Genomic DNA, 69,578 nt, shown 5'->3' with positions numbered 1-69,578 from the left:
TATATCTCCTGTTTTATCTTTGAATAAAGATATATTAACAATGATTGTATATATACCCCTATAATTTTTAACCGGTTTTTATTTAAACCGGTTTTTTATTAGATATTATATCTTCACTAAACTACCCTTTTGTTATATTTGTAAATTCAAATTACTATCAAATTACATGGAGCATTTATAGTAACATGGATGATCACTACAAAATAAATGTACTCCAATTTACTTTGGTAAATATCATAAATTGAGGTAATCCAAAATTTGATAGCCAATTTTGATAGTGTTGCATTATATAGTTAATTTCCATAACTAGGCAAATTTGAAGTCGTGACTAATTTGATGACTAACACTATTGTGATATTTACGTGACTAATACTATTGTGATATCAAAACAAGGTAAATATCATAATTTCGTGACTAATACTATTGTGATAGTGTTGCATTATATAGTTAAATATCATAACTAGTATTATTGTGATATCATCAAATTTGAATTTCCATTTATCTAGGCAAATTTCATAAACAAAATTTCGTGACTAAAAAAATTTCTGTTAAACTAAACTTATCATTTAAAACTGGAATATTTCATACATTGAAGACTAATAAAATTTCTATCTAACAAAAATTATTATTTATAAGTGGAAGGGATACCTTTACATTTCAATCCCCATTGATTTAGGCAAATTTTGTAAATTGATTTATGAATTTTCAACTAATTAAATGTCTAATAACTAGAATGGAATTGATACGTTGCATGATATGTAAAATTTCTCTTTGAAAACTTTCCATTATTTAACATAGCACCGTTACATTCAAAATATAACATTGGTTATAACTTTTACACTTATTTTTTGAAGTGCTTGAATCCTCTAAAAAAGATTGAGCAATATCCATGGCTAATTCCAACATCAATGATATTTTGTACGACATGTTTGGATCCGACGATGAAGAAGGTTCGCAAGACGAGACTATACGAGAAGGTATTTGTTTGTTCTTAAAAACTCATTCTCATATTATTGATTATTGAGTGCACCTATTAATCTCCCACAACTTCATTCATTTTTTTCGTATATCATTTGTGTGGCATTTAGATAACATGCACGATTCACATGAAAATACATTTGACGAGTTACTTAGAGACGGTCCTAGATCGGGAATGATGTTCGATTCTGATACGAGACTCTATGAGGCGTATAATTCATTTGCAAAAAAAACAAGGTTTTGCCGTGATGTGTAGAAGTAATAGTAGTACGTATATTGCGATGTCATGTGATCGGGCTGGAAAATTGGATTGTAAGAAACATACCAAAAAACAGGTTGTCGGGCACATATCAATGCCATTAAGCGTGATTCTGGTGAATGGAAGGTGACTACTGTTGAATTCGGCCACAATCATGATTTAGATCCAAATATGACAGCTTTAATGGCAAGTCATAGAAGTTTGTCAATGAGGATGAAGAGGCAATTGGAAGCAAATGACATCGCGGGAATACGGGTTTGCAAAAATATAAGATTGGTAGAAGTTCAATCTGGAGGTCCTGACAGCTCCAAGAGATTGTAGAAACTTTATTAATGAGAGGAGAAGGTTGAGGCTTGGAGATGGAGATGCAAACGCCATCCATAAGCTCTTTAGCTCATTGCAAAAAAAAGGATCCGAGATTTTTCCATTTGATGGATCTTGATGAAGATTTGAGGCTCCGCAATGTGATGTGGATCCATCCGCGTAGCATAGCTGCGTATCAAGATTTTCATGATGTTGTGAGCTTTGATACAACCTACTTGATCAACCAATATCAGATGCCTCTAGCAACAGTTGTCGGTGTAAATCACCATAACCAATCTATTCTACTAGGATGTGCGTTGTTGTCACACGAGCATGCGGATTCCTTTAAGTGGTTTTTTAGTAATTGGGTAGAGGCAATGCGGGGGGTTCATCCTACTGCGATATTGTCAGATCAATGCGAGTGTATCAAGATTGTTGTTAGAGAAGTTTTGCCCAATACCATCCACCGTTTGTGCTTATGGCACATATGCCAGAAAATTCTCCAAAAATTTGAAGGTGTTGCTGAGTATAAAAGATGCTTAGTAGAATTTTACTCCATGATCTATAACAGCCTTAGCATTGTGCAGTTTGAAGAAAGGTGGGCTGAATTCCTATCTCAGCACGGATCTCTATGCGGAACGGGAGAATTGGGCCCCTATTTACTTGAACCATTATTTTTGGGCCGGCATGGTATCAACTCAACGAAGCGAGTCAATGCATGCATTTTTTGATTATTACGTGAATTCTCAAAGCACTTTGAAGACGTTTGTGGAACAATATGAAGTTGCTATAAATGATAAAATTAGGAATGAGTTGGAAGCTGATTTTCAGTCAAAGAGTTGGAGACCGAGACTGGCTTTGAAGTACGCATGGGAAGGCCAATTTTCAAGTGCCTACACGTTAAACGTATACAAGATATTCCAAGAAGAAATTAACAAGATATGCAATTGCAATGTCAAAGAAGTTGCTTGTGTTGGAGAAGATGATGTAGGTGGTGTTGAGAGGTTTGAGGTATTGGAAATGCTCATTGGGTGTAATGAATATCATAGGCAATATACTTACATTGTGGATTATAGGCCGTCTGGGGAGTACATCTCTTGCAATTGCCGCAAGTTTGAATTTAAGGGTATTTTATGTGTTCATGTGTTGAAGGTTTTAGTTTACAAAGATGTTCAATATGTGAATGAAAGATACATATTACGAAGATGGCGAAATGATGTGTATAGACCGCATTCTCGTATTGTATTTACAAGTGGATATCCTTACATGACAGCCGAGTACAAAGAAACTCAAGAAATGGAGCAAGATTATCAAGAATGTGTAGAATTGGCTGGTTCTTGTGAAGAAAAAAGGAAATTTTTGAAAAAGAGAAATAAGGAGATAAAGAAAGCGCTTATAAATTGGAAAACACCTTCTCCTGCAACATCTGCTTCTGGTCTGGCTGAAGAAGGAATAAGCCCTGAAATTGTTGTTGGTGATCCGAAGGTTAACCAACCAAGATGCAGAACAAAGCAAAAGCGATTCAAAAGTGGTGTCGAAAAGAATCGGTCTCGTCGTAAATAGTGCATCATAATGGAGTATCTGTTTCGCGTCTGCAATTTTTATAACTATACTGTTTTTGGGATTTTTTTTGTTTGAATCAAAGGTTTATTTTTGTTTATGGATTTGGAATCTTGGAATTGAACTTTTATTGCTTCTGGAGTATTATTTAATTTCTGCATCATGGTTGAAGATGTGTTTGGATTTTGTTGGTAGATTGTGATGGCTCAAGCACCAATCTCGGCAAGCTCGGCAAGCTCGGCAGCTCGGCTGTTATGACAACTCGTTTCAGCAGCCGATTAGATCTGTTTGTTAGTCAAGTTTTAATCCTAGCCGTAGGATTGAAACTAGCCGTTAGTTTCTGTTAAATAGCTAATTCATTAGTTAGTTTTACACTGTAGCTCATTTTCTCTCTCTCGTTTTTCTCATTCCAGTGAATAAAAATTTCCTTTACAATTTCATTCCAATCTTCAACCGATTGTTCTTGCTACTCAAATCGTTCCTCAATTGTTTACAAATTGGCGCCTTCTGTGGGAATCGGGAGGCGCGATTGATTTCTGATTTGTTCTTTCGGTGGTGAGATTGGAGGGTGTTATGGCTTCTAGGTTTGAGGCCGAGAAATTCACGGGTAGGAATGATTTCGGCTTATGGCGGATGAAGATGCGGGCTATGCTGATTCATCAAGGCCTTGCTTCGGCGTTGGAGGCGGGCGGAAAGGAGGATAAGTCGGAGGAAGGGGAGAAGGTGGATCTTGACGAAAAGGAGATCCTTAAACGAGCTGAGATCGAGGCGAAAGCTCATAGTGCAATTGTGCTATGCCTCGGGGATAAAGTTCTTCGAGAGGTTGCAAAAGAAAAGACTGCAGCCGGAATAATCGCGAAGCTCGAAGACTTGTACATGGCTAAGTCCTTGGCCAATAGGCTGCTCATGAAGCAGCGGTTATACTCCTATCGATTCTTGGATGATAAAGGGATATTGGAGCAACTTGAAGACTTCAATAAGGCGGTCGATGATCTTGAAAATATCGACGCCTCGATAGGGGATGAAGATAAGGCAATATTACTTTTGAATGCTCTGCCGAAGTCATTTGATCAGCTACGAGATGCTATATTGTATGGCCGAGAGGGTACTATCACCCTTGTTGAAGTTCAGTCGGCCATAAGAGCAAAAGAAATTCAGAAGTCAGGCTCTAAGAATCCAGAGGCTATGGCTGAGAGCCTAAATGTCAAGAAGTTCAAGGGAGTCAAGAGGTTTCAGAAGCCGAGCCAAGAAAATCAGAAAACTCCATCAAATGATCAAAAGGAAACCCGCTCATGTCATTGGTGCAAGAAGCCGGGTCACCTCAAAAAGGATTGCTTCGCATGGAAAAGAAGGCAAGCAAATGGTGGTGGAAACCGTGTTCCATCTACTGACTGTGTTGAGGAAACTGATGTGCCAGAAATTCTGAATGTGATGGAGGGTGGTCTGGGAGGATCTTGGATCATGGACTCGGGGTGTAGTCTGCATATGAGTCCGAATCTTGGCTGGTTTGAGGAGATCCAAGAGATGACTGGATCGGTTATATTGGGCAACAACCAAGTTTGTACCATCCAAGGTATAGGCAAGATCAGGCTGAGAATGCAAGATGGATCTGTGAAGATTATAAGTGAAGTGAGATATATACCTGATATCAAGAGGAATCTCATTTCACTTGGGCTTCTTGAACGCAAGGGATATACATTCTGCTCTACTGGGGGAAAAATGACAGTTTCCAAGGATCAAAGAGTGGTGATGGAAGCTGAAAGGAGGGGAAGCTTGTACTATCTACTGGCTAGTGTTGAGATCCCTACTGCACAGGCAAATATTGTGAAGGCTGATGACTTCAAAATCTGGCATATGCGGCTTGCTCATGCAGCTGAGGGAAGCATTAAGGAGCTGGCCAAGAAGGGGATTATACAAAGTTCTGGGCAGATGGACACTACTCCATGTGAGGAATGCATTTTGGGTAAGTCCAAGAAACAGCCCTATCCCAAAGGCAAGCACACTTCCACATCCACTCTTGATTATGCCCATAGTGACTTGTGGGGTCCTGCATCTGTGGTGTCAGTAGGTGGAGGGAAGTATTATATGAGTATCATAGATGACTACTCTAGAAAAATGTGGATATACATTTTGAGAGAGAAATCAGAGGCTTTTAGTAAGTTCAAGCAATGGTGCCCGGAAGTGGAGAAGGAGAAGTCAGTGGTTCTTAAATGTTTGAGGACTGATAACGGCTTGGAGTATCTCTCCAAAGAGTTTGATAACTTTTGTAAGGAGAGGGGAATTAAAAGGCACCGGACTGTACCTCTGAATCCTCAGCAGAATGGCATAGCAGAAAGGGCAAATAGAACCATAATAGAGAGGGTGAGGTGTATGCTCCTCTCATCTGGACTTGAGAAGAAGTTTTGGGCCGAGGCTGCATCCACGGCTGTGAAACTTATCAACAAATGTCCCTCATCAAGTATAGAGGGAGACACACCTGATTTTAGATGGTATGGCAGCCATGGAGATTACACCACATTGAGAGTGTTTGGCTGCAAGGCATATGCTCATCTCAAACAAGGGAAGTTGGATGCTCGGGCTATTAGGTGTGTGATGTTGGGATATCAACCTGGGGTGAAGGGATATCGTTTGTGGTGTGTAGAGCCAGGGAATCACAAGATTGTGATTAGTAGAGATGTTGTATTCTCTGAAACTGAAATGCCTTTTCTGGATAAGAACAAAGTGATAGTTGAGAAGCCTGATTCTGTGACTGATTCTGTTGATAAAGCTGACTTTGAGGTGGAGCATGGGAGGCATGAGAAACATGGGGAGAGTAAAGAAGTCACTGAGCCTCAGAGTGCTCAGAATGAGACACAAACACAGCCTCAAGATAATCTGGAAAACTACCAGCTGGCTAGGGATCGAGTCAGAAGAAAGATCAAGCTGCCATCAAGATTTGATGATTCTGAGATGCTATTTTATGCATTATGTGTGGCTGAAGATGTTGAGTATATAGAGCCATCCTCATATAAGGAAGCAATGGAGAGCAAAGAATGGGAAAAGTGGATGAAAGCAATGGTGGATGAAATTGATTCTCTACTAAAAAATGGCACTTGGATATTGGTTGAGAAACCTGATGGAAGGAAGGTTATCAGCTGTAAATGGATATTCAAAAAGAAGCTGGAAGGTGCTGAGGGTGATCAGATCAGATTTAAAGCCCGGTTAGTGGCTAGAGGATTCACTCAAGAGCATGGAGTTGATTTCAATGAGGTCTTCTCACCGGTTGTAAAGCATTCTTCCATTCGAATGTTGCTGGCTTTGGTTGCTAAGTTGGATCTGGAATTGGAGCAGCTTGATGTGAAAACGGCCTTCTTACATGGAGGGCTAGAGGAAACAATCTACATGGCCCAGCCTGAGGGCTTCATCAAACCAGGGAATGAAAATAAAGTATGCTTGCTGAGAAGAAGTATATATGGTTTGAAGCAGGCTAGTAGACAGTGGAATAAGACTTTTGATGATTATATGATCAAGATTGGTTTTCAGAGATCAAGTTATGACTCCTGTGTATATGTCAGAAAAGGGGGCATACATCCTACATATCTTCTACTTTATGTAGATGACATGCTTGTTGCTGGAGCTAGTAGGAAGGCAGTGCAAGAAGTGAAGAATGAACTCAATGCTGCGTTTGAAATGAAAGACCTCGGGCCAGCAAGGAGAATCTTAGGCATGAACATTATCAGAGATAGAGCTAAAAGGCAATTATGGCTCACACAATCTGATTATATATCAAAGTTGCTGAGAAGGTTCAAGGTGGAGAATATGAAGGCAGTGGCTACTCCACTAGCAATGCACTTCAAGCTCAAGGCTGATCAGAGGCCCAACAGTGAGGCTGAGTCCAGAGAAATGATGAAGATACCCTATGCTAATATAGTAGGGAGCATTATGTATGCTATGATCAGCACCAGAGCAGATATAGCACAAGCCACAAGTGTTGTCAGCCGGTTTATGGCAAATCATGGAAGAGAACATTGGATTGCTCTCAAATGGTTGATGAGGTATCTAAGGGGTGCTGGGGATGTAGGCATTCTATATGGAGTGAATGATGGAGGTGGAGCTGATGCTATTGTGGGATATTGTGACTCGGACTTTGCTGGGAACTTAGACAACAGAAAGTCTCAGTCGGCATACATATTCACAATGTTTGGGTCTGCTATTAGCTGGAAATCAAGTCTCCAAAGTGTGGTGGCACTTTCCACAACGGAAGCAGAATTTATCTCACTTGCTGCTGCAATCAAAGAGAGTTTCTGGTTGAAACGAATGTTGTCTGATCTTGGGATTGAGCAAGGGGCGATAGCAGTTGGCTGTGACAATAATAGTGCCCTATTTCTGGCCAAGCATCAAGCTTATCACGAGAGATCAAAGCACATTGATGTGCGGTATCACTTCATCAGGGAGGAGATTGAAAGAGGCAATGTGAAAGTCTTCAAAGTTCATACTTCAGAGAACCCGGCAGACATGTTGACTAAACCATTGCCTAAGGAAAAGTTTCTGCTATGTTTGAAACTAGTGGGACTGGAAAGGAAGAGTTTGGTTGGTGATTGAGCAATCAAGGTGGAGTTTGTTGGTAGATTGTGATGGCTCAAGCACCAATCTCGGCAAGCTCGGCAAGCTCGGCAAGCTCGGTAGCTCGGCAGCTCGGCTGTTATGACAACTCGTTTCAGCAGCCGATTAGATCTGTTTGTTAGTCAAGTTTTAATCCTAGCCGTAGGATTGAAACTAGCCGTTAGTTTCTGTTAAATAGCTAATTCATTAGTTAGTTTTACACTGTAGCTCATTTTCTCTCTCTCGTTTTTCTCATTCCAGTGAATAAAAATTTCCTTTACAATTTCATTCCAATCTTCAACCGATTGTTCTTGCTACTCAAATCGTTCCTCAATTGTTTACAGATTTCATTTCACATATATTGAAATATTTTTTCATTTAAATATTGTACGATTTAGTTAGATTGATAAATTAAATATTTATAAAAATTTAGTTAGATTGATAAATTAAAAATACTTATCAATTCTAAGTATCTGCTTTTTGTTTTCATTTTAGTTAGATATCTATGTTATTTAAAATATATATATATATATATATATATATAAATAAAACTAAATCGTATAATAGATGACATGGTAAATAGAATTGCTATCTATTTTAATTCATCAATTTTACTATATTTTACTGTAACTATCCAATGCCGACTAACCTGTAGCACACTCAACACTTTAGCCAAAATTCTCTACAAGTAATAATCATACAACTTAAAATTGTAACAATCCCTATTATTGTTTTATTTACCAATTATTACCACACCCATCATATTATTATCATTTTATTTATGTTCAACATAATTTGGGCAGCATCTCCCTTATAACCAACACGTGCCTAAAATCCAATAATAACCAATATCAATCGCAGAACATATCCACATTCTTCATCATTCCCAATAAGCATCAAGTATATTCCAGATGATATCCATACTTAATATTGCATATCAGCACATATAGTACATATACAAATCATCAACGATTTTACGAATCCAAACACATATATAGACAAATATTTTGAATTACCTTTAACTCATTAGCATTTTATTTATCCATTACCTGATCGTATCAATATATTTGTACTAACAGTCAAATCAATCATCCACGACGTCAAATTTTCAAACTATGTCAACAGAAGTGTATAGTAATACGATTCTTCGCATACGCCATAAACATTGTCTGCAAATTCTTAGGTTTGCAATATTTATATCATAAATCATCATAATCATGTAACGGAATCCATTTAATGTATAAAATATTAGCTTATCAAATTATAACAGAAGTTTCATATCAATTCATATATTATCACACACGTATTGTCACATATATCATCACGTATATTTGATCAACACATCACAGAATTTCACGCATAGCCCCTTTCATGTGCTAAGTGACAGACTAGGGTACGCGGACCAGATCAGAAATAAATTCAGACGCGGATTTTGTCCTCAAGAGGACTCCGCACAGACCACCCATTTAGGGTGCATACAGATAATCAAATCACCCGAAGGTGCATATCAGACAGATCAGATAGGGGCCCATCAGATAACAGACGATCCTCGCCTCAGTTATCCAGAAGACGAGAGATCACAGATAATGCAGCGCTGCTGACCTATGGCATGCCAATTATACCCACATAATACACTCAAGCACGGGGCGTAAACACAATCAAATCTACTCATTTTCATCTCTATACATATTCTCAACTATTTCCAACATAACTCATCAACAGCTTATTTTCACACCATATCATATCAAATTTATAGATTAAATTCCAACACTCTCAAAACCATCCCAGATTCCCATCAACATAGACAGATCAGACCTCATCACAGATAGATAGATCAGACATCATCACATTTAATCATATTAGTATACATCTCATCATCATATATCATTTATCATATCCACTTTAACGCCCATTTCCACATTTATATAACCATCTTCACAGTCACAATTATACTCTTCCCTTTTAATCTTTCATTATCAACTCATTCAACAATTCATTATATCCTAATAGTTTACTTCATAAGTCTCTTCTTGCATAATTAATCATAATTCATCAAGTTCACTAGTTACATATTCGCATATAAACACAAAAAGCACATAAGGACATTTAATTATCACATCAAAGCACATAAGAGAATTAGGCCATTTAAGTGATGAGCATGCTACCTGGATGGTGTTTACTTCCAAACCTTTCTTTTCGACAACTCTTTTTTCTTCTAACCCCTTACTCTTTGACATGGCTAATAATTGGGCGTAGCTACCTTGATTAACCCTCCGATGGAACGATTTCTTCTACGAAATGATACAAAACTAGTGAGAGAAAAAAAATGAAGAAAAAGCCTAAGGAGTTCAAGGGGTGGCTGCCGATTTGTCTCCCGGAAGGTCGGGAAAAATGTGTTCTTATGTATTTTAATATGGTGTCTTATGATTATTTTATTTGTTTCCACAATATTGTGCCATTTGGCAACAAATTCATCGTTTAAAAAAAAATAATCTAGAATCCTCTACTATTGTCTAGACTTAAAAAGAAGTTAAATGACCCTCTCTTCAAGCTGAATGTCTCTGTTAGAAAATATAACGCGGAAAATAAAAGATTATTGCGGAAAGTAAAAGACGGGGAGAACTTTAAAGACTACATTGTGAATGACTTGAATTCTATTCGCTCCATGGTTACACAACTATATATAGACTCTAATTCTAGCTAAACATGGAAAATATATTCTAATTGTACTAATATCCTTTTTATTTGATTTTCCATAATCTTTATTGATTTCCTTCTTTATTCTTGCCATATCTTCATCCCTTGCCTTCTTGTTCTCCAATTAATTAATTTCTTTATTCCAACACTCCCCCTCAAGTTGAGTGTCGACTTTTTCGGCACTTAACTTGCACGATCTTTAGTTTGATATATCGTTTATACTTGTATTTAAGAGTTCTTTAATTTCCATTGACAGTTTATGCTCGTATCATAGAGCTTCTTCAATTCATCATTGATTGTTTAGGCTCGTATCAAATAGTTATTGAAAGTTTAGACTCGTTTCAAGGAGCTCTTCATTCATCATTGAAAGTTTAGGCTCGTTTCAAGGAGTTCTTCAATTTTCTGTTGACGGTTTTAACTCGTGTCATGGAGCTCTTCAATTTTCTGTTGACAGTTTTAACTCGTGTCAAGGAGCTCTTCAATTTTTGGTTGGCAGTTTTAACTCGTGTCAAGGAGCTTGTCTAAATAGTTTTTACTCATATATAGGAGCTATCTTAGATAGTTTTTGCTCGTATCTAGGAGCCATCTTAGATAGTTTTAACTCATATCAAGGTGTCATCTTAGATAGTTTTAGCTCGTATCTAGGAGCCAAATCATTTTTTCTGACTGACAGTTTTTACTCGTGTCGAGGAGTTTTTTATCTATGACTGACAGTTTTGACTCATGTCGAGGAGCTAATTCAGACAGTTTTGACTCTTGTTGAGGAGCTCATTCTGACTGACAGTTTTGACTTTTGTCGAGGAGCTCATTCTGACAGTTTTGACTCTTGTCGAGGAGCTCATTCAGACAGTTTTGACTCATGTCGAGGAGCTAAATCAGACAGTTTTGACTCTTGTCGAGGAGCTAATCTAGACAGTTTTTGCTCTTGTCTAAGAGCCAATTCAGACCATTCTCGGTCCATTCCAGCTCAAACTATGAGCCAATTCATTTCTTTTATTTCTTGAGCCTAATAACCATTAGGCCCAAATTTATTTCTCCTTTTTGGAGACCCTAACAATGAAGACGTGAAACCATCAGCCTCCTTTATGTTTCTTCATGGGTCTTTTCTCGGTGACATACGCTCCAAACATGCCACCTCCGACGAGTAATCGCCGAACTATATGGAGTCTCTACTCCGTATGTCATTCTTTTCTGACAATACTTTTAATCGTCCATCCGAAGTCTGCTCATTTCTCGACGGTGAGAATTCTCTAATCACTCATTCAATCCAGTTTCTAATTCTCAACAGCCGACGCTTCGCCGCCATTGTGCGTCCCCCATCTCTGTGTGGCGACACTATCTTCTCCCATTTAGTTTAAGAAGGCATCATCTTCTCTTATTGGCTTTGGTTTTCCCGCGGTTGTTCCTTTAACATCATCTTATGGCAATGGGTTCTCAACGTCCTCTCGACGATATCCCATTCCCACCAACTCTTAACAGCGGCTGTGTGGCGGCGGCATTAGCTCTCTCCCCCTCGCTACACAGACGTTGGCTGCTCCGCCTTCATCCTCGGCAATTGTCTCCTTGATTCGGAGATTGAATCATTTGACAGTGGCTGATATCTCCCCCTCGGCCAAACGCTTCATCCATTATAACATGAGTCTGCAGCCTCTCACGACTGTTCTTTTCTCCAGCCAACTGATCTCTTTTCGATGACTACTTCCATAGTATCAGCTTTCTGGTGACATTTTCTCCCCCTGTAACGGATTCCACTTGAAGCCGACACAAGCTTCTCGGCCGAACAAACCGATGACTCCTCTGTTTTCTTCGATTGGAGACTCGGGCTGCTACCTTCACGGCAACCTCTTCCCACTGGTTTTTTCCTATGTTCGAAGAGGAAGAGAGGAATTGTTCGGAGGGTACTTCCACTCCCCCTCTACCGGGCAATTCCTGAAACACCATCCCAATATCTTGATTCCGTCTTGCAGCAAGTATTAGCTTCCGAGCCGTCTTTACATGGTCAGTAGCAAGTGTTATCTCTTCATCACCATTATCTGTTTCCGAATCCGTGGGGATTCTTCCATCTAGGTTTACCAATTCATGTCAGCTTGGATACAACTTCCTTATTATTCAACTCCAATCCCTGAGTGGCATCGGTACAAGCCGACACCAAACTTCTGATATCACTTTGCAGTAACCAGTAGTATCCATCCAATTTGCAATCTTTAATTGCTCTTTCTCCTTCAACCGGTCACCAGGAAGCAGACAACAACCTCTCCCGTCCGACCACCGTGAGCTCTTCTCGATGGGATACTTCATTCTCTGTGGCCATCTTCTCGGCAGCCTTCAAGGCGCCCATCTTTGGGCTCTCGATCTCTACGGCGGGTAATCTATTCGCAGCTTCTGCCAGCGCCCGCTAGCCTTACTTCTCGCCGCTGTCCGCCATCGACTGCTGGAGCTCGCCGAGGTCACCCCGTTGCTGCTGTCCGGATTAGTTCGGGCAGCTGCTACCCGCCATTCTTCGTCTTGGTAGTCCTGTTTCTTCCAAAACTTGATAGGAACTTGGAATTGTTTCTTCTGTCTTGATTTCTTAAACAAAAATATGGGGTGGAGAACTTTGTAAATTGTGGGAATATAATAGTGGTGATTCCTCCACAAGCAGAATATTTGGTGCAACTGTTTGTGATATTTGGGTTTAAGAACTCCAATTAAAAGTAACCCTCTCTTTTTTTTTCTTTTTTTTATTTTTTTTTTGGTTTTGAACAAACTAACGAAGGATCGTTAGCTGCTCTGATACCATGTTAGAAAATATAATGCGGAAAATAAAAGATTATTGCGGAAAGTAAAAGACGGGGAGAACTTTAAAGACTACATTGTGAATGACTTGAATTCTATTCGCTCCATGGTTACACAACTATATATAGACTCTAATTCTAGCTAAACATGGAAAATATATTCTAATTGTACTAATATCCTTTTTATTTGATTTTCCATAATCTTCATTGATTTCCTTCTTTATTCTTGTCATATCTTCATCCCTTGCCTTCTTGTTCTCCAATTAATTAATTTCCTTATTCCAACAGTCTCGGCCCTCCACAATTTAGGTAAATAAATTGGTTTATTTTATGTGATTTTACCATTTTCCCGTCAACATTAAATTTTATATTAACACTAACCTAATCCTTAATTTCTACTTACTTCTTCTACCCACATTATGCTTGTAAAACTTAATTATAATGGTACAATACCTCTAATTAATTTTCAAGAATAATTCTTAATTAATTTGGCATTTTTCGCCGTCGAAACAATCACCGAAAATCTGATATACAAGTTTTACACTTCTTAGTATATTTCTTCTAATCTCTCCATTTCCAACCTCATATTATTTTCTAACACTTAACTTTCATTTAATCACTTTCTAATCATATACTTTTTATATTTCAATTTTTTTCCTTCTTATTTCGAATTAATATGCGAAAACATGTTACAGATAATTTATACTAGTTTCTAATATCATTTCCATTCTTTATAATTCATGTACTATTTAAAAATCTTCACTCTCATAACATTTTAAACATATTATTAATCACCACTATTTTCAATATCGAATTATTCGACAAGAGTCCTGATTCTCTGTTTTCCTAATCGGAAAATCAATTTCCGACTAAGGTCATTTCTTTGGGGTGTAACATTTACAATATTTATGAATATTTTTAAAAAATATTTTAATATAAAATAAAAAGAGATATTTGTTGCCTTTCATTCCTGCATGTGATGTGTATAAACAATAATTTTAAATAAACGAACTAACTAATATGCATGTAGTTATTTTTTAATTGACAAATTTAAAAGTTATTAATAATAAAATAATTAGATGTGAAACTAATACGATTTGATGATAACATGAAGAAGTTAAGTATATATGGATGTATTCATTTTTTATAATTATAAATTTAAAAATTACTACTCCATTTGATAGTAAAATAATTAGATGTGAATGGTATTTCTTTGGAACATAACATTAAGAAAATCAAGTATATATGCATGTAGTCGTTTTCATAAATAGAAACTTTAAAAAATATAATAATAAAATAATTAGATATGAATGACTCTAATTATTTCATTTGATGATAACCCTAAACCCTCAATCACCAATGGCTTCAACAAAAACACCGCGTTCCAATAAAAAAGCGATGAGAGCTCGACGGCTCTCCTGGTTATCACCATCCAAGGATAACTTGGAGACACTCTACATTACTGAGAGATAAGACAGCAGTGATCATAGGAAAGAGATTCGCATCATGTTTGAGCGAATCCTGGTTGGATTCAACGCTCGTGAAATTAAAGGCATGTTGCTTGATAATGAACCTCTGAAGAAACTCTATGCAATTTACTGTGACATGGAAAAAGATGCTGAAATATCACGTAGAGCTGAAGAGGCTAGCAATGTACCCAATGTCGAAATCATTACCATAGATTAAGATAATTGTTAGATAAAATTATTTTGATGTTTTGGGTTTGTTTCATTTCTCATTTCCAGTTGTAGGGAAAAATAATTGTTAGATACAATGATTTCGATGTTTAGGGTTTGTTTTATTTCTCATTTCCAGTTGTTGGGCTTCAGTTAAAATTTCCTTGTAGACCAGTCGGTCTTTTTACGTTATTGAAATTTCTGTTATAGTTCTTATCAATTTCTTTTTCTTCGCCTCTCCCGTGACTTTGCATATAGTTTTTGTCCTTTCGATAACAAGTTCTTAAAATCTAAAATTAGTATGATTTTTCCGTTCAACATTTGAAATAACCATCTAGTTATATGTACACGAGGTTCTTTCTAAATCAAAGGGTATAGCAATTTGTTTTATTTTTAGACAATGACTATTATTATTTCATCATATGTTAAACATAAAAGGCTTATACATATATTTATAACTAATTAGAAGTTTAAACACTGTTAAATAATAAAATAATTGGATGTGAATGACTATTATTATTTCGTTGAATGATAATACTTAAGAAATAAAGTATATATTCATATACTCCATCATGTTCTCTATTTTAGAAGGTAAGTCAATTCAAATCCTTTTATTAGTTTTGCAAATTTGAAGAAAATCTATAATATATCTAACTAAAATATTATAATTAATTATGAATTTATTTTAATTTATTCCTATTCAAGATATTTATCCAAAAATTATGAAATCATGAACCATATCAATCTAATTTATAGGGGAGAGTTTAACTTTTGATACAATGGAGAAGAAATATCCCCAATCACTCAATTGGTTGTTAATAGAAGATTAAACGTTGAATCTACAAATTAATGTAGTAACTATACCCTAATTAAATGAACGCTAATTATGAACAATTCATGCTTTCCTAAATGATCATAAAAGGGTAGTCATGTAATACCTTAAATTAATTAATCATTATTAATTCATTTTAAATGTAAAATTACTAAGATACCCCAAAATTGTATATACAATGTTGTTAATTTATCATCACTCTTTATCTTTAAGGTGGTTATAGTGTCACTTTGTTGGGAATTTTGTCTTCTTTCCTAAGTTTCAGATAAAGTCCCATACATCATGGTGTATTCATCTATCCTAATTAAATTCAAATTATGATTGGTTAGAGTGAATTAAAAATTAACAAATTTTAATTAATAAATAATAAATCCTTATTAAAATCAATAAATAAACTGAGAATTAATAAAATTTAATTAGACTTAAAAATTATTGGTACATATCAGTTCATGTTTAATTAGTGATTAACTAATAGTATTAAATACTACTACCTCCGTCCCTGAAAGTTTGTCCCATTTTTTCATTTCCGTCCGTCCCCCAAAGTTTCTCCCATTTTTGGTAGTGGACCTCATATTCCACTAACTCATTACTACTCACATTTTATTATAAAACTAATATACATAAAAGTAGGACCCACAATCCACTAACTTTTTTAACTCACTTTCCATTACATTTCTTTAAACCTGTGCCGGGTCAAAGTGGGACAATATTTGGGGGACGGAGGTAGTATTAATTATTACTTAACCTGCCGCATCAAGCAATCTTCATTGTTTCGATTTTTTTCGCTTCAACTACTCCCCCCGTCCCATTCAAGATGACCACCTTTCCTTTTTTTATTTTGTCCCAATTAAGATGACCACTTTGCAATTTTGAAAATAACCTCCTCTCTCCCCTCTCCTCATCAAAATATTCAACTACCTTTTTTCTCTCTACTTTATTCCACCTAACAACAATTCCTAAAATCTCGTGTCATTCAAGAATGTGGTCATTTTAAGTGGGACGAAGGGAGTACATATTAACTTTCTCCCAACTTAAACTCTAATATTTTTTGTTTTTCCTCTAACTTTTTTTAAAATTGTGAGATAGATCAGAATATGACATGATTTTTATACTCCCTCCGTTCTCCTTTAATTGTCCACTTTTGTCATTTTCGTTCGTCCCACTTTCACTTTTTACCATAAATGGTAAGTAGGCTACACATTCCACTAACTCAATCCACTCACGTTTTATTATAAAATAATATATAAAAGTGAGACTCATATTACACTAACTTTTTAAACTCACTTTCTTTTACATTTGTTAAAATCCGTACCGGACAATTATTAGGGGACGAAGTGAGTAGTAATTTATCTTATGCTAAAATATCTCAATCACAGTATGCTCATTATCCACGTAAAATAGCGACCAGTTCCTCCGAAAAAAATCACTTCAAGTAGAGAGAGATGTGCCATATACATATAAAAGAATAATGATATTATTAATTTATTACACTACAAAAAAAATGTTGATTTGCAAGCACCAAAGTGCTTGCAAATAAGCATTTATGCTCGCAAAAACATCATTTTGCAAGCACTTTGCGAGTAGAAAGGGTGCTAGCCTTTTCGCTTGTCGCAAAATTTGCGAGAACAATAGCAAGCACATTCTGAAAAATTGCAAGCACATTGACTAGTGCTCGCAAAATGGCTTGCAAAATCTGGTGGCCGTTGCAAGAATTTTTTGCTCGCAATACTTCCTCAATGTTGTCGCAAATTCAACTTCGGCGAGCATTCTTGTGCTCGCAAAAATAATTCCATTTTCTGACTTCATTTTGCAAGCACCGTTGTGCTCGCTGTTCAGCATTTATTTGAAAAAACTTTCTATTAAATATTTGTAATTTTTTAAAAATTAATATCAGGATTTATTTTTTCAAATCATAGTATGAAATAACTCAATTGAATGACGAAAATTCAAATTTTACATAGATACAAAATATTGTTTCACACTTCAATTCAATCAAATCACAAATTAAGTTCAAATACTACTAGTTTCCACAATTTAGTTCAAATACTACAAGCTTGTCGCTTGCCCAGCTCGAGAAAGATTGCATCGTAATCCGGATCTTCCCCTTCAGCACGCAACTCTTCAGCCCTTGCCAAAACTCTCTCCTTCAAACAAACAAACAAACGGCCTGACAAGAGAAGAAAATCACTTAATGATTGTGCGAATTACTATAGATAGAGTGACATGGTTGCGTGAGTTCAAGCATTTAAAGTTGTGTTATAAACTGAAACAGTTCCTTTTCGGTCAGTTAGAACCAGAGGAGCACACCTCTTCATTTCATCCACTTAATTGGCTCTAAAGATATTATCCAAACCATGCAACGACTACCCTGGTTCAGTCTAAGCTCAAAGTTTGTAACACATTCTGAAACGGGAAAGACTAGTCTAAAATGTACCATCAGTAAAGAGTCGTGCTATTTTTCATCGATTTGATCAATCCACATTATCATCTTTGACATAGAAATTAAGTCACATACCATTAAATTGAGACTTCATAACAAATACATTTTCAAGAATGTTGAACAGACAATAAGGGGGTTTATGTTTCAAGAAAATCAATTTCCTATAATTCTGACATGTCAGAAAGCTTCCACACTTGCATACGAAACTAACCTTGAATAAGATTATCCCGCTTCAGAAATATTTCTCTGAGTCTACTTTGTCCACAAGGATTGTACTTGAGATTGAATTTGTCAAAGCGATGAAAGGTACTCTTGTCTGCATGTACATCCAACAGATCTACACTAAGATCAAAATGAAGAACTGGTAGGCGTAACAACATGAGAAAATATAGATTGAAGAAAGAAACACACACCCTGTCAAGTCCAGGCTGTCAAAGACTTCTTTCAGTGTAAGATACTGACCATCACTGTAGATAACAACCTGCAGCATCATAAGGAGAGCATGATGTTAGAGCATCCTTGGAGGACTTCTATTAAATTAGTGACAAACATTTAGACATTAGTTGAAGGTAAAACAACTTTTGAGTCAAAGCATTGTAAGACTTCCACCTCATCTGGTTCTTTTTTTAACTTTGACTTGATGAACCGGAGAAGATGTTTTTGGTTCATGCAAGCAGAATGATGGACATGAGTATCCACTTTCCTTATATTGTAGAAATCACGATGAGGTGCACTTTTCTGTGGAACAAATTCTGTGGAACAAATTCCTTATCCGCATTCACCAGCAAATGAAGGCGAAATTTCTGCAAATAATAAAATTTAATAAGCGTTCAAACGGATGGTAAATATAGATGTAATATAGTAGATTGGTAATGAATATTACTTCCTCAAGAAAACGTAATCGATGATGGCAAGCAGAGCGGACATTTCCAATAGACATCACCACATGTTGTTTATGGATTCCTCAAATTTGTATGATCAGTAACTCAACTCTAGTTTCCATCATAAACACATTCCTTGCTAGCCAAATCAGATCAAGCATTTTCCCACAAACATACACTGTAATGTTAGAAGTGCCATAAACACTATTGACATTTACTATATGGAGAATGTGGGAAGAGATGGAGTTTTGAGTAACTGTGATATGCCTATTTTTCTACTTTTTTCATTTTGGAAGTATTCATTACATACTAATTCTGCCATCGTTCTTTTTCTTTTCTGCTTTCTTTCTTTGTTACTCCATAATATTCACTACTGCAAAAATCTGAACTGCAAAATACATCAAATTGAATTCCACATGCTCAATCAAAATACAGTTTTCTTAAACAAATTGAGTACAAATCAAACCTAACTAGCACCCGCATTTCATATGATTTATAATTTCCAATTTCCCTAATTTCTTCAGCAATCTCACGGTGCATCCAACAACAGTTGAACTCCACTACAAGTCAATCAAAATGCAATTAATAGGAGCTTCAACTACAGAACTCATAGCTTCACGATTTCAACAGATTCAGTCGTCTGTAAAACTAGATGAACTCATACCAGCGGGTTCTACAAATAGAGCGTCAATTGAAATCAAATGCCGCCAAAAAAGGGGGAAACCAGAGTAATCATTTTGCAGAGGAAAAAACTCAATTAAAAAGCGTACACTACGAATTGATTAATCTATTCCAGTCATGAGTCGCAATTATGAATCGATACGAACGAAAACTGAAGTGAGACAATTTAAACAGCGCAACCATCTAACAATTTACAGTGAGAGATCATCAAAGAAGCTAAACACAGTATAGTGACAAAATCGCACCTACAAATGAGCTTCTTCTTCTTCTTGCTGCTGTTGAATTTGTGGTCAGGAGCGGATTGTTGAAGAGCAGGGATTCGGTGGCGGAGCAAGGGAGAGAGAGAGAGAGAGAATTTAGGCGGAAATTTTGAGTAATGAGAATTAGGCGGTGAGTATAATTTAGGATTTAGGCGAGAGTGAGGATACTTCACATCCTTGCCAAAGTGTACAAGTTGGAGATTATTTCTCTAAAATTGTCTTCACAATGCAAGTTCGGATAAAGAGCAAGCACCATAAAATTTGTTCGCAAAACAAAAAAAAGAGTTAAATTTTGCGAGCACCATAAAATGTGCTTGCAAAATCAGCAAGCAATATAACAAGCACATACACATGTACTCGCAAACTGTCCACACAAAAAGGAAGGTCGGCCAAAACATACGTTTGCAAGCACTGCTTGCTCGCCAAACTATTTGCAACCAAATATTTGGTATTTTGCTTGCAATATTACTAGAAAATCTGTCTAAATTTGCGAGCACGACCGTACTCGCAAATTTGTGCTTGTAAACATGCATCTTTTTGTAGTGTTAAACTGAAAATAATGGCGTTCTATTATTGTGTAGGAATATAAATGTTTATTTAATTTAATTATCTATTATTGTGTGGGGATATAAATGTTTAATTAATTTATCTATTATTGTGTACGTGGGAATATAGATGTTTAGTTAATTTATCTACTCACGAGACGAGAGGGACACGATTCCATATTTCGGATCGGACTAGAAAAGAGATTATGCTTTTTATAAGAAAATGCATCCCTTTTCGAATCTCATCCCTTTACCCAAAGCACAATATCGAAATTTCAAATTGTAATATCGTGCAAAAACTAACTACTACTAAAGGTTTACTTATAATTAGGTTGTATATAAATATAGCATATGGTCGCTAGCTACAAAAGCAGAACACCCCCTTAAACGCAGAATGTGATATAACAAAAACATATTATTATAAAATTCAGATTACCTAAAGTTACTTTTACTTCATTTTTCCAATACAAAATTGCGTTTGAAATTAGTTATACATCGATCACATACTAATATAAGCAAGGTCTATAAACATAATAGTATATAATTGTTCCATTAATTCGATATAAAATCATTACAATTTAAACCCAATAGCAAACATGAAACACCATATCATATGCAAATCGATCAATTATACTATACAGATGCATGGACTTATTTAATAGTAGTATAATTATAATTATTCACCATTGTCCAAAATCTCCTCAATGGCCAACATTACCACCGCCTGCACCATTACCAGACCCTTGTCCGTGGCCACTTCCAAATCCACCATTTTTACCACCGCCGCCGCCGCCACCGCCACCGCTACCAGCACCCCCGCCACCGCCGCCTCCTCTTTTCCCACCGGAACCTCCACCTCCACCAGCCCCATTCCCGCTACCAGATCCATATCCACTCCCACCTCTACCTCCACCACCTCCGCCGCCGCCGCCGCCGCCGCTGCCGCCACCACCGCCACCTCCTCCACCAATAATCCGATCTTTCTCAAGCTCACGGCCATCGACAATTTGAATCATGAACAGCGCTAACAACAATATCACAACAAACACCAAACCATTTCCGAAATTCTTTCCCATTTTTATTCGAATTATGATCAAATGTGGAAGAGCTGCTAGCAAATATTGTTGTGGTTCGTCGATGGAAACCTTCGATTTTATTTATAGACAGCATTGAGCGGAAAAATTCATAAATGCAATCAGTTGAGATATCACACTTACACACTACGTCTTAGGGTGAAATGTCATACGTTATTAATTAATTTTACATTAATTCCTTAATGAATTATCATCATGGCAGGCTATATAATTTTGTACAACATTTCACTTTGACTTTGCCTAATTATATAGATTAACGGTTAAGTTTCCTTAATTGCATTTCTTTACTAAATCTCCTGTTTTATCTTTAAGGTTGTTATAGTGTCACTTTGTTGGGAAATTTGGTCTTCTTTCCTAAGTTTCAGGTAAAGTCCCATACATCATGGTGTATTCATCTATCCTAATTAAATTCAAATTATGATTGGTTAGAGTGAATTAAAAATTAACAAATTTTAATTAATAAATAATAAATCCTTATTAAAATCAATAAATAAACTGAGAATTAATAAAATTTAATTAGAATTAAAAAATATTGGTAGATATCAGTTCATGTTTAATTAGTGATTAACTAATAGTATTAAATACTACTACCTCCGTCCCTGAAAGTTTGTCCCATTTTTTCATTTCCGTCCGTCCCCCAAAGTTTCTCCTATTTTTGATAGTGGACCTCATATTCCACTAACTCATTCCTACTCACATTTTATTATAAAATTAATATACATAAAAGTATGACACACAATCCACTAACTTTTTCAACTCACTTTCCATTACATTTCTTTAAACCCATGTCGAGTCAAAGTGGGACAATATTTGGGGGATGGAGGTAGTATTAATTATTACTTAACCTGCCGCAACAAACAATCTTCATTGTTTCAATTTTTTTCGCTTCAAGTATTCCCCATGTCCCATTCAAGATGATCACCTTTCCTTTTTTGTTTTGTCCCAATTTAGATGACCACTTTCCAATTTTGAAAATAACCTCATCTCTCATCTCTTCTCATCAAAATATTCAGCTACTTTTTTTCTCTCTACTTTATTCCACCTAACAACACTTCCTAAAATCCCATGTCACTCAAGAATGTGGTCATTTTGAGTGGGACTAAGGGAGTACATATTAACTTTCTCCCAACTTAAACTCTAATATTTTTTTGTTTTTCCTCAAACTTTTTTTAAAAATTTAAACATATATAGTACTTTTTTTTCTAATTGTTTCCATAAAGTAAATTGGGCAAAAAACTCGTAACTACAATATTTGATGTTATTATTTGAAAAAAAGAGTAACTAGAAAATATAAAATTACATTTTAGTTTCAATTCCCCCTTTTTTTTCTACATTGTAACATGTCTAGTCAGTCATAACTACAAAATTTTTGAAAAAAAAGTGAAAGAAAAAGGAAAATATTTCTACAATTACAAAAGGCTATTTACACCATTGTCAATGGGTAAGGATAAGAGTGTCCACAGTGGTGTTGCCCCGGCGGCCGCCGCAGACCACTGTTGGACAGCTATAGTCGGGGCAGGGGGCGGCTGAGCCGCATTTGCGGCGTGGAAGGGGCGGTCCCGGCAACCGCCGGCGGTGATTTACTTTTTCTTTTTCTTGTTTTTTTATTTAAATACACCTCCTTGTCTCATTTTTTTCTAATTATTTGCGTCCGATAATTTTTATTCCAATATAATTAAAATATATCAAAAATTGATTAAATAATGTGATTTGTGGTTGTGACGTGGCTGTGGCGTAACTGTTATTGAGCTAGACAAGTTTTTGTGGCTGTGTCTGTTCCGCACCACTTTGGACACTCTGACTAAATGTTGTATCCTTACCTCTCCCTTCGTTCACACTCAGCGTTTACTCGCCTTGACTCACGCCGTACGTAGCAACACACACTCACAAACCAAAAGAGAAAGAATAAAGAAAGCGATGGGAAGACCAAAAAGAAAGAGTGAAGAATGAAAGAATAGGAGAGAGATAGGGCAGAGGTGGAAATTGCCATATAACTTTAGTTTTTCTAGTTTTTTTTTTATTTTGAAAATTCTAAACGATATCGTTTTGATTATCACATTAGCTGAAATTTGCTACATCAAAAATTTTTTAGCCCAATTTATTTCATGAGAAAAATTAGACAAGTAAAGTTTGTGTATTTAGATTTCTGTAACACGGTAAAATTGTAACTAAAGGATCATAGCATCCAAACATTTCCATCACATAAATTATGTTATTTTTTGTATATGCATGGTGTACGTGTGTGTGTTTTTTCTTCGCAACGTAGAAACAGTGCAAACCCTTCCCCTAAATATAGATATTAGTACTCCGTATATGTATTCTTGATATTATGAAATATTGGTGGCATAAGAATTAATCCCTTGCCAAATACACCGAGGCATGAACGATACGAACCATAGATTCAATTAATTTGGTTGTTGTTTGGCATGACCAACTTTCACAATTTTTGATAATTTATGATAAATAATTTAAGGGCACAGTTATACAGCTTCCATCAACAGAAAAAAGCATACCATGCATGCAATACTCGTTTATACTTTGGACATTTTTTTTGTCCTATAACAATTATATTTAGATGTGATCGAACTAATGTCCGCCACCAAAGCCTCCACCTCCTCCTGCTCCTCCGCCAAATCCTCCACCTCCTCCTGCTCCACCACCACCAAACCCTCCTCCCGATCCTCCTCCTAGACCTCCCCCACCTCCCGATCCACCTCCAAACCCTCCTCCAGACCCACCCCCAAAACCACCACCTTTCCCACCTCCAAATCCTCCACCAGCTCCTCCACCGGCTCCTCCTCCAATTCCTCCACCAAACCCTCCTCCCTTTCCACCTCCAAATCCTCCACCGGCTCCGCCTCCAGCTCCTCCACCGGCTCCGCCTCCAATTCCTCCACCCGAACCTCCACCGAACCCTCCTCCCTTTCCACCTCCAGCACCACCTCCAAATCCTCCACCGGCTCCACCTCCAGCTCCTCCTCCAATTCCTCCACCGGAACCTCCACCAAACCCCCCACCCTTTCCACCTCCTGCACCACCGCCAAACCCTCCACCGGCTCCGCCTCCAGCTCCTCCGCCAGCACCACCTCCAACACCTCCACCAGAACCTCCCCCGAACCCACCCCCAGCTCCGCCGCCACCACCTAGCCCTCCACCACCACCTAGCCCTCCACCAGCACCTCCCCCAAGCCCACCACCAGCTCCGCCTCCACCACCTAGCCCTCCACCGCCGCCAAGGCAACCTCCACCGCCAAACCCTCCGCCTCCGCCCGCGCCTCCACCAAGGCCGCCACCACCAAACGTGTCCTTCTCAAGCCTCCTACCATCAGCAATCTGCAAAGCAAACAACCCCAGCAACAACATCACAGCGAACACCCCTCCATTTCTCAAATTCCTCCCCATTGCCACCATAATTAAAAAAGAAACGATTAATTATTGATGTGTTTGTTATCCTCCAATAAAAGCTTGGATTATATTTATAGAAATAGAGAGGAAGATGGCTCATAAAGGCATGCAGTTGAGACAGAGACACAGCCTTTATATTTTAGGGCAAAGTGATAAAAGATTGTCAAACTTTGCTTGACCCTTTACTTACAGATTAGATATCATGTGCATGTGGTGGTCTGAAAAAGGTTTTCATCAACTTATTGCAATCCCCAAGTCTCAACCACCTTAATTTTTTTCATTCTTCTGCATTATTGATTTATTATCACAACATCCCACCTTCTTCTCTGTCTCTCTATGACTTTGTGTTACATTAATTAATATGTTAGGTGTCCGTAATCATAAAATATCTCTCTCCCCTTCATTACATACATATGATAATGGAATTGGTCAGGTTTACATTTTTAAATTTTCATTCACTGAATGAGTATTGGATACAATCAGTCACAGTGGCTGGTCATACTTTCAAACTACACTACATATGTATATATGCATTTGTGACTTATGCTGATAAAGTATAATCCTCTCTATCTCAATGGGTAAATTGCCGGAAAAATCATTAAATTTGGTCATTTTTTTATTAATCGCGCAACTTTCTAAAATGACCGGTTGTAGCATGAATGTGACATTTTTCTTAATTGAATTTTGACGAAATAATGTATGATGTGGCCGATAGACAAAATTATGTGGATCGAAAAAGCTTTCGACTATTGAAATGATGTCATTTAATCCACCTAGCTAGCCGTCCATTTTTTACACATATTTGCGTTATGTTAATAAATTCAGACATGTAGCACGTCAAAATTTTTTACCTTGGCGTATAATTGAAAAAAAATATCAAAATTATGATATAATCGATCATTTTTCAATATTGCAAGATTGACCAAAAATGGATCATGGTGACTTTTCTGACAATTTGTCCTTTAAAGGAGTACATTTTTCCTATTTTCTATATGTATGTGTGTGTGGCTTTTTCCAATTATCCATTGCATAGTTTACGGTAATTTCTTATGCTTTCTTTATTGTATTTCACACTCTTTTTAAATTTTGTCTAGTTGCCAATTATCTAGAATTCAACCTATATTCAGTAAACCACAATACTAAGACGTTTTCAATTTAATTTCTATCTTCGAATCGTCTTTTATTAACCTTTTAAATATTTTGTGCTATTTTACCATTTTTTAATTACTCCTAATTGGACATCCAAGCGATGAAGACTTCGGTAAATAGCAAAGTTTAGTGTTCAAACTCCATAAATTCCCTTCCATAAGAAAAAAAAATAAAAATAATTGGCAATACTATCTTTTTGGAACAAGAATTGATCAATCGAAAGTGAAATCTTTCTGTCCAAAACAAAGGGAGGGGTCCCCACCACCGAAATTCGGAACCGTCGTCGATTTATTGCTGGGAAGCAATAAGCACCGACACCAAGAGTTAAGTGGTTTGGATAATTGTGTGTTCAATTCACACGTTTTCAAGAGAGTTTAAATTTTTACATCCTGCGGTTTCACTGTTTATTTTTGTTTGAATTCTCCAGTTTCACTGTTTCAGTAGTGTGATACGGACCTCGGACCAGAGCCGCAACAGCCGGTGATAGAGGAAGCTCGCGAGACACCGGCGACGTGGGAGAAGGACATGCAGACGTCGATCGCGTTGACCAAGGGGAGGAGGAACCGACGCCCGCCAGACTTGTTCGGAGATTACGTCCCGAAGTAGTTTAGGAGTATTATTTTCCTTTTATTTATTCCTTATTTTTGGATATTATTTATTTTAATTATTTAATTACGTTAGAGAGTCAAGCATAATTATAAGCTCCGTTTCGGGTTTTCTTTGTTGGTTCTTTCCTGAGATGAATTAGGATTAGGAGTCGAACCAACCCTAGGGTCCTTAGTCTATAAATAGGGCAATGTTCATACACTTTAATATAAATGAAAATATATTATTTTGCCCACAAAGAACGAGTATTCTTCTACCCCTAGTTTACCGCTGCCCGACGGAGAGACATCCGCGCACAGCAGGAGCTACAAGCGCCGACGATCCTGTTGCAGGACGCCGGAGAGATCTTGATCGCCGAGCAAATCAGCCGCCGATCACCGTTGAGGAATTGAGTCCTTAACATAGTGGCACATTTATTTTTGTTTGATTGTGAATTTAAACAATAAACTTTCTAATAAGTAGGAGTAGTATTTTTTTTATCGTACTACATAATTCGTGCATTTATAGTTTCTGTGGAACCTCAGTTGAACTTACATTTTCTCTTTAGCACTCAATGACACAACGCATCATGAACTATACTCATTTAAAAATTGAAAATAACTTCATGATTAGTCATAGAAAATTAATATTTTCTCCATCTCACTATAATTCACATCCTTTTTAAAAATATTTAAATAAGTCATTTCTCTTCTTTTATAAAAAACCTTTAATTTACCGATCTAGTACTTACTCTCTCTTGACTACCAATATTATAATTAATATTTTCTCCATCTCACTATAATTCACATCCTTTTTAAAAATATTTAAATAGGTCATTTCTCTTCTTTTATAAAAACACCTTTAATTTACCGATCTAGTGCTTACTCTCTTGACTACCAATATTATAGTCCTTCTCACATTATTCTCTCGGATCAATTCTCCAAACTTCGTTTTTTTTTAAATTCTGTGCCCAAAAGAAACACGTTGTTTACAGCGAGACCGATGAAGCACTTACCTAAAGTTGAAAAATATAAGAAACTGAGCTGAAAAAAATAATTTCATTGGTGCCTGGGGGCAGGGGCAAAATTGTCACTTAAAATTTTGGCATGACTTTTTGAAGTTCAGATCGTTCAAAAATACAAACATCATTTTCCAGTGAATAATTAATGAATTACACTCTAAAGAAGTAATAAAATTCCAGAGAATGAATAATAATTTTCGACCAAGATTTTAAACACAAATCAGAACCTCGCTCACTCTACTACTTCCCAGAAGTGAAGTTCAACATATATTACAAAATCATGATACACAAAATACACACGGCCTAAGTTTGGGTGAACCATTTTCATTCATACATGAAACAAGTGCTACAATGGCAAAGGTTGCAAGTTAGGAAGAAGATCAAATCTCGTGCGAGGGAGAGTTCTGTCGTCTTGAAGGACGAGCACCTCGAGCGTGCCGGACTCCCTCAGCCACGCTGTCACCACCGCCCCTGTCGATACGAACCTCCCGATGTTGCACTTGGCCACCTGAAACGGCGCCCCTATGCTCACCAGCAGCGCCTCTATCGCGCGCTTGAGCGCCCCGTCGCCCACCACCTTGCTGTGCTTGCCCCATCCAGTTAGTATGCTGACATTTTCCATCAACATTGAACATCAGTTGATGTAATATGCAATCAAGCCAATAGGCTTAACTATCTACACAATCTTTCTGTTGTAGTTGGAAATTCGATGAAAATTTGTAATTCGGCAGTTAACCATATAAAGTATCTATATGAATTATAGACAGTGAAACAACAACCTTAGCAGCCTTGGCAGCTCGTGGCCTTCGAACACAGTTGAGCGTATGTTGAGCAACCAGGCGTGGACCATTGCTCGCGCAGCGCCTGAGGACATGAGATGCAGATCAATGCAGGACTGCGTCCAGGTGTTTTCCCAAACCTCTCGACGTTTACCTTCAAGCACAACGAGCTGAGCGCCCCGTTTCTGGAAAATATAAAATTGCAGAGTAGAGTTTGATTATTATAAACTCTTTCGTATGATTGTTTTACTAGAATGTGAGGAAATTATAGCTAATATTAGCATGACTAATCAATACATCCACTCAAAAACTAGATTTATAAATAAATCACTATGTCATTGATACTGGGAGTGACAACAGCCAGAAAGAGATGAAATAAAGAGATATTATGCACTACAAGTTCGATTCTGCACATTTTATAAGAAAGCTAACATTTAGCCTTCCATTAATTTCAAATAGAGTTTGCAAATCGAAAAAAGGCCCTGTAATTGAAGTGATATGAAAGGGAGGCTTAGGAACACGACGGTTAGATGCTTTTCTCGCTCAATTCTTTAAGGCCATGTTTGGTTGGCGGGAAAGTAAAGTTGGCAAGGAAAATGATTCCTGCGAAAATGAATCCCGGGAATAAGATTTCTAATAACTTTACTTTCCAGTGTTTGGAAAATATCAAGATTTGAAAGTATATATTTGATTTAAACACTAAACTAAAAATATACTTATCATTTTTTATTTATAAAAAATAATAATACATATTATTTAATAAATTATTAATTACAAATGATAATAATTATATTATTTTATTTATTATTACGATGGATAGTTTAAATATGGATTATACATCATAATATATAATAATATAATAATAAATAAGATTATTATTATTATTATTATTATTTACTTAATTTTTAATTGAATAAATTTTATAATTTAAAATTTCACTACAATTTTATTGTTAATTACTAATTTATAAATTAATAATTATTATATTATTATAATATTATAATTATATTTAATTATTTAATAAATTATTATTATTATGATAATAAAAATAAAAATAAATATTAATAATATAGTTAAAATTATGATAATTTGAATTATAGTTATTTATTATCCTGAAATTAAGTATGGTTTATACTTTTAAATTATTTTTAAAACATTGTAATAAATAATAATAATGATGATGATAATAATAATAATAATAATAATAATAATAATAATAATAATAATAATAATAATAATAATAATAATAATAATAATAATAATAATAATAATAATAATAAATTGTACTATATTGCATTAAATATGTAAGAATCCTAAAACTGAGAAAAAGAATACCTAAGAAAAGTTAGGATTCAGAATCCTGGAAAGTTGTACTAACTTTCCTTGTTTCAGGATTTTGATTACTTTCCCAGTTTGATTAAAAACGGAAACAAACACAGGAATTTAAAATTTAAGGAATCAGATTACTTTCCCAGACAGAATCCTGGCAACCAAACATGGCCTAAGAGTTTTATTGCCAGTAGCTAATAGTTCTCATATACCTAAGCATGTCCAATATTCAAGCACAACATAATGTGCTCTAAATATCTAAAATCTAGAAAAATCACTATCTTTGATATTTTCTGACATGAAATTAATGGAAAAATGATAATCAGAAGAACAAGAACATGCAGTTGTTCTGAAGCATCAATAATATTTCACTCAACAAGTAGATTACCTGGCCAAAGTGCCACAGCATGTCAGTCAAAGCATTGTAAAAAGCCGAAGCCGTTGAGGAATCCATCCGCTTCACCTCATCAAAGAGCGATAAAGCTTGGGACCAAGTGTGCTCGTTGTGACCCATTAGGAGTCCATATGCCACTCCATAAACTTGATTATCAAAAAGCCGCAGTTCCTCCAGCAGCAACGAAGCTTCCTCGAATGAGTTGCACCGGCTGCAACCACAAAAAAATGTTACGACCATCAAATCAACAAAATTTTTCAAGGATGCATTTAACCAAATCAAGCCTCAAACCAGATTATTAATCAGAAAAACATTTAAGGCCTATAGATAACTTCGAACTTCTCAAAACAATGAATAAAGTGCAAAAAATGAATAATGTCTCCCGAAGAACTCAATATGTATTACCGGAAGCAAATAATGCACAATATGGCACATAAGAGATAACAAAAAGATATCTGCATTTTTATGCATACCTGCAAGCATTTAGGATTGCTGAGAAAGTAACAACATTCGGCTTTATTTTCATCTCATGCATCTTGCGGAAAATACCTAACACACACCGGAAGTCCTTTCTTGTCCTCTGGTCTTGCTTCACATTTCCAGATTTACCACAAGCCAACTGCTTAAAAACTTCAATGATTTGGTCATCTTCCTTAACAACCATCTTACCATCAGTATAAGTTAGTGAATTGGAGGATTCAATCTGAGTTTCTGCATAATCAACAGTTTCTGTTTGACCAAAGGCATTGATGATCGAATTGTAGGTGACAACATTAGGCTGGATCCCATCCCGCATCATCTCATCTAACAACAATGCACACGATTCCACCAGCCCCTTCTTGCACAATGCATCAATCAGATTGCTGTAGAAAACAACATCCGCCTTAAGGCCCTGTCGTTTGAATTCTGTGTAAGCCTCCGTTGCCTCTTTGTACAAACCTCCTTTACAAAAACCGCTTATCAAAGCCGAGTAAGTTAGCAAGTTAGGACACAGATTCCCTCGTTTCATCTCCACAAACAGCTCCTTGACCTTATCATACATCCCCTGCTTCCCGAATCCATCCAACAGGGAATTGTACGTGACAACATCCTTCTTAATCCCGATGCTCTCCATCTCCTTCCCAACAGCAAAAGCCTCGTTGAATCTCCCAAGATTCGCATAAATAGCCAGCAAGGTGTTGTAGGACACACGGTCCAGCTTGATACCAGCAAGCTTCATCTCATTGAACAGATTCAGCGCTCTGTCCATTTTCCCTGACTTGGCACATCCACGGATCATAGTGCTATACGTCACCTCATTAGGGAACACACTCTTGGCAGCCATCGTTGCCATTATCTCAAAAGCAACATCAATGTGCCCCCCATTGCACGCTGCATCCAATAATGTGTTATACGTGTATATATCTTGATCGATACGTCTATGCACCATCTCATCAAACAAGCTCCTCGCAACTTCCCACAGCCCCGCGCCACTACAAACTGCAAGAAGCGAGTTGTAGGTGATCCTATCGGGCAAAACCCCGTTTTCCAGCATATCATTGAATATCTCCGAAGCCCTCTTGTAATTAGCCCCCCCTTTGCCACAAGCATCTATCAAGGCATTATAAGTCACTAAATTCGGCTTCAAGCCCGAGTCTTTCATACTCCTAAACACCCCGATCGCCTCATCACAGCACCCGCTCTTCGCATAGGCGCTAATGAGAGCGGAATAGGCGTAAACGGTGTTGCCATAGCCCTCGCTGACAGCAACATCAAACACATTTTTAGCTAAATCAGCTTTCCCCAATCTACCAAGAGTACTAATCATAGAGCTAGCAAGTTTCCCCTTTTCATTCCTTCTCTTTTCAAGATTGATTGCGAATTCAAAGCATCTCATCGCGTTGACCCAATCCCCTCTATTCCCCAATTCCCTCAACAAGAATGTGTAATCATCAGATGCGCGCAGCTTGGGCTGAAATTCAACTAGAATATCATCGATGTTACTCACCTCGCCGCCGCCGCAGCTGAGGGCGAGCTGGAGGGCCTCCTCCGCGGCGGCGGAGTGGCGGGAGGAGGTTGAACCTGACCGAGGGCGGCCGAAATGCATTTTTGAGACACATCTGGTGGAGCGGCGGCCGGAGAAGTCGGAGAGGCGTGGGAGGGCGGGCCTGGCGACGGCGGCGGCGGCGTGGTTGTTTAGAGAGACATGAGGGGGGCGCCAGCTCTGGTGGTGGTGGGAGGAGGTGGGGTGGTGGTGGTTGGGAGGGTGGTGAAGGTGGTGGTTCTGGTAGGGTTTGGCGGCGGTGAGTGTACAGTGACCTGGCGGAGTTGAGGAGGCCATTCAAGATAAATGGATTGGGTTTTTTGGCCTTTCTCTGCCCCCTGTTTTTACTCTATTCAGTAGAAAGAGAGAGAATCACCAAAATCTTTTTTTTCCATTTTTTAATGCAAACTGTGAAGTGGAACAGTGAAAGGCCGAAGGCGGAGATTCATATGCTTGTTTTAGCATTTATATTTCCGTCATTATTATTTTCGACCGAAAAGATTTTGTGGTTCGGAATATGGCACGAGATTGGGGAGAGTTGGTGGTGGAATAGCACTCGCTTAATATGTTCGTGACCTTCACGAGCGCCTAGTCTTGGTATATGACCCTCGTGCTTAATTTGACGTTTTACAACGGATTGACTTCAACAACCACGGAAATCTTATAATTGTGGATGAATGACGCCATATGAAACAACTATTAATAAGTCGTGATATGCAAAGATTGATGCCACAAGCAATTTGTGAAAAGTCAGTTATAAATTGAAAATTTGAAAGAGAACTAAAGAGATACTCCCTCCGTCCCACTTTAGGAGTCCCGGTTTACGATCTTTTAGTGTCTCACTTTAGGAGTCCCGGTTGGAATATTCTATAAATGGTATTAGGCCCCACAATCCACCAATGTTTTAAAAACTGGACCGGACCGGTCGGTTCAACCGCGAACCGGTAGGTGGTCCGGTCCGGTTAGCACTATAAATCCAAGTGACATGTTCAACCGCCATGAACCGCCGAAACCGGCCGGGAACCGGAAACCGGTTCAAATGCTTTTCAAAATTTTTCCATAAATGGTATTAGGCCCCACAATCCACCAATGTTTTAAAAACCGGACCGGACCGGTCGGTTCGACCGGTTCAACCGCGAACCGGTAGGTGGTCCGGTCCGGTTAGCACTATAAAACCAGTGACATGTTCAACCGCCATGAACGGCCGAAACCAACCGGACGGACCGGTCTGGCGGGGAACCGGAAACCGGTTCAAATGCTTTTCAAAATTTTATTCTAAAATTTTGGCCTTGATAGGGGACGAACTCAAAACCTCCCGGTGAACTTACCAACAATTCTACCACTACACCACAAGGACTTCTTGGTAGTAATATGAACATAAATTATTTTCATATGTCAAACACGAAATATTTATCTATATAAACTAATAATCCGTGTTTAATACGTATATATGTATATTAAGAATATGTGATTAATTATATTAAAAGTTTACTACTATTTGATTATATACTAGGAGTATTTACTAAATATATATTTTTAATTTATGTTTATTCATATATCTTTGTGTATAATATTATTTTGCCGCATTACTTTTTGAAAATAATACTATGAACTTATTTATTTTTATACATAAATATTAAAATTTTTATTTACAATAACTTACTACTAGTATAATTTATATATTTAATTATATTTGTTGATAAAAAATTAAGAAAATTCTATCATTCACTAAAAATATATTTTTTTTAATTTTATATTCTTTTAAGATAATTCATTTTAATTTTATATATTCTTTTAAGAAATTGTTAATTTTAATATATTTCTTATATTTTAATTATACTTTTACAATCACTAATGTTTTATAATATAGGATTTTATAATTATACATAGAGTTTAATACTAGTTTTTAATATTGTGTATTATAATTTATTATTGTATTTAAACTTAACGTCATTAAATATTCTAATATAGTAGTACAAGACTTGTTTTCTATAATAATACTATTAAATGTATAATACTATAATATTTATTGATAAAACATTTGATTAAATTTTATTATTTACTACTAAATAAATAAATATATATATAAATAGTATTCCGGTTCAACCAATGGTTCGACCAGTGAACCAGTAATGACGTCGGTTCGCTTGCCGGTCCGGTTTTTAAAACATTGCAATCCACTAATATTTTTCTACTCATATTTTATTATAAAACTAAAAAAGTAGGACTCACATTTCACTATTTTTTTTCATCAACTTTCCTTTACATTTCTTAAAACTCATTCCGAACTCAATTAAGACTACTAAAATGACAGGGGGAGTAGTATAAAACTCATGAAGGCACTTGTTATAAAATTAAAAGGCAATAAACTTGAAAGAAAACCTATGAATCTATTATAGAAGGATAGATAATTAATACTATATCTTTCCATCTATTTATTCTAATAAATAAGAAATCAATAAATAAATACCAAAACGAAATTGCTTGTCTCAAGTCTTGCAATTTTTGAAAATAATGACTCATATTATTATCTTGGGCTCGTTTCTTTACAGATATCAGTCCACTAACCTTTAATCATTGGTTCATTTGCATGTAGTAATTAAATTAATGCATTCTTAGACGCTTTAATCATTCATCTTTGTTGTGCCTCTTGGATAATTCTTGAGTGTAAATATTTTTTGAACTAATCTGTTTAATTTATCCTTGAACTTCTTCGCTCGACTTCTAGTAACTCAACGTCTGAACCAATGGATACTGTAATTTGTGATCCCTTATTAGCTGCATCACCTTGTACCTTATAAAATCGAGTGCATCTCATTACCAATCGAATACTTATAATTTAATAGAAAAATAATTTCAAATTTCGTTAAAATAGAAATATTTTAGGTAGACTATAGATCAGTGGAAATTTATGTAGATATATATATGATTTTCTTAATAAGTGTATTTGAACAATTAGATATGTTAGTAATTTTGAAATAAATACATTACATTAATAATTAGGTGAAAATTTGCATAAAATTAATTCATTAATCCATATAAAATTCACTGATGCGAAGAACAAGTACTATATTTACTAATCACACCCTTGTCAAAGCTTAAGAGCATCTCCAGTGGTCAGCGAGCGAGCGGCTCGCCGATTTTTGGCGCTCGCCGAACTATTGCAGCCGGCGAGCGCCAAATCGGCGAGAATTTCGGCGAGGGTACGCCGATTCCCGGGCGCTCGGCTCGCCGCTATTGCAGCCCCCGATCGGCGAGGAACCGACGAGCCAAATTTTTTTTTTTTCGAAACACTATATATACCCGATTTGCACGACATTTTCATCTGAAACACTTGTTTTAACGAGTACTCTCTCTTTCTTAATGTATTTTTAAAATTTTAATATTATTAGAGAATTTTCCCGTATATGTGTCGTAAATTTAATTCCGTATTTTGTATGATTGTTTAATTATTTGTTTTTAGTGCTGATGATGTGGCAAAGGCTATTGTTGGGCTATTGCTTGTCCAGTTGCTTGTTCAACTGATGTGGCAGGAGGAATTTAGTGCTGCTGATGTGGCATGGCTGGGCTATGGCTGGGCTATTGCTTATCCGCTGACCTCCGGAGATGCTCTAATTCATGCGATTTTCACTCTTATTCCATTGGTCTCCCGGTCTTGTCGCCCGCATCTAAAATCTGAATGCGACAATAGGAAAAAAAAAAGGAGCCTAGAATAAAAAAGCGAGAAAATTTCAAAATCAGAAGATTTACTAAAAATAATACTACTACTAGTTTACACTTCACACTCGTCATCTTCTTTATAGATTTTTGTTTAAAAAATCTTAGGTGTCATGCACACCTTGGTTTTTCTTCATACAGACCAAGTAAAATAAAAAATAATAATAAAAGAAGATTGAAGAAAGAAGTAGCATAAGAAATTCTCCAGGCTTTACAAAGAGAAAGCTTCATTGAATTCCTACATGCCAATTTTGTTTCTTTCATTATTCATTTTTCTATCCCTTTTACCCATGAAATGACATTCAACCTTCTCATAATATTATTCTTTTCATACCTATATTCATTCCATACATCAGCCGGCCCGCTGCTCTTGACATGCGGGCTCAATAGTGGGGGCACGGATGCTGACGGGCGGAAATGGGAGCCCGACACCAAGTACCTAGTCGCAGGCATGGACAAATCCGCGGCCACTAAATCTGATGTTCAAGACCCTTCTCTCCCATCCGTCGTGCCCTACATGTCGGCCCGGATTTTTCATTCAGGGTCCACATACCAATTTTCCCTCCAAAATCCGAGATCCCGCACACTCCTTCGCCTCCATTTCTACCCTTCGTCGTATCCAAATGTCGACGTTTCAAAATCCTACTTCGGCGTGGTGGCTGGATCGGTGTTGTTGCTCAACAATTTCAGCGCGCATATAACGGCGCAAGCTCTGTCTCAATCATATTTGGTGAAGGAATACTACCTGACGCCGTCTAAATCTCCGTTTCTCAATGTCACTTTCCAACCCGCCGAAAACTCCTTTGCTTTCATCAACGGCCTCGAGGTTATTCCGGCGCCGGAGATCTTCAATGCGGAGCCGCTTCTGGTCGGCTCCTACGTCGATGCCCAAACATTCTCGACGATCCCTGTCGTTAATTCAAACATGGAGACGATGTACAGGCTTAACGTCGGGGGGCAGTTCATCCCGCCGTTGAGTGATTCCGGTGGCCTGATGCGAATGTGGTACGACGATAGCGTCTACATCTATGGCGCAGGGCAGGGCGTGGCCGTGACGGCCAACGCCAGCATCGGTTACAAGAAGTTGCCGCCTTACACGGCGCCGTTAGATGTGTACCGGAGTTATAGATCTATGGGAGCCTACGTGGACGTGAACAAGGTGTCAAATCTGACGTGGAATTTCGAGATCGATCCTGGTTTTTTGTACCTTGTTAGGCTACATTGGTGCGATTCGGAGATGGTAAAAGTTAATCAAAGAGTTTTCGATTTGTTCATAAACAATATGACTGCGGCTCGTGAGGTGGACCTATTTGGCTTGACTGATGCCGTCGCTACTCCGATTACGAAGGATTATGTCGTCGTAACGGAAAACGTGACTGACGGCGGTTACCGGTTATGGATTTCATTGGCTCCGACTAATGGGACAATGCCTCAGTTCATGGATGTTCTTTTAAATGGATTGGAGATTTTCAAGATGAGTGACAACTTTGAAACCAATCTTGCCGCTCCTAATCCGTCGATTTCCGATTTAATGAGGAAAGGGCATAAGATGGAGCATAAGGATTTTGAAGAGAATGATTCCACAATCACCATAGCTTGTGGCGCGGGTGGGGCAGCCGCAGTTGGTGTCGCAGTGGCCGTGATGTGCATCCTCTGCCGAAGGAAGAAGAGGGCAGGGAGCAAGGGGGATTCGAGGACTAGTTGGTTGCCAATTTCTCGGAATTTGAATAATACTAATAACACCAAATCCTCTAGTGTGGTGGTGATATCAACTGACGCCGCGAGCAACTGTCGCTACTTTAGCCTAGTTGAGATCATAAATGCTACCAATAACTTGGATGAGTCCAACATTATTGGAGTTGGTGGTTTTGGGAAGGTATACAGAGGTGTGATTGATGGCAAAACAAATGTCGCAATCAAGAGGTCGAACCCATCTTCAGGGCAAGGAGTGAACGAGTTCCAAACAGAAATCGAGATGTTGTCGAGGCTAAGACACAGACATCTAGTCTCATTGATCGGATTCTGCGAGGACAACGGTGAAATGATCCTAGTTTATGATTACATAGGGCGCGGGACGTTGAGAGAGCATCTCTACAACGGCAACAAAACCACCCTATCGTGGAACGAGAGGCTCAAAATATGCATCGGGTCGGCCCGTGGGCTTCACTACCTCCACACGGGGTCAAAGTACACCATCATCCACCGAGACGTCAAGAGCACCAACATCCTCCTCGACGAGAAATGGGAGGCGAAGGTGTCCGATTTTGGCCTCTCGAAGACCGGTCCGACGATGAGCAAAGGCGACGTCAGCACGGCCGTGAAAGGCAGCTTCGGGTATTTGGACCCTGAGTACTTCAGTAGGCAACGACTGAGTGAGAAGTCCGACGTGTACTCGTTTGGAGTGGTGTTATTCGAGGTGCTGTGCGCGAGGCCTGCTCTGTGCCCGAACCTGCCGCAGGAGCAGATAGGGTTGGCCAGTTGGGCCCCGCGGAATGTGAAGCTTGGGAAGTTGGAAGAGATAATAGATCCGGAGTTGAAAGGGGGGATCTCTTTAGATTCCGTAGCGAAATTCACTGACGTGGCGACGAGATGTTTGGCCGATCACGCCGGCGATCGGCCCACCATGGGAGATGTCTTGAGGAATCTAGAAATGGCGCTCCAATTGCAACAGAAATACATGGCCGACGGAGATGATGGGTCCACCACTAGTCAACAAATATTACCACGTGATATTGACGAAAGTAGACCTAATTATCATGAAAATAATGATCTCACTTTTTCGCTCTATGTTAATGAGCAAGGTCGTTGAGTTTTATGTCTGCAATTCACATTTTGTCTATATACTCCATTACCCAATTCGGATATAAATGAGGCGTTCTTTATAATAATAATAATAATGAGGTTCATTCAATGCAACCCAACATAACTTTAAGATTTGACAATGTATACATCATTTTTTTGGTGGTAATCATTAAAATTAAAAGTAATAAGTCATTGCAGTCATATGGTTGGAATAAAATATGAGTCGGCATTTTATAATAAGTGCTCCAGTCCAGATTGATCGACATTAACTAACGATTTGTTTTCTAAATTTGGTTCATGTATAAAAAAAGGGAATTTTGCGGTATCAATCGAAAAATCAAATTGCTAAAAAGTTAGAATAGTAGTCCCAATACATAATTAGAGCAACTATTAGATAAAGAAACAAAAGGATGAGTTTTGATGTATTTTGAAAATATGGAATTAACTGTAATGATGTTTTGGTTTATTCCGGGTTTTCAAATTTGTATTATAAACTAAAATACTTTTATAGTGAACTAAACCACTTTTATAGTGAACTTTGTGTTTTCAAATTTAAAAATCATAAACCCATTACTATAATGACGTTTGGTTTAATCAGTGTCATCAACTAAAATGCCTTTATAGTGAACTGAAACATTCTTACGGTGAATTACAACACTTTAGTGGATTTTATGTTTTCAAATACTACTACAAATTACAAAATTTTAAAATTCAATCTTAACTTATTTTTTAATTTTTGTGGTTCAAATTTTAATCTCTAATTTAAATAGAGGTTGCCTATATCACTGGTCAAATAAAATTTGGTCCAAATTTCATATAAACAATTCGAAATATGAACACTTCAATTATTTAGAGGAAGCGCACACGTAAAATAAAAAAATAGGAATACGAATAAACTAACGAAATGGTGAAATCGTGGTGGAATATTCAATCAAACACGGCCTTAGGTAATAAACTAACGAAACCGCCTTGCTGTCGCTGAATCAATCTCAGGCACAGTGATAGTAAACGCAATTCCGCTTCCCTCTTTGAACTTTCTTCGTCCAACGCGGCGATGCTTCTTCGAGCCCAGCCTCTCGGGCTTCTTCTCATCGCGGCTGTATTGTTATTCCCGGCCCGGATCAGCTCGCACCACGAATCCGGGCCGTGGCACTGCGACTCGGACGCTGGGATACGAATCCGGTCCCAATTCCGGCCGGGCATCATCACCGTCGACGGGAAGGTAGACGATTGGAGCGGCGTTTCCGGGTCGGATTTCGCACTATTGCCCGCTCTCGACCCCGATGCTGACAAGGAATACAATGCTGGCAGATTGACTCTCAAGGTCTCTCAACTTAAGCTATTGATGGATTTTTTTGTCCTTTTTGTGTGTTGGATGAATTGATTTGTGAGGTTTTGTTCCTTCTTAGGCAGTGCATGACGGGAACGAAGCGTATTTTATGTTGCAAATTGATGGGAATTATGCCTACACTCAAGGGTACGATTTTAGAATTTTAGTTGAATTTTCTGTGTATCAATTTTTAGGTTTTTGAGTTGAGTGGAACAATAGTTCACTTTTGCTTGGATTTTGTTTTTCTGTTACCTGATTTGATTTAGTACTACTATTAGATGAAGTTACTTGTGTTTGTGGCATGAGTTTGCAAATGCAGTTCAAAGGTTTCATTAATTTATCTGTAATAATTATTTTTGTATAGTATTTCGGTAACGATGCCTTTTAAGTTGTGAAATGCCAATGAATTGTGTTTAGACCGAGTCTCTTGTAGATTAGAGCGGGAGTCTTAATCGCGATAGCCTTACTCTGTAACCGCCATCACAGATTATGATTTCCATTTTCATGAAAGGGTGAATAAACTTTGTAGGAACTGCTATGTTTGTTTTAAGGTAGTACAGAGTATATAATTTTGCTTAAGAATCTAATCTATTTTCCTTGAGACCTTATGCTCGTTCATTTTATGGTAGGAGCTGATTTCAACTCCATCTTGTCTCCTGCAGTGACGATACTAGATGTGCATCCGTTGCTCTAATGTTTCAAATTGGTGAAAATGCAACCTACCATAGAGTAAGTCAACTGTGATTTTCCTACATGTTTGGTTCTTGTTTGGCCTAATAACGTCTTATGTACTGAGAACTCTGTCTGCTGTAAGATGGGTGGCTGTGAGGAAGAACCAACTACTTGTACGAACAAGACTTGCCGAGGGCATGAAGTTGATATTGTGCACTTCTCACTTGGAACTGCTATTCCTGGAAGACTATATGGCGGAAATCCAGTCGACAACAAACAAGGATATGGAGGTGACAGGTAATGTATTTTAATGCTATTCAAATGTGTATCGGTATTCACATATGATCAGTTGGATTGCTGTACTCTTAATATTTGTGTTTATGTTTTGGTCTCAACTAACAGGTTCGGTCATTTGATCGATCTTTATGGCTGGAACCCGCATTGTAGATACCTTGATGGCCTTGGCCCTTCAGGTATTTGTACTTTCCTTTTCAAATCTATGGATTTTGCAACTTTGCATTTATTAATTGCACCCAGAATCCAGATTGCAACTCATTAATATTCGAACTGTGTCCACTGATGCACATTACCTTCAAATGTGGTTTGTTTCAGATGCTCTCCAAATTAGGCATGCAATTTTGCTTGTTGCATTATCAAGGGAATAATTTATGAAAGATGAATATAGTTAATAGCCCCATCTCTAGGATAAAAAACTTGGATAAGAGATCCCTTGAGTTTACAAAAGATTGTACATTCTTCATAAAATATTTCGTCTGAACTCCAATTTTCCATTAGCTCTTGTTGTGTCCATGTAGGTCGGGTGTAGAAGATAGTTCTTAGGTAGTAGCAATTTACCCTTCTCTATGGAATGGTTGTTTTCAGTATTTTTTCCAGTGAATAAGAAACAAATCCGCAAATTCAATTGCTTTCTCAGAACAGGGTGGCTTGAGGCATCATCAGTAAATGTTGAAACTATTATGGCAACCCCCCTGATAAAGTAATCTAATATACATTCAATTTATTATCTTTTCTGATTACGTGTGTGCTCTATTCTGTTCATCGTAGAAAATGACACCTCAGCACAGAATGACTGGCAAGGATCATGGTGGCACAATAGCTTGACCGACCATTCGGGTAATCTAACTGGATAAGTTTCTATTCTATACTTGGGTTTCTGTATGCAGTATGTTAGTCTATTTTCTGCAATTGCATTAATTGCTTGCTGTTTCAGCAAGTAGACAAATTATAACTATGCACACATGCATATATAGATATTTCCGTGTTTGTTTTAGCACTGATAGAAGCCAAGTTTAATTAATTATTGATGAAAAAGTTCATTAATGCCTATCTGAATTTCAATGATATATGATGTCTACTCCAGCCCATCTCTTTTTTACTTATCATTTTCATAATTCCATACATTGGGAGCTATTCTTTGTCACATGGTGAGTTGTTCAAATCAAAGGTCACCATAGAGCGATGCTCTTCTTAATGTGTCTATGCTAGAGAAGCCTGTTAATGGTGATTACAGGCTTTTTCACTCTTATAAGGGGGGATGTTTTCTTACAAATCTTCTATTCAAGCAGGCTTTATAAACGAGGACAGCCCATATGCATCAGTAGGCCAAAAAGGAACATACTATTTTGAATTTTCAAGACCTCTGAGAACTAAGGATCATCTTCAGCAGGTACACTTAAACTAAGAGGATATTTAATGATTTGTTCCCTACGATTTGTCTAGCCCTTCACCATAACGACCATATATTATCCTTGATATGTCATTTTTGGATACTTTATACCGCATCAGAAAAGTGCAGCCTGAAACTAAGAGGATATTTGGTGACTTGTTCCCCACAATTTGTCGAGCCCTTCAGCATAACGAGCATATGTTATCCTTGATATATCAATTTGGATACATTATTATATCATAAACTTACAGCCTATGCCATGATCCCAATCAGAAATAGAAAAGAGGAATTTGATAACATTTTAACAAGCATAAAATTTTGTATTGTATTACTTGAACTACTTCATGCTCGTAACCAAGTTTTTGCTGTCTTGTAACATTGAAATGGGTTAAACAGGATGCTCAGTTCACCATCGGTAGGTCAAGCAAGGTATCGGCTGCATTCTGGTACCCGGAGGAAGGCAAACCATGGCACGGGTCTGCTCATTACTCGGTTAGCTGTGATTGGATTCTTCTTGATTTTGTATCAGCAGACAGTTCTGAGCTCACCAGCGCTTCTCAAGGCAGCTCGTGGGACTTTGCCACGACCTTCTCTCTCTTCTTATCTGTCGTGGCCCTCTGCCTCTCCATCATTGTAGGGCATCGACTTTCTACAACCACCAGAACAGCAAACTTCATCCCAATGGAAAATCTTTAGGTTAAGTGACAAATCATGGGTACCTTTTGAATTTTTTTTATGCGCACACACATTAGATCATAGTACAATTTACTAGTGGTAGTCATTCTTTTTGTTGTGTTTTTTTGTTTGTGTTTGTTTTTCTCTCTTTTTTAGTCTTATTCCCCTTAAACGAAATTCATGGATGGCAAATTTTGTACTTTGTAGTAATACATATGTAGTCCTTCCAACTTAGAGTGTCCACAATGGTGGCCCTTGAAGGCACCAAAGTTGGCCCGGCCACGAAATGTGGTTCTCCATGGCCCTCCGCAATGCTAAATAAACAAAAACAATGGCCACAAAATGTGGCCCTCTCCAAAAAAAAATTTAATTTGTTTACTTTTTTTTAATTATATTTTTTAATTTAACTACAACAAATTTAATTAGCCTAATAATTTGGAAAATAAACATAATTTAATAAAAAGCGAATTACAGACAAATTTTTGTCGTATTATAGATAAAGGAAAATTATACAACGAAAATTTTTTAAAAACACTACACAAAAAGACGCCACCCTTCCTACTCGGTGGCGTCATCGGAATCCGGCACGTCTTCATCACCACCCCCACTGGTCCGGTATTGCGGAGATTGTGGACTCCACATCTAATTTGGGAAGTTGCCGTATCCCGAGTCTCCATACCCCGGGGAATCACCATCACCACCTTGCATCTTTGGTAGGATTTTAATTAGGATTTTGTGGTGTTGAAGTGTAAAATGGAGTGGAAAAATGGAAATGGAAATGGTAGTATTTATAAAAGAATTTTCAAAAAAAAAAAAAAATTCGCTGCCCAGCCGCGTCCCGCCGCAGTGGAGGGCCGCGTGAAGGCCACAACCGCGGCTCCCTCGTGGCTCTCGGCCCTCAGCCGCGAATCGTGGCTCTCTGCAGTGGGGGCCGCGCACCCGAGCAACGGGCCGCGGCTCCCCCACTATGGACACTCTTACTCCATTTGAGAGAGATTTCAAGCTTTTTTTATATAAAAATCAATGTAGCATAAGATTGTGAAGAATGTGTGTTTCATAATGCACGAATGGTAATCCTACATTTGATCTAACAAGGTAACGACAACATTATTTTCTCATTCTTTTTAGAATATTGCTAATTTTGAAATGTATTATATGTGATCTAGTGGGTTATGACTTTCTCATTATTTTTAGTAATATTGCTAATTTTTGTTACCTAGAACTAGAAGTACAACTGTACAATAGAGTCAACATTTTTTCTTTAAATTTTACTACTCTTTTAAACCGATCAAAAGGTTGAAGAGAATTAGGAATTTTTACTCATAAGAATAATACGGCGTCGTATAACACACCATTAGGAAAGAGGTGGCCCGTCGATATTAAGGCCACCCGCAACGCGTCACGCAGGTGGCCCGTGTTTCGTTCCGCGGTGACGGAACCAGGGCGGGACGCGTTGCAGCGTCTCATCCCGTCACCAGCCCGTCACGCAACTCGTCCCGCCGCGACGAAACGCGGGACGGCTCGCCACGCGCCGAGGCGACGTGGCGCTCTCCCAGGCCATACGTGACGCCCACTCGCCGTCCCGCGAGTGGGCATTGTCACACTGACGCAATAATTCATTTTTTTTAAATCGGATTAAATAAAAATAATGTTAAACGGTAATATTACCGTTAATAGAGCTGTTTTTCCCTTTTTTTATTTTTTATTTTTTTACTCTATAAATACTCATATTTCATGCTCATTTCACACACAACTATACATCTATTCTTCCGAATTCATCTCCATTTTCTCTCCAATTTTCAGCTAACATCTCATCACAAAATGTCTGGCGACGGAAACTCCGGCGGTGGCGGCTCCGGCGCGTGGGATCTCAACGCGGCGACTGGGGAGCATGTACAACACATTGGGTGGTTCCGGTTCGTCGACGCCGGGCACGCCAGGGGGTATCAACCACCCAATTTTGATGTTGATGCATACGTCTGTCCCTCCGCCCCGCGGTATTCGCAGGGATTATCTCAGATTCAGGAGGATTATCCGGTTCAACCCACTCCGGAAGAAGGCCGAGGCGGGGGAGGAGGCCGAGAAGGGGAGGCTCCAGGGCGGAGGAGGATCTAGGCCGGCATCCGTACGGCGCCAAAGAAACGCTGGCGGTGTACAACGCCTGGATCAGCGTCTCGTACTATCCCATCGTCGGGAATCAACAACCCCGAAAGTACTTCTGGGAAAAGGTCACCGAGGCCTACCACGAGATTAAGCCGAAAAAAACTCCCCGCCGCACATATAAGATGCTCCGCGCTCACTTTGACCGAGTCGACAGAGAAGTCAAACGATTCTGCGGCATCTACAAGAATGAAGCGGCTCAGTACCAAAGCAGAGCCACGAGAGCCGACATTCTGAGGTCGGCTTTGCGGGTCTACTACGAAGACACCAGAAAACAATTCAAATATGCCGATGTTTGGGAGGTCGTCAGGGATGAGGAAAGGTGGGCCGGCGGTGTGCGGTCAAGCTCGGGCTCGACCTCGAAGCGCACGAAGCACACGGCGAGTGGCCAATACTTGTCTGGTGAGGGCGGTTCGGGCATCGGGCCACAAGAGTTTGCCTCGCAGGAGGAGGAGACCCCGGCAGACGATGCCGGGGGTCCTCCCGTGGGCGCCGTCGGCCGCAAGGGAGAAATGTGGCGAAGGCGGCTAGAGGGAGGAGGGGCCGAGCCGAATCAAGCCAGGCGGGCTCGGGCTCGGGGGTCCCTCGAACTCCCTTATGTCCATGTACATGACCGCCACAATGGCGGACACTTCCCGCTTTACGCCCACCCAATACGAAGCCTGGCTTAACGGAGTCCTGTTTATGGCGGCACAACTTGGTATCCCGCCTCCAAATGGCCTCACGGCACCTCCACCACCTTCGGGGGATGATTCGCCGACGGAGTAGTTTTTTTTATTTTCTATAAAATTATATTTTAAATTATGCAATTTTTATTTTTTTAGGATTTTAATTATGTCTTTTTATTTTTTTTGAATGTTAAGTTGTATTTTTATTTTATGTTAGTAATGTTATTTTATTTTTAATGAAGTATGTTTTTTATTAATTGAATTTGGTGAAAAAAAATGAAATTGAATGAATTGTAATTTAAGGGACGGAGGGTTGTAGTTTCCGTCCCTTAGTTAAGGGATGGAGTAAAAAAGTACAGTGGGACGCGCAAATAGTGTTTTAAGGGACGGTGGATGGACTAAATACCGATTGAATTCATTCTAGAATTTTGATTTTCTAATTTTAATGTGAAGTATACAAATTTCTCTACAGTGAAAAGGCGAAAACAAACGAACAAAATTTTGAAGTAGCATTTAAGGCAGTCGCCAATTTTCCTTCTTCGACTGCGTAATTCGCCGATAATTTTGTTCGGAGATATTAGAAGGAATTTGTTTATCGTTTCTTCGCCCTAGAGTAGATCAGGATCAGGTATTTTTCTCCTTCGAATTTTGTAAATCCTTAATCTCGTTACCGGTTAATGATATTTCGCGTTCATTTTCTCTGTTAGTATACGGAGTGTTGATTTTTTATATTGCGAATGATTTCGCATGAGTTTCAGGCAGGATGTCGATTTCGGTATTCTCGATGTGGCGTTGAAGTGTGCTCGTGTTGAATTCTTAGGTTTTGTTTGTCTGCTGCCGATGCTTCTGAAATTTAGTTGTTGATGCGTGATTTTGTTTTGTAGAGCTTGAGATTTGTAGTTTGTGCCCGATCATAATGGCGAGGATCAAACCTCAAGCTCTCTTACAACAGAGTAAGAAGAAGAAGGGCCCGAGTGGAGTCAGTGTTGTCACAATTGCAATTTACGGCATGGTGGTTGTTGTCATGACGTTTTTTCTTTTTGCTTCATACAGACACTGGGCTCAAAGGTCTTATTTCTGTCTTCTCCTTTTACTTTTTGTTGTTTTAACATAGCTAATCATGATTGGATGTACTGTATCCTTATGTCGTTGTTGCTTATTTTTGAATGCTGAGTTACCATTTAATGACCTATTTATGATTGGTGTTTCTGAATTGAATGCAGTGGATGAGATAGCTTTTTGTGAGATTAGGATGACCTAAGAATTGAGATGGTCTTTGTTGCTGTGAGAGTGGTTTATTTTCGTGAACTAGGTTGAATTCCTTTGGTGTTTGTAGTGTTACAGAAACAGATTTTTTGTTAAGGACATTTTATCTTCAGTCTATTATCGCATTTGTGTGGCCTTCACATGACAAAAATTGCCCAATTGATTTGCATGAAGTAAAAACTATGAGTTTGTTGGAGCAAGTGTCGGAGAAGTAGTTATAAATTACATACACATCACCTTTACCTCTTTTGCTTGTGTTAATCAGGTCAGCATATCCGACAGAGGATACATTCTCAAGTACAGAGGTATAATTGAAGCAAAACTATTTCTGCACTAATAGTTTACTCTGACGATTGAAGTTCTTGCGGTGCTGCTGATTATATGGTCATAAGTTTATTTTTCTTGATGTGATACAAACTTCCCTCCTAAATCACATGCAGCACTTATGCCCTTGTCTTAATTTGTTGCCATTTTCTTCTGAAATTGTATTTGTGTTTATTTGCAGCATGATAGTTCATTTGGAGATTCAAAGAAAACTGATATCCCCAAATATGCTGTAAGTTTATTGATACATTTTCGGATTAATGGATTAACTGCTCAGTGGTCTAGCATCTGAAAATGTTAGATTCATTACATTGAATATTTTCATGACGCAGTAAGATTTTTGTGAAGATTTATTTGCATACATCTCACAGTTTCATAGCTGGGAATTTTCTTTTAAGTTTCTATCTGATACCAGTTAGGAGTATTATATAAGCACACAGTTGCTATTAACGGCATAGTTTTAGTGAGGTTGGCATTAAAATATCTAGTCTAGTCCCTTTCCATTACTGGCTTTGGCTGTTCTCAGCTCCCTACTTTTCAATCTGATATTTTTTAATTATTCTTTGCCTTTCCTGAGATAGAAAACTTACACATGCGTTAACAGGTAATACAAACCTCAAAAGGCTCGGTTACTGTGGAACTCTACAAGGAAGGCTCTCCTGAAGTTGTTTACGAATTTGTTCAGGCGTGGTATGTTCCCTGCTGATAACTCGATAAACAAATTGCTATTAATACCCTGCTAAAGTTGTTTTACTTGCTTTCATGTTTGTAAGCACAATTTACCCAAGTTGCTGATTAATCTATTCCGATCTGCTACAATATTTTCTGAAATCTCAGTGTGGTGCATGATTTCATTATCCATTGTAATTTTCAGCCAAAATGGCCGCTTCAAAGGAATGCTCTTCAATCGTGTAATAAAGAACTTTGTAATTCAAGGAGGTGATGTCAATAGACCCGGAACCACTGAAGATTGGACTTCTAGGGGACAGCATTACAATCACCTCGATACAAGGTCAGCCTTATGCATGATCTGGCGTGCTCTCTCAAAGTCGACTTACTCTCATAGGCCACATCTACTGATACCGTATGTTTTTGTAGCCTTAAGCATGAAGCATTTATGCTGGGCACTTCCAAGACAAAACCTGATGGTGAGGTATTCGACCTTTTCATTACAACAGCACCTATCCCTGATCTAAATGAGAAAATCAATGTATTCGGACGCGTTATTAAGGGTGAAGATGTTGTCCAGGTAAAATATTTTTTGCCTACTATTCCCTAAAAACTTCACTCCGCTCTAGTTTTTGTTTCTTGGGCGAGCTAATTACTTCTGTTTCAAAGGGCTTTGTTATACAACTACGGCGCCATTCACTTTAACTGCCTCACTCTAATGGTTTTGATCAGGAAATCGAAGAAGCAGACACAGACGAGCATTATCGTCCTAAAGCACCCATAGGGATCACAGACGTCACCCTGAAAACAGAATAAGCGATGAAGGCCGGGTGTTTTGTTATAGCGTAGGATAAAATCATCTGAGTATTAAAGAAGGATCTTCTGACCGAGTCACTTTCTGTTCTTGTAGCCCCGTCACGTTATCCCGTTAAACCCGTGAAGCTCTCGTTCCCCACCTACGACATTCATTCGATCTATTTGTATAAACCTGTTCTGTTTAGCTTCACTTTTTATAATTTTGATTCTTTTTTCCTTTGTATACACTCGTTTTGTATATCATTTGTGTCTTTAAATCGGGGATTGGTATATTACTTCTTTCTCATTCATTTAGGCAACTAATTGAAGCTTATATTGTCACATATTCTACATACAAAGAGATGAAAATTCTATAATGAATGCATAATTCTTTAATTTTACAGATATAAAATCGTATACCAAAAATTTCCTACACAAAATTGAGAATGGATGGTACGAGGTTTATTTGGCAGCAGTTTTCATTAAAGAGAAACGCTTGCAATCAAGTCGTCAAGCTCAGTGCTTATTTCAACTCCATCCCGTACATTGCGTAATTTTTGGCCCGCGCCTGCATATATATGAAGCAACGCCTCGTAAAAATGGGTGTCGACACAGTTTATCCTCTTCATCAACTCGTAAAATTCCTCAGCGCGCTTTACATCGCTCTCTATGTTGAAGCACTCCAAGAATCTGTCTATGGTGTCTCGCCTTGGTTTCCACCCGTTGTTGACAGTTTCGGACGTGACCATTTCCATGAACTTCAAAGCCTGCTTGACGCCATGCCTTTTAAGGTCGAGATTCACCACTGTTTGGGCGGCATAGAAGAATTAATCTTCTGAGCATGCCCCGTAGAACTGACTCAGCTTCTTCACGCATATCGTGCCTCAGATACGCACCGAGGACTGTACAGGGCAACCTAGCATCATAACTGGAGAAAACTATGCATTCCTTCAACCCAAAGCTTGAGAGGACAGGAGTATCATTTTACTTTCAAATTCAAGACATTAAGCATCTAGATGAACACTACACTCATTAGTAGAGATTCTCAATGTAAGCATGGCATGGCATGGCATCTATGTAGGTGACAACATAGTTATAGTCTAAAACTCAATGATTCTAAAATCTCTATCATCATCTCCAAAACCAAAAACACCGAAACGCAACAGGAATTCGACAAATTCTTTTCTCGAAACATTGGGAATACAAAATTGAAATACAATTACAAACAGATATGGAAGTGAATAACCAGCAAATTAGCAGCAAGACAATCTCTATAAAATTAAGATCATGTTTAACAAAGTAAATTCCCCTGCGTACCTCGAGAATGGGGCGGTATCGTTTGAATCGGCGGAAGTCCTTGATCCACCTCTCCATCTCTATTCCCCAGAGCAGACAGTCTCTTGAATAAACTGAGCTCCTGCTGCTGATTTGTAGGTTTGGCCATGATTTAATGAATACGCCTCTCGTCTTGCTCGGAGAGGGCTTTACTCAGCTTTCCACTGTACAAATGGAAACGAGAGTACTTAGCAGTACCAAATTTCTATTTTGTTAGGACGACCTGAGTATTATCGAAATACTTTCTGCAAGATAATTCCATATTTTATGTGTATTGTAATTTGTAAACCATGTGAACGAAGATGATTTAAAAGTATACCATAACAAAACTAGTGGAATATTAGTTCGTCTCTGCTCCTCTTCAGTTTTGTGCTCAATTCTATTGTCTGTTTGTTTTAATTTCACAAATATACGAATTTTAAAAATGAATACTAGTATTATTCCCTTCGTTCCATAGTAATAAAGTTATTTTGTCATTTTGGTACATTCCATAATAATAGAATCATTTTCCTTTTAGTAAAAATCAGCACATTCTCACTTACTTTATTCTCCCTTATTTTATTATTTGTTCGTATCTTTATCCAGGGCGGAGCTAGGAAATTATATAAGAGAGAGGCCAAAATATAAACATAGTATATGTAAATATTTTTAAAATTTTTAACTTTTCTTCTCTTCTAAAACACTTTTCTCTATCGGTTGTAGAGACTTGCGTCTTAGACACTCCAACTGTTCTGAATTTTTGTATTCCTTTACAGAAGCCAACTAAGTTTTTTATGATTAACTATATGTTTGGACTTCTCGCTTTTTTTCGTAAGGGCAATACGATTTTTTTAGTAAAATACTAGGGGGCAATTTAATACAAAGAAACAGATTATAACAAAATTACATATATATTTTTGTATAAATGGAAACTTGAGGGGGGGCAATTGCCCCTTGTGAACATATACTAGATTCGCTCTTGTCTCTGCCTTTTTCATTTCCTACTTTATTACTTAACCCACTTAAATACTATAATTTTTTTTAATCTGTGTAAAAAAGAAGTGCTTCCACTACTATGGAACGGATGAAGTACTATTTTTAGGTGCCCAACAATAGTCTTACTTTGCAATTTAGTTTGTTCAATAATATTAGTGTAATTATTATTTAGAAATTTTTTCACCCACTCACTTTCACTAACATCATTACTCCCTCCATCCAAGATTAATTGTCATTCTTTGACCGGGCACGGATTTTAAGAAATGTAAAGAAAAGTTGATTGTAAATGTTAGTGTAATATGGGACCCACTTTTTATATTAATTTTATAATAAAATGTGAGTGAAGTGGGTTAGTGGAATGTGAGACCTACTTACCATTTATGGTAAAAATAAAGTGTGACAATTATTGAGGGACGGACCGAAATGGAAAAGAGTGACAATTAATCGGGAACGGAGGGAGTATATTTTATTAATTTTATATTGTTAAAATCCGTATAGTTTTCAATGTTCATTTTTTTTTTGTTTTTATAGGACCCGGAGAGTTTGATTAAGCTTATTTTATGGCTTAACTATCAAGAATCTAAGATTATTTGGGAAAATCTAAAAAAACTGATATAACAAATGAATAATATGGAGTTGGTCATATTATATCTCATAATTAAATATATTATATTTGGTTTATAAGTTTGAAGCTCCCAACTTCCTAAATAATCATGTGATAATAGTCATAGTCGTCCTTTAAATTAAACTAATCTCACAACTTAAATCTTATACTCCCTTAAAAAAATTCATTTTCCCATTTTTAGAATGTCCACATAAAGTCTCATTTCTAAAACTAGAAAGTTTCTCTTTCGGTATTTTGTTTACTTTTCTCTCTCTTGTCCTTTATTCACTTATTCTCTTATACTTTACCTACTTTTTCTCTATATCTTTTATAGCACCTTTAAATTCTTTACGGCACCAACTTTTTCTTTCTTTTTTTTTTTTCTATTTTATCAATTTCTTATTAAATTCATATAATTCATAAATAAGATATTTTTTAAAACAGAGTATAAAATTAAATATGGCAACTAAACTATAATCATTTATGGTTCAACTGTTTATATTTTGTAAAAGGGATAATGACATCTAATATCATGAAATTTTAAAAAATTTGGGTTTTTCCCACGAACTTTGAAATTGACAAATAATATCACGAACTTTACCCCGAGTTTGTTATTTCCCACCAATGAAAAAATTCCAACAACTAATATCATGATACGGATTTTTTTTTTCGGAATTTCTCGACAACAACTTCGAGAGTTTCCAGATTTTCAATCTTCGAGAATAGTTTTTCTTGAAGCACACCTCCAAATTTGTTCTTCAATCTATTAATATAATTGGAATTTATTCATTGGTGGGAAATAACAAATTCAGGGTAAAGTTCATGATATTATTTATCAATTTCAAAGTTTGTGAAAAAATTCAACTTTTTAAAATAATCCATAATATTAGGTGTCAATATCCATTTTTAAAAAGAGAATATTAAGTGGCGCTTACTTCATTTATAGCATAACCAGATTGAGTGGCCTCTCTAAAAATAAAGAAGATAATAGTAATGGTTTGATTCTTTTCTTCTCTTATTACTCCATAATAATTCAACTCGGTTCAAATTATAAATTGTTGAAATTATGGAGGCTGAAGCGGCATATTTCCCCATTCTGATTCTGCTCGGATCGTGTTTTTTCGGCGATGGCGTTTCTCGGCCACCCGCGCCCACTCATCTCACTCCCTTCTTTCCACTCTCCTAAAACCACCCACGCTATTCTAATTTCTCGCTTCTCCACTCGATCGAATTCTGTATGTATCAGCTCCTCATTTTTTTCACTGAATTTTGGGGAATCTAATTCCACCCCCGATTTTATGTTCGGTGCAGGTAGAAGCAGTTGAGTTGAAGACTTCAAGGAAAGAGTATTCGCCTGGAGTGATTGATGATGTCTTTTTGAACGTTTTTCGCAGTAAAATGGCTCAGGTTAAAAATACGCTGCTATCTCTAGTTTCATTATGCAGAATTCCTTTTTCTAACTAAGTGATGATTGAAGAATTTTCTGCTGATTTTTTAATTCTATCATCAACCTTTCGTTTAGGAGTTTTGAGATTTGTTCGTTACTCTATTTACTCCTATGCTGCATCAGTTTAACTCTATTTCTGCAATATTGGATTGAAATTGGTGCAACATATAAATAAAAAATGTAGGAGTAAACGTATAACACGGAGTAGTATATATACTAAAACTCAAGGTGATTGTGAATTAGACTATAGTTTCTGATTGTTTAGTAAGTAACCGTTTTGTTTTTCATGAAGGTTGAATGATTGATTCTCAATTCAAGTATTATTTATAGGTAATTTGCAAATTAATGGAGCTAAAGCTCTACTAGTATTATTGATTGGCAGGAGATTGGTTGGGACTCTGAGAAACCTGGATATGATGGATTGATTGATGTTGCTCATCGGATAATGGTTGGGCGATCCAACTCTGAAGCCACAGATGCTGCGGTATCAACTTCTTTTTCCAATTTTCATCACCAAAATAGTATTTCTTGTACTTGCAGTTTCATATTATGGATGCAGATATGATATGATCACACATACACCCCGAGAATATTGTAAATTCGTCTATGTTTTCTTATTGTGTATATCGTTCTTGTAGTAGAATGAAGTTTGCTAGCTTGGGAATCCGTGTGTCGCTTTCTGACTTGAATTGTTCTATTTAGAGAAGTTAAACTCAACCCTTAAGCTAGAGTTTGCAGTTATCTTTCTGAGTTTAGTAGCACGAGATTAGTTCATATACCAACATATTCCTATACTAACATGTTCCTATTCTACATACATCATACTCATTTCCGTTTCATGGAATAACATTGAGTAGGAGTGAAGCAAGAAAGTGCTTATGTGTAATTAGTTTCCAAGTGCAGTTCCTAGTCTATGAGAGAAACATGATGCAGTGAATTTTTATTGCAGGTGCGGATATTAAGAGCGTTGTTCCCTTCATGGCTGTTAGAGCTCTACAAAAAGCTTGTTTCGCCTATTGCTGGGGGAAAAGTCGCCTCTGTGATGGTTGGTAAGTGTTTCTGAATTCACAAACTGGAGCTACATCTATGTTCCAAATTTAGTGCAATCTTAGTTGAGTAACTGAATAGTTTTTTTTTCTGTTGTGTTTCTGTAAGCAAGAGTGACTGCACTTTCGTGTCAATGGCTCATGGGAACGTGTACTGTCAACTCTGTCGAGATGCCAGATGGATCTGCATGGCCTAGTGGGGTGGGTACTACTGTTTTTGTTTCTCATTTTAGGTGTTTAGAGTCTGGCTCGATCTGACTCTATTGTGGCTGGTGTGATTTTGCAGGTCTTTGTCGAGAAATGCAAGTATTTGGAGGAGAGCAAGTGCGTAGGTGTGTGTATTAATACTTGTAAACTCCCTACACAGGTTCGTAACAGCTGCTTCTGGTTCATAACCTTGAAATGCTCAATCCATCCATTCTCAGTTCGGATGAAAAGATCTGAATTTTGATTTGGTATTTTCTTTACTTGATTTTGTTGTAATTATTGTAGACCTTCTTCAAGGATTGTATGGGAGTTCCTTTAGTGATGGAGCCCAGCTTCAGCGACTATAGCTGTCAGGTAACTTGCCTTTTCAATCAACATGTCTCTTTTATATTTGAATTTGGAAATGAAGAACTTATTCAAAGTACTGATAAATTGGGATAATTGTCATGACAGTTCAAATTTGGGATTAACCCTCCTCCACCGGAAGATGATACTGCACTCAAAGAGCCATGCCTTCAAACATGCCCTAAAGCTATTCGACGGATGGAGCTTAACAGTGCCACCGTTGTTTCAAAGTGTCCGAAGGCTTAGCCTCAGACATGTTCATAGTGCATATGATGCAAACTGAAACACATGTATACAATTCAACATATATTTCTCCAATATCAAATGAAATTCATCAAATTGCCAACAAAAACCTCCCACATAAGTTTCATCGGAAAATGTTTTAACTTTTGAACCACATAACGTTGGAATGATGATGATACACACAACGCTCATTGAAAATTACGTATAAGGAACTTTGCTAATACATTGTATTCATCCGAGGAATGCACTTACAAGAAATACAAACTTCTTCTTGCAACAAAATCATGCACTAACGATCCCAGCCAGAGGGCCTTCGTCTTTCTCTTGCTTTGTTGTCTCTGATAACAGCACAGAACAGAAAGCAAGTCAATTTGGGAACAAATGAAGGCAAAATTAGCAAGGGTTTTTAACTTATAAATGGATATAAAACTACATTTCAGCTTCTGCATTAGAGTGTCACCTTTCAGAATGTGTCTGCTTTCTAATTTCTCCCGAGTTTGGGGTATTATTTGACGCAGATGTTGTAGGTGTCACACTCTGTACTTTTACGGGAGGAATATCACCCCCAATAGTCCCACCGGATACAAAGCCACGTAAAACAGGCCGATTATTGGGTCGTGAACCTGAACTGAATTGATCCTGGGAAGTTGATGATGCAGGTACGAAACTGCTTCTAAATTGTGCCATCGCCCCTGTCCTCAGTGAGTTAACTGTCGCAGAACGACTAGGTGCAGGGGTTAATTCAGCCTTTGATTCGGTATTATACCCGATGCCCAAACCGAAGTCCACACCACGAACTCCTCTGCCACCGCCACCACCACCTCCCCTTCCATTAGCTCTTTTACCACCTGCATTGTTTCATGCTCTTTAAATTAATGATATACTACCATGATATGAGACACAATACGACAGGAACTTCAATGACAGAAATGGATTCCTATATGGACACTCGAGAGAAAACATCATTTTATTCCCAATCCAAACTATCAAAGAAACTGTTGGAACAATATATTATGAAAATCATGAGCATTTTGCATAAATAGAACTCCATACCTCCTTTTCGTGCATCACGTTTTGATCTGAACCGCCCATCCTATAATGCACACAGATAATATCAATTAAAAGGTAAATCATAATATTCAGTTGAACACAGACAAGAGTGTAAAATGTCCAACAGTACTGAACATAATTGTGGAGACAGTGATGCCTTCTTTCTATTCTAGTTTCCAAAATGTAAGCAAATATGAGTATTCAAGCAGTTCCGGAAAACACAAACATGAAGTATTTTCCTCCGTATTACTCGATAAGGCAAAAATTAAGCCTGTCCATTACCTTCATAGCAAGATCCATGAGCTCTGAGGATACATTTTGACCAGCAGCAATCAAACTGTTAACTAATTCACCAGCAAATCTTGCCTCCTTTTGTGTTATCAGGGTGTATGCAGTTCCATCTTTATCCCCTGCACGACCTGTCCTTCCAATGCGATGTACATGCATGTCCATGTCTTTAGCTATGTCAAAGTTGACGACAGATTTAATGGATTTGATATCAAGACCTCGAGCAGCAACATCAGTTGCAACAAGTACATGGTATATTCCAGACTTGAATTTTTGTAATATCTCCATACGAGAAGACTGATCCTTATCACCATGAAGTGCTGCTACCTTAAGACCTCTCTGAAGCAGTTGTGCTTCTACTTCATCAACTGCCGCCTTCTTTGAGGCAAAGACCAGAACATCACCTTCATCTATCATTACAGGAAGCTTCTCGAGAAGCCAGGGCAACTTTTCTGCATCTGATGGCATCACATGGACAATTTGGGTAATATCCTCATTGGCCATACCCACCTCTCCTACAGTTACTCTTACAGGATCAGATAGAATCTCCCTAGCAAGCTTTTCAACTTTTCGAGGCATAGTTGCTGAAAAGAGTAATGTTTGACGATCTGGCCTTATTTGACCCACTATTGACCTTATTTGAGGCTCAAAACCAAGATCAAACATTCGATCAGCTTCATCAAGTACTAAGTAGGTTGCCCTCAGCATGGTCAACGCCTTCATTTTAATCATGTCTATCAATCTCCCTGGAGTAGCTACAACTATCTCACACCCTGCCTTCAGTTCCTTGAATTGATCAAGCTTCGACATCCCACCATAAACTGCAGCCACACGGATGCCACAAGATTTGGAGAACTTCTTAGCTTCCAAATATATTTGATGAGCCAATTCCCTGGTAGGTGCACATATCACTCCAATGGGACCTTCTTCTTTAGCTAGCTCAGGTTGATCCATAGCATGGACAATCATAGGAAGCACAAATGAAGCAGTCTTTCCAGAGCCTGTTTTTGCTATTCCAATTATGTCTCTTCCAGAAAGCACAATAGGTAAAGCTTGGCACTGTATTGGTGTAGGTTTTTCATATGCTTGTTTTGCTATGGCTTTCATTAGTTCCCTAGAGAATCCACAATCTTCAAAAGTCTTAACAGGTCGTGGTACATCGAAACCAGAAACACGGATAGCCAAGGTCTTCCTGTATTCCGCAACATCCTGCTCACTCATACCTGACAAAATAATCAACCAAATGTTTTTTTATAAATATTTATACAAAAGAGTACATGTTTTTTCATGTATACTTGATAGTCTCAAAGCCACCAGGCTTCCACTACTGACTACACCATCAGGCCAATTTATTAACCGCAAATAGTTATTCATGTGCATTTATTGGAGAAACCCAACAGAGTGTGTTGCGAGGTATTGCCAAGATATATCAGCATCAACTGCAGGCCAGCCCAGAATATAAAACGACCCCTTTGATACTTGCAGTTCACAGGTGCAAATATCAGAGTGTGATGACTCATGTCACATAAAAAAATTATCCAGCAACCAACTGTCTCTGGATGAAATGTTAATGTAGTACATAAATTTATTGTTTCCACGTATCTTGTTCACTAACTAAGTACTTGCGTGTGTGTTGAAATAGAATGAATGTCAGCTAAAACTACATCACAACAAAATTCACATCTCAAAGTTTAACTTATGACCAGATTAACTAATGTTTTATTCTATAGTTTTTTCAAGAAAAAGAAAATAGCAGGCAGTCATATTTGCTATAACATCCACCATTCCATATAAACCTTAACTACCTTTTTGTTAATTTTCCAAAGTTGGTAGCATACAGATGGTTCTCAAGCGAACAAAATCCCAAACTTCTTCATGACTATAAATTGCTAGGCATACTAAAAATTTACTGATGCTGTCTCCAACCCAGTGAAAAGCTGGAACAGCAAACCTCATTTCTTATAAGTCAATTTATCTATAATCACTAACCACTATGTATCATTGTTGTAAAACTTAGATGGAACTCGAAGTCTGTTAAAAGCAAAACATGAAAATACAACAAAATACCGGACTAAAGTTTAATACTACCACGCAACTACTCCAACTGCAATAAACGATAGCGAAAAAAAACTCCAGGTAAAATCTAATTACCTGATATAGAAGGCTTCTCCTCGTAGAAATCCTTATTAAACGCCTCGTAATCAACTGAGCTATGATCAAACGGGGGAATCGGCTCAATCTTCTTCTTGTCGAGAACAACAGGATTATCATCAGAATCATACTCAAGCATCCCTGCATCCACCGCCTTAGCCGCCGCATAAACCTCCTCGTCTGAATTGTAACCAGCGTGCAGAGCATCCGCGGCCAACTGTAGCCCCAAATCCTTCTTCGCCATCACAAAACTCTCCATTGGATCGTCTTCGACGTCATCCTTGTACTTATCCAGCTTATCCTTGGCCTTGGGCGGCGGAGCAGCCTTAATCTCTTCCTGCAGCCCTTCCATAAACGCATCAAGAGGATCAACTTCGTCTTCTTCAGCCGCTTCGCCGTTGTTACTGTCCGAAACCACGTCGTTCGCAGCTTCACGATCGTCGGCATACTCAATATTGTCGATGTCGTCGTCTTCGTCGCCGCCGCGGGAAGGAGAGGGAACGTACAAGCGCTGAGGCTGCTGTGAACGCTCGAAGTTGTAGGTAGCTTGGCGATTGATGCCGAAGCCCTCGAATCCGAATTTTCGTTTTGACATTGTTTTGCGAAACTATTAAACCCTAGAATCGGTTTTTTGGGGGAAAAATCACAGGTAAAGGGATTAGGGTAAATGCAATTGCAAACAGTATTCAATCTGTTTAGAAGTAAATAATCTCAAAAACTGTTTTGAGAATTTGAAAAAACAAAATATATTTCCAAAAGTAGTGAATGTTAAACCAAAATAAAATTATAGAGATACAAATATTATTGAAATATTACGTTCATCCATGAAATCATCTTAGTACTAAACGATAAGTTTTATTACAAAAATAGTAAAATAAAAAATAGATTCAGAATAAAGTGTTTATCTATTGTTAGTGGAAAATGAAAAATGGAGTACTTAATTAAAGAAATAAACTTACTACTACAAATAGATAAAAATTTAATTTTAGTAGACATATCAAAATGATCAAGCAGATTTATTTTTCGTGAAATGTACATATATTAAATTAAGATATTTTAGATTAAAAATAAATAACTTACTCTATTTTTTAATATAGACAACGAGATGACTTTTTATAAATTACAATCATTACATAAGTTATAGGATTGATTTCAAATAATTACGAAATTATGGTGTTGTGTCAAATTGATTATTAAGCTATAATGGGTATTGAGGTTTACCATCACATGCTTTTTTTTCATAAACTTTAAATTTTGCATATAATGTTACGAACATAAATAGTTGTTGAATTATTCTACCGACAATGAAATCCGGTTACTGTTTAAGTTCGTGATACAATGATATTATATGTTAGTTTAAAGTTCATAGGAAAAATAATTTTTGAAAAAATTCATGATGTTAGGCATCAATACCCTAACTTTAATTTGTTACTATAAAATAAAGTTGTATCTTTCAAAATTCTAATTTATGTTAAAAACTTAATAATATTTTATAAGATAACCAATATTCCATGTAAATTTTTAATTTCAATTAAAGTTGGTCACTAAAATATTTTCGAAAAGAACATGGTCTCAACGTTCCCCATTACTAAACACTCAAAGTTTTCAAACCAAGCCTGGTTTGCTCACTGAAAATGTTAGCGGTGCAATAGACGATGACAAAGAATATGCCGCTGAAAGCCTAGACGATGCTAAGGACGATGACGATGTCATAATGGTCGATAGTGTTCTAGATCTCGTAACCGATGGATGTGTACATCGTGACACAAAGGACACATGAACGGTTACAATGAATTCGGTGATGATGGCTATGCACCGTGAGTAAGTGACCATTTGCCCAACTCCTACATATTGTTAGGCGGCGCCGATTGCATATCTTGGTGGTCTTTGGCATCGTAGTTGTGGTCGTCGACCTTTACATCCTTGGTCATCTTGAGATCGATTGGTGAGCAAAATGAATGATTTGTGGGAATATTGATTTGTCCTTCACAAGTACATCTATTGAGTTAGGAAAAAAACGTTATACAACAATACTACTTTTATGCATAGATTTTTTTTAGTTGTCTTTGACTTTTTAGTGAATATTCATATGGGATATTATATAGTAACTATATGTGTTGTCCCGTTGTGATGATAATTCATTTATAATTAAGTTGTGAGATTATTTAGTTGGAAGGGGATTGTTATGACTAATTATCACATTATTATCCATCTAAAATTAAGTTGTGAGAACAATCTCATGAACTAAATACAATACATATTTAGTCCTGAGATATAATATTGCAAATCGATCCATTCATATTTTTAGATAAGGAAAGAGGTTTTATTGACGATTTATGGGTGAAGAGAAACAGTAGAAAATAACATGTGGCGTGGCAAATATTTTTATGAATAAACTTAATTGGAAAAGTCTATATATAATACTGAGTGATATAAGAGCATCCACAGTGGATGCCCGATCTCACGCCTGATCGCCCGAGATCGGGCTCAGGCGTCGTCGGGCATCCACTGCAACCGTGCCCGAGCCGCGCGACCGAAAGATCGGTCGTCCCGATCGGGCATCCATTGCAGCCTCGCACCCGAGCCCGATATGTGCATTTTTTGCGTTTTTAATTTATATTTTTTTTAATTCTTGAAACCCTAATTAAACACTATATAAATACTCAATCCTCATTCTTCACTTTTCACACACCAATACTCTCTACTCTACTCAATTCATCTCCCTTTTTCTCATTTTCACGCTTTCAAGAATGGACCCGAGTCAATTCTCAAACCCCAATGGTGTCGACAACGATATGCCGATGTTTGGCGGCGGCGCCCGGTGGCCCGGCCACGAAGACTACCTGGTCGAGACGCCTGGATCTGTAGGGTCCACTTACGTTTCGGACTATGAGTTCGATCCGCTCTTCAACACTCACGCGTATCGGGTTGAGGACATGGAGCCTAGTTGTGGGCAACCTCCTGCCCCTGAGCCGCCGAGGAGGAAGAAGAAGATGGCGCGGAAGGAAAAGGCGCCATCCGTCCGAGTCCCACTCCCATCCAACGCGCCCAACAAAGAGTACGCAACATGGCGTGTTGACTACGAGTTGGAGGAGTATGTGAAGGTGGCTAAGTGTTGTGTGGATATATCGGAGGATTCAGTATGCTCCAACAACCAGACTTCGTCCAGGATGTGGGATCGCATTGAGGAACGCTAAAACGAAGTGAAACCGAGTTGGGCGTTCACGCGGACCAAGGTTCAGTTGCGCAAGTGTTGGGATCGGATCAAGCTCCACGTCAACAACTTTTGCTATATCTACAACAGGAACAGGGACGCACGGGGCAGCGTTGAGAGCATGGAGGATGTCCTCAAGAAGTCGATGCCCAAATACCATTCGCAGTTCGGGCAGTTCAAGATGTACAATGTTTGGCTGATCTTGAAGGACAAGTCGAAGTTCAACGGAGGGATACCGGTTGGATCCTTGGCTGCGAAGCGGACGAAAAACACCGCCACCGGCAGTTACACGAGTAGCTGCCCATCTCCTGTGGATCTGAACGCTAAGCCGAAAGGGAGTTATGGCACGCCTACGTCTACTTTTAGACGTCCCATTGGCACCAAAGCTGCCAAAGCCCAGGCCAAAGGGAAGACGAAGGCGGCCGCGTCTGGATCGGCTCCCCCGCAGGCTGCGCCTCCTCCGTCTGCTCAGCTCATGGCCTCAGCGATTGAGGAGTTCGGAGGTTTTCGCTAGGTGGTTGAGTATAGGTTTAGACTTGACGCCCAAAACAGGCTTCATCAGGAAATCGATCCGGAAAAAGACAGATGACTGAGAAGATGATCAAGAATTTGAGCCAGAAGTTAAATTTAGATGACTAGTTAAGTTTTTTTTTCAATATAGTAATTTAGTTTAATGTAGTTTTTTTAAAGTCAAGTATGATGTAGTTTTTTTTTTTGCTAAGTATGATGTAGTTTTTTTTTTAAATTAAGTAATGTAGGTTTTTTTGTTTGCATCTGTGGTGTTTAATATAATATATTTTGATATTTTAGTAATTAAAAATAAAATTAAAAAATAATAATATTAAAATTGAAATAAAAAATGCATAATAGATAGGGCTCTACCATTGCAGAAAAAAGGAGCATACTGATGTGGCAACCAATAAAGCTTTCACTAGGGCATCCATTGTGGATGCTCTAAGAGCATCTCCAATAACCGGCGTCACCACCGCGACGCCGATTTTTCGCCCACGCCGGTTTGACGCCGAACCATTGGAACCGGCGTGGGCGAAATCGGCGTCGCCATGCCGATTCCCGCGCTGACGCCGGTTCCGACGCCGATCCTCACGGGCGCCATTGTGCGTCCCGGATCGGCGCCAAACCGGCGTCGGATTTAAATTTTTTTTTTTTTTCGAAAACACTATATATACGCGCGTTGAACCTCATTTTCATTCGCACCACTTGTTTTAACGAGTACTCTCTCTCTACCTTACTTTAATAAGTGATTTTGTTTTACTTTTTTAAATTAATGTACTTTTTAATTTTTGTACTTTTTTTAATATTATTGTACTTTTTTTTAAAAGTAATGTACTCCCTCCGTCCCGGGCTACTCGCTCCTTTCCTTTTCGGCACGGAGATTAAGGAATGAGTGTATAGGAAAGTCAAAAATGACGGCTGTAGGTGAAAATTTTTACTAAAAATGGAAAGAGTGCAAGTAACTTGGGACGCCAAAAAAGGAAATAAGTGCGAGTAGCTTGGGACGGAGGGAGTACTTTTTAAATTTTAATATTATTATTCGAATTTTCCGTATTTGTCGCGTAAATTAAATTCCGTATGTTGATACAAGTGTAAATTAAATTATATAATTGTTATTAGTGATGTGGATAGGTAGTGTGAAGGCTATGTGAGGGCTATTTGATGTCCAGTTGATGTGGCAAGCTGATGTGGCAGGAGAATTGTAGTGCTGATGATGTGGCAGTGTGAAGGCTATTTGATGGCTATTTGACGTCCGTGCTTATTGGAGATGCTCTAACATGATGTACAAATTTAATACTGCATTCAATTTGAAACAAATTTAAATTTAATAATCAATTTATTAAATATCACAAAAAAGTAAATGCACAAGGGTGAAGATATACTAAGAAAAGCTGGGGGTGCGCACGGGGATATCCTGCGCACGTAGTTGCAGCATAAAGTAGTTGGAGAGAACAAGGGGAGGGAAAATAGGAAGCAAATATGGGGCATAGCCGGCCGAGTCAACTCGCCAGGACCTTACTGAGTCGTGAAGCCGAGCCCAAATATCCCCCACCAAAAAACAAAAACAGAGAAAAATTTCGCGCACACACACCACACACAAACATGTGTGAAAAAAATGGAGAAGAAATTGGGAGTCTTCTTTACTTCTATAGTAACCCCATTCCCATATCAACACCAGCGCCACACCCCCCCTCTCTCTCTCTATCCTCTCTAACCCTAATACAAACATCCAAACACCCCTTTACTCCCCTCTCTCTTTCTCTCTCTACGATTCGCGCGCTTTTGCGTATCCATCTGCTTCGCCGACTCCTTTATCTATTTCTGCCCTCGAAATTATACGCCTCCTATTTATCCTCTTCGACTCTTCGTTGCTTTGCCTTCTCCCCTTGGGTAAAATTTTGTTTTATCGAGTTTCGTGTTTTGCTCCGACATTCTCTGTTTGGGGCTTCGATTGGGGGATTTGTGTGAATTTTGTTGGTTTGAGTTGTTGTGGCATCTAGGTCTGACGCGATCGATCAATGTGAAGGTTATTGTGCATACGATCTGGGGATTAGTCTCCGTATGATTTTGGGATGGAGTGGATTGTGTTTATAGATGGTGATTTTGTTGATTTTATTTTGATGAATTGTTTTCAAGTGAAATAATGATTTTTGAAGTGGTTATTTCTGCATCCTCCATCGGTTAATTCAGGCTGTTTAGGCATTGATATAAGTCCATATAGTGTTTTAGTGTTGTAAGTAGTTTATTATTCGTAATGGATCTGGTTTAGCTACATTTATTTTTGCTCTCAAGAACAATGCTATGCGTTTTCTAATTTTAATTCTGCTTAATTTATTGATTTACTTCTTTAGTTGGTTGGGGCGAAAAGAAGGGCTGCTGGTGATGTTTTGATTGAGTTATTACTGCATTCATTAGTACCATTGTTGTCCTTGTTTGACGGCTAAATCCTTTTATGGTGGTTATATTATTCCATGTCAGTGCATTGCCAGTGGCTTCGTCGTTGTTTTATGCATTTCTACACACTATTTAGGACTGAGTAGTTGTTCAATTTTTGCGTGATTCAAGCGTACAGTTGTAGAGCTATGTTTTCATTAATTTCTGTCTCTTAATCTAGTCTAACAGTTATGGACAAACGTCTGCAGAGACTTGATCCGCTGAGGGGTTTGTATACTTCAACCTGATCTGGATCATAATTGGAACGTGTAACACTGTTTAAATTGCAATCAAGAATCTCGTTAAATGGATCAATCTAGGGGCCCTCCAATGAAGGGTGCGGGGACTTCTATAAAAAAGAGGAGAAGCCAAACATCTCGTCGGCCTAGACCTGAAGGGCAGCCACACTCTGATCAGTCTCCTCTGTCGGTGGTACCAGTTTCAGATGATATGAGTAAGACTTCTAGTGATGAGAACATCGAAGACGAAAACTCTGGGGGGAAAATGTTCAATTTGAGTCAGTGTGTGTCAAGGTCCTTACCTGTTGGTGAATCAAATGGTACCGTAAGTAATGGTACGTGTGATGTAGCAGGAAGTGAAAATAGACCAAAAAAAGTTAAGCTGAAGGTTGGTGGCGTGACACGCACACTTCAGACTAAATCTAGTTCTAACGGAGAATCAGGCAGTGGGTCTACGGCAAAAGCCAGTCAATCCTCTGATAATGGTCGTCCACGACAGAGGCTGATCCCACAGGTTGTCAAAATTTCTGCTTTGATTGTTATTCATCTACCTTTTTTGGCATACATTGCGTTTCTTAGCTCATTTGACTTGGTCTTAATTGTTTTCAAATTGAGCTGCTTAATGATTTATGCATTTATCAAGGAAATAAGTTATTAGCGATCTTGAGAGTGTGCAGAAATCTGTTTATGTTTTAGAATGAACCTATAAACTTATTAATGTAGTATATCCCAAATCCATTTACAACCTAATTTGATCTGGATGGTGATTAATAAATAATAATAGCTCCATCGAAGCTGGCTTTTGCCTGTCTGATGTTATAGTTGTGTGTTGCACTGGAATGAGTGACATGTCTAGACAACTGTTATTATTGATGAATTGCGTTTCTTCTCATGGCCTCAATTATGACTACCCTGATGATTCCGAAGAAGAAAGGTACTAACTGTGTTGATGAATGAATAATCGCTGAAATAAATACTCCCTCCGTTCCATAGAAATAGGCTGAATTTCTTTTTTCGTCCGTCCCATAGAAATAGTCCATATCCATTTATGGAAATTTTTTCTCCTTCTCTTTCACTTTATCATTTATGGGCATCACCATCCACTACACTATTTCAACTACTTTTTATCTTCCTCTCTTAATTTACCGGGTACGCATTAAAACTCGTGCTATCCTCAAATGACCTATTTCTATGGGACAGAGGGTGGAATAAATAATAAATATGGAGTATTACTTTTATGAGGCTCATTTATTAAGGAGAATATATTAGTATTTTTTGGGTAAGCAAATCTTCTTGCATTCAAGTAGCTGAATGTGATTTAACATATCCTACTATGTGGTTGATTCCGTTGTTGGCATGTTCTCATTTCAGGAAAGTTCTGATGAATATCATTCCCCTCCTCTCAAGAAAGGCACCTTGAAAGGCGTCCCTTGGAAAGATTTCTCGAAAAGTAGTTTCACTTTTGGAAGGGAGGAGATGGGGAGGTCATCAACAAAAAATTCTAATGAGAAGCATGGAGATAAATCTGATACAGTTCGTAAGAGCAGGAGGGTTCCTAAGAAACGAGTTTTGATTGGGGAATTTGATGAAGATGATGAGATAAGGTACCTGGAGAAACTGAAGATTTCAAGGATGTCTGGATATAAGGATTTGGAGACACAGTCAACCAGAAAATCGCAGAAGGGTGTGAAAAATGAAAATACAGAAGATGTTGGAAGGCGAGATTCCAGAAAACCCAGATCTGGAGACACAGATTATGAAAAGGAAGATGAACTTTCCTCTGATGGCAATGGTGAAGGGAAGACGAAGAAAAAACGAAAGAGGGATGTGGCAGAGTTTCCATTAGAAAACAAGAGGGAGATAGCTCTGACCACTCGTCAACGAGCCCTTCTAAGCAAGGATGCCCCAGAGGCAGGTGCAAGTCAGATTGAGTTCCCAAACGGGTTACCACCGGCTGCACCTCGAAGTAAGTATGAATCTCTTTTCCTTATGACCCTTTTGATATCTTCTTAAAGTAAGCTGTTTGAATTTGTCTTTGCTATTTTCAATGACTCAGAACAAAAGGAGAAATTAACGGAAGTGGAGCAACAACTGAAGAAGGTGGAGGCTGCTCAGAGGCGTAGGTTGCAGAACGAGAAAGCTGCTCGTGAATCTGAGGTTAACTCTTGCAGACACTATTCTTGAAACTGATATATTTAGCTTCATAGCAAGATGTGGAAAATAAGCTAGTTGTTTCAAAATTGTAGGCAGAGGCGATCAGAAAAATACTCGGTCAAGATTCCAGTAGGAAGAAAAGGGAAGAGAAGGTGAAGAAGCGCCAGGAAGAACTGGCACAGGTATTTGCCTTCAAACATGATATTGAATATACAACCATAAGGGATTTTCCTTCAAACATGATATCGAATGATTTCCCAAATCTGCAAATGGAAGCTGATACCATTATTTTTGCACTGAAAGCCCAGTTCTTAAAAAAGTAGCACTGATAAATTATTGATCAAATACATATTGGTTCTTATATTGAGTTTATTAACACTTCTGCATTAGTAGCATCGGGAAGCATTCTTGGTGTGTCATCAAAGATCTAAATTATGCAGAAAAAGAGTTACAGTGAATTGTCTACAAAAGCTCCCAAATTTTGTAATTGAAGATAACACCGCTCCCTTTTCTCTCCTAAAAATTGAAACAGGGGAAGGCGACAAATGCTCAAATGCTTATTTCAAACACCATTAGGACAGTCATGGGACCTACGGGGACTACTGTCACATTCCCTCAAGACTTGGGCTTGCCCAAATTTTTTGAATCCAACACTTGCAGGTAATATTGTGTTGTTAATAATATTGATATTTAGACCATTAGTGAAATTTCATCGCAATTTGGTTGAAGGCGAGGAAGCATACATTCTTGACACTATTTTTGAAATTTCAGCTACCCTCCTCCGAGGGAGAAATGTGCTGGCCCGTCTTGTACCAATGCCTACAAGTACCGCGATTCAAAGTCGAAGCTTCCTCTTTGCAGTCTGCAATGCTACAAGCTTGTTAATGAAGCGATGCACACTGAGAAGGCTTGCTGAAATTGTGGCTTTCTTTCGAGTATTTCCTGAATTTGATGACGCTGAAGGGATTGGATGTGGGGCAATTCCTCTCTTTCTCTCTCTCCAAGTTTCCTTTCTCAAATGTAGAAAGAAGTAAATAATAGGCTCGGTGATTGTCCATGTCAAAGATTTTGCGGGAACCGTTCATTTGATCAGTCGGAAATCATTAAGTTTAAATCAAACTTCTAATTTGTAGAGTTAATGTGTTTTTGTTCTTTAACTTTAGCATTTTTTTTTATAATAAATGGCTTCTGAGTTTTGTTTTCTATTTTAGAATTATAATACTACTACTACTACTACTTTACTACTTAACACAATGTCTTTGGTGATTCTTTCACAAATAGACGTGGTGTGAATATATTTGTTTTGACAAGTAATATTCCGTAAAATTCTCCCTTCACGTCGAAACCCAATATTCAAAATTTTTTGGTGGACACCTTTTAGTGAAATGAAACACTACTTGGTACAGTTTGGCTGAGAATAAAATTTTCAATAAAATGGTAAAACAATGGACAATATTGAATAATTAAGTAATGTGTATGGCATTCATGACTAGTGCTCTGGCTTTTGCATAATACTCCATATAGTGGCTATCAGATTAGAGAAACATGTCCCACTTTCCTACTTTGGTTATCGTAAGAATCCAATCGTGTGCTCGTTGTGCCCCCCACCAAATCCCAAACAGTAGTACTAGTACTATTTTTTCAAATCATCATTATTTTTAATTCTATAATGAATTTGTGAGGGTTAATTGATTCACATTCAAACTCCATATTAGTAGTATGATATTGGCAAAGTCCTCACAACAAACTCCATATTAGTAGTATGATATTGGCAAAGTCCTCACAATTTTGTACTTGCATATCGTTTGCACATTTTCAAATTCTATGACACGGAATGGTTTTGAACCCTAACAAAATCATTGATTTTAACAAATTACATTTAGACTTACCCCAATCTACGGTTAGATATAATTACTAGGTTAAGTAAAATTCTATACTCAACTTTTATGAAGTAGTATTTGATATTTAATCATAAAGAGAGAAAAAAAAAGTGAATATTATGAGGTGAGTCTCGTGCAGATGCTAAGTTTGGGTGCGGTAAAGACAACAGAGAGATGAAAAATCACTTCATATATTTTCTACTTTTAGTCTCTCTCTCGTTTTTCGCGTGCAACAATGCCATATCTCGAGACAATGGTTGCCACTGCAAATATTTATCAACACAAACAAAATATTATCACAACAATTCTAATTAATATTAAGGATAAAATGATTTAAGTAGATAGTCCGCTCGCACGTGTAAAACTGGAGCAGAAAATAGAGTCGAACCAAACTACATCATGTTGGAAAAGAAGATGACATGTGTTGGAAAAAAAGACCACAT

The 69,578-nt window shown here is 37.9% G+C and overlaps 9 protein-coding genes and 1 long non-coding RNA gene across 13 annotated transcripts; 6 read left to right on the top strand and 4 right to left on the bottom strand.

Annotated features, from left to right (window-relative positions):
* The first annotated feature begins 1,596 nt into the window (after window positions 1-1,596).
* LOC121810319 (protein FAR-RED IMPAIRED RESPONSE 1-like) lies at window positions 1,597-3,103 on the top strand. The gene is made up of 2 exons (XM_042211117.1): window positions 1,597-2,138; window positions 2,293-3,103. Exons 1-2 carry the CDS (start codon window positions 1,597-1,599, stop codon window positions 3,101-3,103), a joined length of 1,353 nt encoding a protein of 450 aa, XP_042067051.1.
* A 14,493-nt stretch (window positions 3,104-17,596) lies between these two features.
* LOC121742293 lies at window positions 17,597-18,841 on the bottom strand. Its single transcript, XR_006038025.1, has 4 exons — window positions 18,710-18,841; window positions 18,514-18,581; window positions 18,312-18,416; window positions 17,597-17,827 (listed from the first exon to the last, which is right to left on the bottom strand). It is a non-coding gene; the product is annotated as an uncharacterized LOC121742293 (long non-coding RNA).
* A 5,306-nt stretch (window positions 18,842-24,147) lies between these two features.
* LOC121810318 (glycine-rich cell wall structural protein-like) lies at window positions 24,148-24,963 on the bottom strand. The gene has a single exon (XM_042211116.1). It carries the CDS (start codon window positions 24,961-24,963, stop codon window positions 24,148-24,150), a length of 816 nt encoding a protein of 271 aa, XP_042067050.1.
* A 2,924-nt stretch (window positions 24,964-27,887) lies between these two features.
* Window positions 27,888-32,684, bottom strand: LOC121742205 (pentatricopeptide repeat-containing protein At2g31400, chloroplastic-like). The gene is made up of 4 exons (XM_042135284.1): window positions 30,697-32,684; window positions 30,218-30,434; window positions 28,501-28,685; window positions 27,888-28,329 (listed from the first exon to the last, which is right to left on the bottom strand). The coding sequence occupies exons 1-4, from the start codon at window positions 32,541-32,543 to the stop codon at window positions 28,068-28,070; spliced, it is 2,511 nt and encodes an 836-aa protein (XP_041991218.1). The 5' UTR covers window positions 32,544-32,684; the 3' UTR covers window positions 27,888-28,067.
* Window positions 32,685-36,138: 3,454 nt separating this feature from the next.
* Window positions 36,139-38,831, top strand: LOC121740842 (receptor-like protein kinase ANXUR1). Its single transcript, XM_042133472.1, has one exon. It carries the CDS (start codon window positions 36,259-36,261, stop codon window positions 38,770-38,772), a length of 2,514 nt encoding a protein of 837 aa, XP_041989406.1. The 5' UTR covers window positions 36,139-36,258; the 3' UTR covers window positions 38,773-38,831.
* Window positions 38,832-39,683: 852 nt separating this feature from the next.
* LOC121740843 lies at window positions 39,684-43,359 on the top strand. Its single transcript, XM_042133473.1, has 8 exons — window positions 39,684-40,089; window positions 40,175-40,242; window positions 40,758-40,824; window positions 40,910-41,064; window positions 41,170-41,240; window positions 41,833-41,901; window positions 42,354-42,454; window positions 42,851-43,359. The coding sequence occupies exons 1-8, from the start codon at window positions 39,820-39,822 to the stop codon at window positions 43,148-43,150; spliced, it is 1,101 nt and encodes a 366-aa protein (XP_041989407.1). The 5' UTR covers window positions 39,684-39,819; the 3' UTR covers window positions 43,151-43,359.
* Window positions 43,360-46,397: 3,038 nt separating this feature from the next.
* LOC121811300 (peptidyl-prolyl cis-trans isomerase CYP21-4-like) lies at window positions 46,398-49,289 on the top strand. Of its 3 annotated transcripts, XM_042212132.1 has the most exons (9): window positions 46,398-46,585; window positions 46,716-46,777; window positions 46,842-47,025; window positions 47,489-47,528; window positions 47,729-47,779; window positions 48,152-48,237; window positions 48,422-48,559; window positions 48,646-48,796; window positions 48,949-49,289. In XM_042212132.1, exons 3-9 carry the CDS (start codon window positions 46,874-46,876, stop codon window positions 49,030-49,032), a joined length of 702 nt encoding a protein of 233 aa, XP_042068066.1. In that variant the 5' UTR covers window positions 46,398-46,585; window positions 46,716-46,777; window positions 46,842-46,873; the 3' UTR covers window positions 49,033-49,289. The 3 variants fall into 3 exon arrangements, with proteins under 3 accessions (XP_042068066.1, XP_042068065.1, XP_042068064.1); XM_042212131.1 differs by having other exon boundaries at window positions 46,716-47,025; XM_042212130.1 differs by lacking the exon at window positions 46,716-46,777 and having other exon boundaries at window positions 46,399-46,585.
* Window positions 49,290-52,904: 3,615 nt separating this feature from the next.
* Window positions 52,905-55,322, top strand: LOC121741771 (beta-carotene isomerase D27, chloroplastic-like). Of its 2 annotated transcripts, none has more exons than XM_042134661.1 (8): window positions 52,905-53,160; window positions 53,237-53,332; window positions 53,755-53,856; window positions 54,322-54,421; window positions 54,528-54,619; window positions 54,705-54,785; window positions 54,911-54,979; window positions 55,079-55,322. In XM_042134661.1, exons 1-8 carry the CDS (start codon window positions 53,053-53,055, stop codon window positions 55,214-55,216), a joined length of 786 nt encoding a protein of 261 aa, XP_041990595.1. In that variant the 5' UTR covers window positions 52,905-53,052; the 3' UTR covers window positions 55,217-55,322. The 2 variants fall into 2 exon arrangements, with proteins under 2 accessions (XP_041990595.1, XP_041990594.1); XM_042134660.1 differs by having other exon boundaries at window positions 52,906-53,160; window positions 54,528-54,623; window positions 54,706-54,785.
* Window positions 55,278-59,360, bottom strand: LOC121741770 (DEAD-box ATP-dependent RNA helicase 24). The gene is made up of 5 exons (XM_042134659.1): window positions 58,703-59,360; window positions 56,546-57,774; window positions 56,267-56,306; window positions 55,674-56,061; window positions 55,278-55,551 (listed from the first exon to the last, which is right to left on the bottom strand). The coding sequence occupies exons 1-5, from the start codon at window positions 59,295-59,297 to the stop codon at window positions 55,503-55,505; spliced, it is 2,301 nt and encodes a 766-aa protein (XP_041990593.1). The 5' UTR covers window positions 59,298-59,360; the 3' UTR covers window positions 55,278-55,502.
* Window positions 59,361-63,890: 4,530 nt separating this feature from the next.
* Window positions 63,891-68,458, top strand: LOC121811058. The gene is made up of 7 exons (XM_042211828.1): window positions 63,891-64,319; window positions 65,072-65,615; window positions 66,473-67,067; window positions 67,158-67,258; window positions 67,348-67,437; window positions 67,788-67,915; window positions 68,027-68,458. The coding sequence occupies exons 2-7, from the start codon at window positions 65,169-65,171 to the stop codon at window positions 68,169-68,171; spliced, it is 1,506 nt and encodes a 501-aa protein (XP_042067762.1). The 5' UTR covers window positions 63,891-64,319; window positions 65,072-65,168; the 3' UTR covers window positions 68,172-68,458.
* The last annotated feature ends 1,120 nt before the right edge of the window (window positions 68,459-69,578 follow it).

Source organism: Salvia splendens, chromosome 7 (assembly GCF_004379255.2).
Source record: "Salvia splendens isolate huo1 chromosome 7, SspV2, whole genome shotgun sequence".
Taxonomy (NCBI): Eukaryota; Viridiplantae; Streptophyta; class Magnoliopsida; order Lamiales; family Lamiaceae; genus Salvia; species Salvia splendens.
This window is presented reverse-complemented; position numbering and strand designations above follow the sequence as displayed.

Bases quoted from the DNA above. Each gene is read 5' to 3' on its own strand.
- LOC121810319 (XM_042211117.1), top strand. From the start codon at position 1,597: ATGGAGATGCAAACGCCATCCATAAGCTCTTTAGCTCATTGCAAAAAA. The intron at 2,139-2,292 runs GTGGGCTGAATT...GAATTCTCAAAG, and splicing joins ATTGTGCAGTTTGAAGAAAG to CACTTTGAAGACGTTTGTGG.
- LOC121810318 (XM_042211116.1), bottom strand. From the start codon at position 24,963: ATGGGGAGGAATTTGAGAAATGGAGGGGTGTTCGCTGTGATGTTGTTG.
- LOC121742205 (XM_042135284.1), bottom strand. From the start codon at position 32,543: ATGGCCTCCTCAACTCCGCCAGGTCACTGTACACTCACCGCCGCCAAA. The intron at 30,435-30,696 runs GTATGCATAAAA...TTGTGGTTGCAG, and splicing joins GCAATCCTAAATGCTTGCAG to CCGGTGCAACTCATTCGAGG. The intron at 28,686-30,217 runs GTAATCTACTTG...TATATTTTCCAG, and splicing joins TGCTGTGGCACTTTGGCCAG to AAACGGGGCGCTCAGCTCGT.
- LOC121740842 (XM_042133472.1), top strand. From the start codon at position 36,259: ATGACATTCAACCTTCTCATAATATTATTCTTTTCATACCTATATTCA.
- LOC121740843 (XM_042133473.1), top strand. From the start codon at position 39,820: ATGCTTCTTCGAGCCCAGCCTCTCGGGCTTCTTCTCATCGCGGCTGTA. The intron at 40,090-40,174 runs GTCTCTCAACTT...GTTCCTTCTTAG, and splicing joins CTGGCAGATTGACTCTCAAG to GCAGTGCATGACGGGAACGA. The intron at 42,455-42,850 runs GTACACTTAAAC...TGGGTTAAACAG, and splicing joins CTAAGGATCATCTTCAGCAG to GATGCTCAGTTCACCATCGG.
- LOC121811300 (XM_042212132.1), top strand. From the start codon at position 46,874: ATGGCGAGGATCAAACCTCAAGCTCTCTTACAACAGAGTAAGAAGAAG. The intron at 48,238-48,421 runs GTATGTTCCCTG...TGTAATTTTCAG, and splicing joins TACGAATTTGTTCAGGCGTG to CCAAAATGGCCGCTTCAAAG. The intron at 48,560-48,645 runs GTCAGCCTTATG...ATGTTTTTGTAG, and splicing joins TACAATCACCTCGATACAAG to CCTTAAGCATGAAGCATTTA.
- LOC121741771 (XM_042134660.1), top strand. From the start codon at position 53,053: ATGGCGTTTCTCGGCCACCCGCGCCCACTCATCTCACTCCCTTCTTTC. The intron at 53,333-53,754 runs GTTAAAAATACG...ATTGATTGGCAG, and splicing joins TTCGCAGTAAAATGGCTCAG to GAGATTGGTTGGGACTCTGA. The intron at 54,786-54,910 runs GTTCGTAACAGC...TAATTATTGTAG, and splicing joins CTTGTAAACTCCCTACACAG to ACCTTCTTCAAGGATTGTAT.
- LOC121741770 (XM_042134659.1), bottom strand. From the start codon at position 59,297: ATGTCAAAACGAAAATTCGGATTCGAGGGCTTCGGCATCAATCGCCAA. The intron at 57,775-58,702 runs GTAATTAGATTT...TTATTTTGTCAG, and splicing joins GGAGAAGCCTTCTATATCAG to GTATGAGTGAGCAGGATGTT. The intron at 56,307-56,545 runs GTAATGGACAGG...TGTGCATTATAG, and splicing joins TCATGGATCTTGCTATGAAG to GATGGGCGGTTCAGATCAAA.
- LOC121811058 (XM_042211828.1), top strand. From the start codon at position 65,169: ATGGATCAATCTAGGGGCCCTCCAATGAAGGGTGCGGGGACTTCTATA. The intron at 67,259-67,347 runs GTTAACTCTTGC...TCAAAATTGTAG, and splicing joins AAGCTGCTCGTGAATCTGAG to GCAGAGGCGATCAGAAAAAT. The intron at 67,438-67,787 runs GTATTTGCCTTC...AAATTGAAACAG, and splicing joins GCCAGGAAGAACTGGCACAG to GGGAAGGCGACAAATGCTCA.